The following is a 70,920-nucleotide window of genomic DNA, read 5'->3' as shown; positions in this document are numbered from 1 at the left end:
CCCATGTATGCTATTGACTTATGAGAGATGATGGACAAATGTCTGTATCCTTCAGATTCAGGCTCTTTCTATGGAAGATGGGATAGAGGAGAACCCAGGCTAATATGGTGTTTTGGATTCAAGTTGAGAATGACTTTTTTTGTTGTGGTAACTGAGACTAGGATTGGTGTATAGCCAAGTTGTTGGGTGGAAACTCTGTCAGGGCTCAGCATGGAGCATGAAGAGGTGCTGGATAGAATTCCCAGAATTTCCTGCGGGTAGGTGGGGCTATGGCATGTGTTCATTTCAATCTTCCGCCCCATCTTTACTAAACTCTGCTCCAGTTCGACCCTGTTTGCCCACCTCTGAAACTCTTGTGCTCCTTCCGGCTGCTCATGTACCCTAAGAGCAGGAAGCCTGGGCCATGACAATTATGCCCCTGCCTCAGTCACACGTGGATGTCACCCAGTTTCCCTCTGGTCTTGTAGCTTGTCTGGAGCACAACTCTGTGATGTCTTCTGTGTAGCCACATCTGCTATAAGGTCCCATTTACTTGTACATGTGAGTCCTGTCTATATCTGGTATATGTTGTGCTGGGGACCCTATGATGGTCATGCCTTGGCTGAGCTGGTGACCTTGATATTTGAGGCATGTCAGGTGCTGCTTGAGGAGGCATTTGGATTGTTTATTTTCTCTTGTTTGTTACATCTGGCTTCTGCTTGGGATTTGCCTAAATTGTGGGACCCAGTGTCCCACTGAGAAGTGACAGGTCTTTTCTGAGTATTGTTTAGGGAAGGAATTTAAATAAGTCCAGGTGACACCAGTGGCCCAGTCTGGTCATATTTGGGCCACGTATGGCATGTTGATGGACTTTTTCGGAGACAGGATCCTGCTACCTTAGCCCAGACTGTTCTTAAACTCCTGATTCTCCTGCTGCAGCTTCTCTTTTACAGATTACAGCTGTTCACCTCTACAACAAACCAGTGAGATACCTTTCAAATCCTGTCAGAGGCCTGTCTCTGGGGTACACTGAGACCTGTCAGACTGTAGTGAAAGATTCAACAGATCCACCGAGTCTGGCATGAATTCTGGAGTGATGGCACCCATGCTGTGAAGTAGCCTTTTGTAAATAGTCAGTGATTGCTACTTGAGTTGCTCTTCCTGAAGGATTCCCAGCCTTTGCATGACTTAGCCTGAGACAAAACTGGCAAACCAGGAAGCCTTGTGTGGCTGAGAATTGCTTAGGTAATGGTTCCTTCAAACAACTCCTAGATCAGATAAGAGGTTTTGGTATGCAGAAATTGACTTGCTAAAGGTCCGTTTTGTGTAACAATAAAAAGGCTTTTGTGAAGTGAAAAGGCACTTGTCCCTCAGAGGCTGATTCCCCTGCTGCTGCTAACTCTCTTTCTTCAACTGATCCACTAACACAGAACACCAACAGTTAGACCATCTCTGGTCCATGTCATAGCATGTGGTGTCATGGCAGGGCAGAAATGTGTATTAAGGCTGGATCAGATCATGTTAGCTCTTGTGTGTTCCTGACAAGTTGTCCATGCCCATTTTAGGAGACGTAAGAGATTATTAGGGTGGTCAGAGGGGCAGTAGGTCTTTGTAAAAGTCTATAGAGTGTTGCTATTGACTCACGTATAGCAGACATGTTGGTCTGTGTAGAAGCCATGTGAAGGCATGCTGGGGCATGATGTACCATGTCAGGCTGTGTCTTCGCCCACTTGTTGTCTTGTCTGCTCCCCCCGCCCAGTTTGCTCCCTTTTACTGCTTACTCTGTTCTTAACTCCTTTCCAGCCATTCTGAGTTTGGAGGGGAACAGCAGACCCGTGGCTAGTAGACCCTATTCACTCCCACAATCTGCCCTCACCCACTCTATGTCCCCTGACTGTCCGTGTTCATGTCAGCTGCAGTTGCTCTCAAGGACGTGATATTCTACAGCTTTCTGAAACCCTGGCTGGGTGAGTATCTGCAGGTGAGGGGCAAGGGGCGCTGATGGAGGTCAGGACACTGTCCTCTCTCACTTCTTTGGTTGGTTGCCTTACCAGGAGATGGGCTCTTGGTGAGTGCTGGTGAAAAATGGAGCCACCACCGGCGCATGCTGACACCCGCCTTCCATTTCAACATCCTGAAGCCCTATGTGAAGATTTTCAATGACAGCACCAACATCATGCACGTGAGTCCCTGGAACCCAGGGCTACAATGTCTGCTCTCATCTAAAGTAACCATTTGTGTAGTTGCAACCAAGGATGGATAAGGAGGCTGGTTCTGTGGGGGTAGAGGTGGTTTGGGGTGGGAGAGCCAAGGACTAAAACCAAACATTGACCATGTCCCTCTCTCTGGCTAGGCAAAATGGCAGCGCTTGATCTCTGAGGGTAACACCCGCCTGAATATGTTTGAGCATGTCAGCCTGATGACCTTGGACAGTCTGCAGAAATGCGTCTTCAGCTTTGATAGCAACTGTCAGGAGTAAGTCCCTAACCTGGGCCATGGAAGCAAAGGAGAAAGAGCAAGGCAGAGTGGCTAGAGAGCCTTCTTGCAGGAAGTGGATCAGAACTGTCAGTGAAGCACCTGGGGGGAGCAGAGGGAGAGAGTGCTTGTTCCCTGAAGTAGGATTGTTTGCATAAGAATGTAGATCAGCAGAGCATATGGGGAGGCATTCTGGAAGTGAGGGAGTGAAGGCAGGGAGATTGACAGTGGCTTGTGTTTGGGTGGGAGCTCCACCTCAACCCCTGGCACCCTGGCATCCCTATACCCAAAGAGTCTGGAATGTTCTGGTAGGAGATCTACCTCAACTCCCCTCCTCCATCTCTTTCCCCAAACTCGCCCCTTCAAAACCCGCCAAACACAGTTCCTCCCCCAGAGAGGCTGAAGTCCACTCCCTGTGGGAGCCCGTTCTCGGGTTCCTCGTGGCTTTACCCAGCAGGTCCGCATAGAGGATGATTAGACCACGGGCCTAAGTGCAGGTGTCTGGGATGGTCTGCACTTGGCTGTGCTGGGGGAGGAGGTCTTTTGCTCCACCCCTTGGCGTCTCTATAAAAACCCTGGGGCAGAGACAGGTTCCAGGCCCTCTCGAGGCTATCCTTTATTTTCTATCTGTTTATCTCTGCGATATTCTCCGCAATAAATCCTTCTAATATTTCCTGCTGCTCGCACTCAAGAAAACTCTGGGGAACTGTGGGGGTGGTTGGGTAAACGCCCCACAACTCCCACAGGGTATTTAAGCTGCATCCCAGAAAACAGACACGTGGTTTTCCGGTCTCTCCTCCCTGTCTCCTCTCTGGGGGGCTGAAGAACCGCCTGGGAATGCTTTACCCATTAAACCGGGCCTTTTCTAATTCAGTCTGATTTGGTTTGATTTGGATTGCTGCGTTGGCGGAAAGGCTTATCGGGGTGCAAAAAAACGTATCAGTTTGACCATAAGGACAGTGAAAGGCAAAGCGATGACTCCTGAGGTTCCCAGGACAACTATGACGGTGCCTGAGGTCTTATTAGCCATATTTCTAGCAATGTGCCAAAGTACTTGAGACGAGAAAAGGCTTATTTTGGCTACTGGTGTACTGTCGTGCTGTGACAAACACTTTGACCAAAAACACCTTGGGGAGAAAATGGTTATCACATCTTACACTTCCGGGTCATGCTCCATCATTGAGGGAAGTCAGAGAAGGAACTCAAGCAGAAACCATGGAGGCATGCTGCTTCCCGGAAACTCGCAGATCTGTGCTTATCTAGCTTCCTTATACAGGCCAGGACTATCTTTCTAGAGATGGTGCTGCCCAGTGGGGTAGGCTCTCCTGCATCAATTAAAAATCAAGACAATCCCCCACAGACATGGCCTAGTGTTGTATATCACGTGTGGGTTCAAGTGGGTCTGAGAAAAGACAGAGGCACTCTGAGGATGAAGTTATAGCCTTTTCCGGTTGCAGAGGGATCAGCCTCGGGCAGATGGACTCACTTTGCTGAGCAAATGGCTTTTTTATTGTTATCCAATTTACACCTTTAACAAGTTAATTTCTGTATACCAAAACCTCTTATCTAAGTTCTCCAGGAGAACGATGCCAAATGCAAATTCTCAATTAAAAGACCCCTGGGTTTGCCAAGTTCTCCCCCAACCAAGTTTTGCACAGGCTTTGAACCTTTAGGAAACTGTGAGACAAGATTCACATGTTTCAAATGGAAGGTACCAGAGACAAAAGGCAGATTAAAGCTGAGTGCTAGCATTCTGGAATCAAACCAGCTGCAGAAATCTGCAGGAGCTCTGCCTACAGTCCAGGCAATTCTTCAGTCAAGGTCGTCCTGTCAGATGACTATGGGCTGTGTTGACAGTTAAGGCAAATAGGGCCACTGGGTCTAACGCTTTTGGGCCTGTGGAAAGGCAGTATGTCTCAGCTAGGAGCATATGAGAGAGGAAGCTGAAAACCTCATGGTATACAAAAAGTAAAGGGAGAAAATGGGGTGGGGGGGCAGACAGACAGAGAGGAGACCAGGGTGCCAATATCTCATTCATGACCATCCCCAACAGATTATCCCCCTGCCGAGACATCACGTTTTAAAGACTCTTAGCTCCAAATGCTCTCACAGTCAGGGTACCAGGATTATTTAATCCGTGGCCTTTGGGAGACAGTTCCAAATTGTAGTAGAGCTGATGTTGGAAATGATCAGAACTAGGCTGTCACTACCGGTTGTCCTACAGACTCTACGGATCAGTTGACACTCGATTCAGGGACATCACAGAGGGAGCTGAGTGTGAACCTGCTGAAAGAGAATGAAGTCTTTGGGAGTTGAACTGGGTCTTTGGGAGTTGAGCTGGGTGGGAGTTTCAAGAAAGAAGTGAGACAGTCTGGATCATGGGTGGTAGAGGAAGGAGAGGAGTCTGCTGTCTACACTACTTACTGTAGCATCTACAGAGGTGGAGTCAGCTCAGAGATGCAATGGAGTGGAGACTATGGAGAGAAGTCTCGGCCCCCACCATACTGCATCTATGTGGCCTTCTAGTTCATCTGTTCCAGATGGATTTAACCTCCTGGATGCTAGCTAGAGCTGGTCCTTGGGACTCACATATGTTAAATCCTTTCCTCCTCTATACCCAAATCCTGCAGGAAGCCTAGTGAATATATTGCCACCATCTTGGAGCTCAGTGCACTGGTATCTAGAAGGAACCAACAGCCCCTGCTACACATGGACATGCTGTACCATCTCACCCCAGATGGGATGCACTTCCGAAAGGCTTGCAGCATTGTGCATGAATTCACTGACGCTGTCATCCAGGAGCGGCGCCACACTCTCCCCAGTCAGGGTTTGGATGACTTCCTCAAAGACAAGGCCAAGTCCAAGACTTTGGACTTCATTGATGTGCTACTGCTGACCAAGGTGGGCTTCTCAAGAGATGGAATGGGTATTGATGCCACACGTCAGGTCTGATAACGTGGTGCTGTGGAGCCAGGGTATGTCCTTGTGGTTGGGGAGGACACATTAGGCATAGAGGGATTTAAGTGCAGAAGACAACTGTAGCTGGAGTTTTCTCCAGTCCTCCCTGGCCCAAGGTCAGGACAAATCTCTCTTATCCACCAGTCCTGAAGCTGCTTAGACCCAACCAAGTAAACACATAGAGACTTATATTGCTTACAAACTGTATGGCCACAGCAGGCTTCTTGTTATCTAGTTCTTATATCTTAAATTAACCCATATCTTTTAGTCTATAAGTTGCCATGCGGCTCGTGGCTTACCGGTACCTTACATGTTGGTACTCATGCCAGTGGCTGGCAGCGTCTTTCTCACTCAGCCTTCCACTTCCCAGAATTCTCCTCTCTGCTAGTCACACCTATACTTCCTGCCTGGCTACTGGCCAATCAGTGTTTTATTTATTAACCAATCAGAGCAACACATTTAACATACAGAACATCCCACAGCAGACAACCAAGTTTGAAACTTTGAAGAACCTGAAGCTTTTTCAAATTAATATATTATTGAGTGGCAGTTATATCTGTCCATATCTATGCTGACCAAATCCATGATCAGAACAGTCTCCTTAGTCATGGCAGTAGGCACAGGCAAAATGGGACTGTAGCAGTGATTTCCTGTTGTCTGCATCCCATTTTCCAGGCGATGTGTTTACCTGTACATGCAGCAGGGCTTATATAATCACAGGAAGAAGGACAGCAGGTTATAGCATCTTGTGGTTCACATAGAATAACAGGTACACCCGAGTCAAGTTGCCCTCAAGGAGGTAGAGAGGCCAAAGAGGCAGGAAAGGAGCAAGAGATACAGGGATGAGAGGAAGAGACTGATGGAGGGAGGGTAGGAGAGAGAGGAGACTATGTTCTGAGGTTAAACATGTTCTCTCCATGGCAAAGGAGAAGTCTGTACAGTGGCAAACCAATGACTCCACAGGACGTAAGAGTTCCTGGACCCAGCACATTAGACTGGGAGCAGAAGTCTTTGCAATAAGCCTTCACCTCTAACTTCTGAGGCAAATTGTCATGAATTCATCTTGTATGTCAGATCACTAGCCACTTTATAAAAAAAAAAAAAGTTTCCTCATCACACAGAAACATGGAAATATTTATTCAGGAGCAAATCAAGAGGTAGAGAGGCCACCATGAAGCCTGTGGGATGGGGACTTTATTGACGACGACTAAAAAATGTGGTGTAAGAATACTGTGAGATTTGGTGCATCCCTCTGAGCTGATGCAGTCTGAGCTCTTGCCTTGTCTCCAGGATGAAGATGGAAAGGAGCTGTCAGATGAGGACATCAGAGCAGAGGCTGACACCTTCATGTTTGAGGGTGAGGATCCCACCGTGGGACTAGAGCAGACACTCCATCCGGGGAGCATGTTGAGGGGGAGGGGTTCTACTCCTTCCTTCCACCACCCTTGTGGTTTATAACCATGTGTGTGCTATCCACCTGGCGATGCCGAAACAATACATAGACCCAGTCCTTCCTGTCTGTCCCTCAGGCCATGACACCACGGCCAGTGGGCTCTCCTGGACCCTGTACAACCTGGCGAGGCACCCGGAATACCAGGAGCGCTGCCGGCAGGAGGTGCGGGAGCTGCTGAGGGACCGAGAGCTTGAGGAGATTGACTGGTGAGCTCTGGTTTGTGGTCTCTTCTGTAGACCTTCTTCTCAGCTCTGCTTCCCATATGAGGAAGAGATGCTCTTTTTGTCAGTTATTCTAATTCTTCCATTATTGTTCAGTACACACAGGAGCTGAGTTCAGAGGGGGATACTCAGCCTGGCCAGCAAGGGAAGGGTTTTCGGCTTATGAGACAGAGAGATTTGTGTTGCTGAGGCAACAGTAACCACACATGCACGTGTCAGAGGAAGCACTCCTCCTACCCTTCTTCCCAGCAGCCTCTTTTGCTTCCCTGAGTGCTTGCTCTTTTCATGCACCTCAGCTCCTACTGCACCGCCAGGTCCAGGGATTCACAGGGGCACCTTGGTGGTGATCTATGTGCTGTCCAGTTCCCCTGGGTCATCCATTCGTCATTGTCCATTCGTTCAGTGAACCTTGTCAACTGTCTGCCCACCTCAGTTTTGCGTCCACCCCCATCTGGGCTCCAGAGGCCTGAGATGGGCTTAGGCCAGGAAGCTGACTGCCCGGAGCTCTCAAACGGGTGGGAGAGTGCTCATTCAGGACACTTTCCCAACTCTTCACTTTGTTAGATTTATATGTTTTATTTTATACATAATAGTGTATTTTCCTGCATGTATTTTATCGTGTTCACGTCTACATGTGTCTACAGAGGTAAGACGACAAGGTCAGATCCCTTGGAACTGCAGTTATGGATGGTTGTGAGCCACCATGTAGGTGCTGGGAACCAAACCTAGGTCCTCCAGAAGAGCAGCAGGTGCTCTTAACTGTTGAGCCATCCCTACAGCCTCCTCCCTCATGCCTCTGCTTTTCTAATTCTTACATATTTGATACTTTTGGGCACTGTATAAAATGGTTAAAAAGGACCAGAGTCAGCAGAGGATACACCAAGACCAAGTTCTTAGCGCAAAGGAGATTTATTTGCCCCAGAGGGACAAAGTCAGGGGATAGGAGACAAGGGAGAGAGGAGAAAAGGGGAACGGGAGAGGGGGAAGTGATATTTACCCTGGAGGGACAAAAGGCTGCCTCTGGATAGAGAGGAGACAGATGTGGTCTATAGGTGAATGGCAGTTTATAAAGGGAAAAGAGGAAGTCTGTGCTGGGATGAAGTGGTCTGTTTTGACTGGGTATGCTAATTAGGTGAGCCAAAGTTGGCTTTTGATTGCTGGACTTCAATACTTTGATAGCTGGACCTTGGTGGTCAGCCTCGGGCCAAATAAGGGAATAGACATTGGTGGCTATCTTTAGGGATGTAATCTATGGTTTAAGAAGAGGTGAGGGAAGGGAGCTGGGGGAGGGGGGAAAAGGCAAACCTATCAGCACCTTGTTTGCCTTGCTCTGGCCTGCTAGAGCCCTTCAGTGGTTGAGAAACCAGGTTTGCTGATCCACAGGGGCTGGCAGCTTCTGTTTTGCTGTTGGATAATTGTGTGGTGGTTCCTTAGGGATGACCTGGCCCAGCTGCCCTTCCTGACCATGTGCATCAAGGAGAGTCTGCGGCTGCATCCCCCAGTTACTGCCATCTCCCGCTGCTGCACCCAGGACATTTCCCTCCCAGATGGCAGGGTCATCCCTAAAGGTGCACATAGGACAGGGAAGGAGGGTCCTGGGTAGGCAGGCGGATCACCATGCAATAGAGTCTTGTCGGTACAATCCCTTCTTCTCCTTCAGGTGTTACCTGCATCATCAGCATCTTTGGGATTCATCACAACCCGTCTGTGTGGCCAGACCCCGAGGTGCTGCCTGTCTTAGTACTTATTCTCCTATATTATGGGTTGGTGGTCCTAGGGGAGGGAGCAGGGCTTTGACCCGGGAAATCAGATGTCACCTTCCCCCAGCACGTGCAGGACTCTCTTGGCTGTCCTGGGAGAATTCACTTATGCACCATGGTTTCGTGTCTTCTGTCAGGTCTATGATCCCTTCCGCTTTGACCTAGAGAACATCAAAGACAGATCTCCTCTGGCTTTTATTCCGTTCTCCGCGGGGCCCAGGTGAGGCCAGAGGGCGGAGTCTGGAGCTGAGGGTGAGAATGGGGGGCGAGGAGAGTTGGGATGGTCTGTTTTAAGTCTCTTTCCCATCCTCTGCTCAGGAGTAAAAAGGTCTGTAGAACCTGGGGTTGGAAGGTGAAGGGCGGGTAGCCCTGTGCTCAGAGCACTGTCCTAGCCCAAGTTGGGAGGGGAGGCTGAGCCAGGCAGGTTCCGTGGATGTGGATGCCCAAGAGGGGTCCTAGGTCCTACACCATCCCTCCTGTCTCTCATGCTGACCTGGCACAGAGGGAACCCGGTCAGGTTGTGTCGGACACTGTCTGTCTGGGTCCTGGCACAGTCAAGAATCTCTATCCTGTCCTCCCGCAGGAACTGCATAGGACAGACTTTCGCCATGAGCGAGATGAAGGTGGTGCTGGCGCTCACCCTGCTGCGCTTCCGCATCCTGCCCGACGACAAGGAGCCACGTCGGAAGCCGGAGCTGATCCTGCGCGCAGAGGGTGGGCTGTGGCTGCGGGTGGAGCCGCTGAGTGTGGGCACAAAGTGACCCCCTACACCTGACCTGGGACCACCCTACCCACCCACCCACTTCTGCGGATCCTAGAATAAACAGAGCTGTCGCCTGTTCGACTCACTGAAAGCCTACAGGAAACTCTAGGGATTCCAGACTTGGGAGAAGGAGGTCAACTGATGCCCAAGACCTCTGACTTCTTTGGCCAGGCCACAGACCCCTATGATGATGATGAATTCTCCTCCATCCAAGCTGTATTGTTCTCTGGGCAATAGGGAACCATGGGTTGGTGTGAGAGCAGGAGAGGGACCAGGATGAAGGGCAAGATTAAGGCTCTGATTCTCGGAGGCAAACCCTTAGCCACACTATATTTCCACCTTTGAACATCCATTTTAATCTCATATGCCTGTCTTCTCTTACCTTGGGATTCATCACTGTTTCAATGGTTTACTAATTTCTTGCTTATTAAGGCTAACAAGCCAGGCCTTTTTTGTTGCTACCTTTGAGAGGGTTCTCACTTTGTTTCACTGGGCAGTCTCAGACTACGGTGTTAAAGAAACCTTGCCTCTGCCTTCCCAACAGTTGTGGGACTACAACCCATTGGGCACTATACTGGGTAATCCTGGCTCTTCTGTAGTATGTCTGATACTGCAGCATCCTACAGGTTTCATTTAGTGGGAGGAGAGTGAGGAATTCTGGGATGATGGTATGATTTGGAAAGTACTACAAACAGTGGCCGTATCTGGACTTCTGCTCTGCAGGGGTCTCCTTCAGGACAGAGCCCAGTGACTGACTTCTTCCAGGGAACTTGGGACTAATAACATCTATAAAACAGGAAGGAACATGGTGGGGTAGAAATGTAGCCTACTGATGGAGCTCTGAGCATGTGGGAAATACTTTGTATTTTCCTCCCAACACACCAACAAACAACATAGGATGAGAAAAACAAAGACCTGGGGCTGGAGAGATGGCTCAGAGGTGAAGAGCACTGGCTGCTCTTCCAGAGGTCCTGAGTTCAATTCCCAGCAACCACATGGTGGCCCACATATCTGCTGCCCTCTTCTGGCGTGCAGAGCAGAAGTCCACACATAGCCACTGTTGAAGGCTAAGGAGTACCTACAGCTCAGAAGGGAAAGGAATCTGATAGGTTTTCTGTACCTGAATAATAGGTTTTTCCTCTAACCTAGTAAGCCAGATCAAGCTGGATTAAAAAGTAAAAAACTAGGTTTATTTGGTCAAAGCACTCCTGGGTGACCCTCCAGCCCCCAGAGATCGAGGTGGGGAAAGGGGGCAGGAGAAAAATCACACGGTCAATTTAAAGCAGGTGTTTATGTACCCTGTATTTGAGAGATGATGTTTGTGTCGGTGTGTGGTACACTTTTGGGTGGGGTCTTGAGCAGCTAGCAGCTTGGGGAGGGGGAGCTTGGTGGTTTTTCTGAGAGGACAGGGTTTGGAGAGGCAGGAATGGATCCCAGCTGGAGATCTCAGCTGGAATTCCAGATTCCTGGCAGTCAGAAGCCAAGTAATACCTATAGCTCTGAAGGGAAAGGTATCTGGGCACACCTGTGTGGCTTTTGTAGTCAAAGCAAACAAAGCCTTGAGCTCCATGGTGACACTTACCCAGCCAGAGGGGAAAGACAAGTGGTTAGAGCAGGTCAAGGAGAACACAGCTGGAGGAGTGCAAGTGTCTTAGTGGGTAGAACTGCACAGGTGGTGGGATCTTGAAGAGCGTTGCAGGGCGTACGTCCATGCATGGGCAGCCCAAAGGGAGCAGAAGAGTCTTTCTTAGAAGATCAGAGATAAGAGGCTTAAGTCCCCTGAGGCTATGGAGAGAGAGTGGGTATTGAGCCTGGATGATATATTTAGTGGGATCTGACAAGGAGGGAAAGCTGTTACCCTACCTTGACAATAGGGGAACAAGAGGATGTGGGTCCCTAGGGCTTACAGCTCGGATGGAAAGGTATCCTGGCAACTGGGAGCCAAGAAATACCACCACACAACAAACCTCACACAAGAGATTTATTGGGAGGGAAAAACCTAGGATGGTGGCTGCTTCCGCTCAGGTGAGAAACAGCCGAGAATCGAATGGGATACAGGGCTTATAGAGAGTTTCTTAGGAAGGAGGTGGAGCTTTTCAAGGTGGAACTTGCCAGGGTGGAGATTGGTGAGATTTCATGTCCAGAGATTGGGCTTTTTATTGTGTAGGGTGGGGGCAGGGTCCAGCAGTTAGGGCAGTTAGAGTATTCTGTGGGTGGGATCTGGCAGCTAGAGGTCCTGGGGGAGGGGTCTGGCAACTAGTGTGGCTCAAGGGACTTACAGTTTACCCTGGATACAGTGGTTCTACTAATTTCTCCTCTACATGTATCCATAAAGGATATATGGGCTGCAGAATAAGAAATAAGGAGCTAGAGAGGTGGCTTAGCTGTTAAGAGCATTGTAGTGCTGTTGTTGTAGGGGACTGGGGTTCAGGTCCCAGCACCAGCTCACAATTGCCCAGACCTCCAGCTCCTTCTGGAGGATTCGGCTCCTTCTGGCTCCACTGGCACCTGCAAGCATACACAGAAGCACCCCTCTCCATATAATTTAAAAAATACAAATAACATCTTTTAAAAGAAAGTCAATATCATCTATAACTCCAACATGCTAGAAAATAACTGTTAGCGCGGTCACCCATGCATTCATGGCTTATTTCTGGTGATAGTTTTACATATGAGTATTTGTATTTCCCTCTAATAGAATCATATCACAAACACTGTCCCATTTAAAGATACTGTTTCGTTGGCTATGAAGGACCGAAAAGAATGCTCACTAGAGAACTGTAAACGACAACCATGGTAACATGCACTTGACACCCACTAGGACAGATTAGAATCTGAAAAGTAACAAGCGTTGATGAGGACGGATGTAGAGTTATTGGGGCCTTCCTACATTCCCAGTGGGAATACAGAATGGTGCAGCCGCACGGAAAGAGGCTCAGAACTGCATATGGGAAGCGAAGGCACATTTTTACACGATCTTGCAGGCTCATTAGGCATGCGTTCAACACAGTGAAAGTAGGTGCTTGGACATAAATGTGCACAGGAGTGTTCACTGGAGCCCTGTGTTGATTAGGCTTCACACTGTTGCTACCAAACACCTGGCAGAAGCAACCCAAGGGAAGATTTACGTGATTTCAGTCCATCACTGCGGGCAGGGCATGGGAATGGGAGCGTGTTAGCATAGTCTGCATGGAAGCTGAGACCTGGTCTGGAACCAAAATCAGGCCTAATCTCCGAAGGCTGGTAATTCATGATTTACTGTTGCCAGCCAGGTTCCATGTGTAACACAAATCATAATTGGTCTTAATATTAAAAACCCAGAGCCAGATATCAGGGTAAGTGCTGAAAGATCAGGGAGAAAAAGGAGCAAGCCACAGCCACCTCTTACCTCGCCAACTCCTCAGTCTGAAAAGGGGCCGGAGCTCCTGTAAGGGTATATACGGTGGCTCTGGTGGCTGGCCGCGGCTACCGCGTGGAAAGGTCACAGTCACGACAGAACCCAGTGATACCTTTTAGAGCTTTATTAGGAAAAGGAGAGAGAGACAGAGACAGAGACAGAGACAGAGAGACAGAGCACGCAGAGAGAGAGACGCAGAGAGAGAGAGCGTGGGAGTGCACGTCCGGCCTTTTAGGCTGGGACGCAGTTGCCTGATGATGATGTAATGTGGTGCCGAGCTGCCCATATACAGAATCCTTACACCTGTCTCTACCCATCTTATATTCCTCTCTCCGCCCAGCCATATCACTTTCTACTTCCTCCTCCCTAGTGCTGGGATTAAAGGCATGAGATCCCAAGTGCTGAGATCAAAGGCGTGAGATCCCAAGTGCTGGGATTAAAGATGTGTGCCATCACTGCCTGGCCTCTGTGGTTAACTAGTGGCTAGCTCTGCACTCTGATCTCCAGGTAATCTTTATTTGTTAGAGCACAGACAAAATATCACCACATCCATGTCCTAAAAGATCCCTTGTCTTCAAGGTAGTACCACAAGTTGAAGACCAAGTGTTCAAACCATGAGCCTCCTGGGGCATTTCAGATTCATACGTTAGCAAAGGCACTCTTGGCCCCTGTGCGGCAGCAAGCTCTTCTTGCACTACAGGGGACCTTGGACCAGCTCTGAGTAGATCAAAGATGTATGCCACTCTGTCTAACCAAACGCTGCTGTCACACCTCGAGACTTTGCGATGTGCATGCTCGTGTATCACATGAATCAGCACAGGTTGTCTCTGGAACTGAACTGGATGTAGCGTCTGAATCAGGCCAGTCTAATGTGAAGGAAACAGCAAACGCTGGGTCAAGTGCTCCCTCTATGCATAAGCGCCAGAAATTTAGCTCAAAAGGTGAGCATGCTTGATAACTATAGGCCCCAAGGCTAAGAAAAAGAAAAAACAAAACAAAACAAAACAGGAAACAGTCTTGCAGGCTGGTCAGTGTCCATGTTTGTGTATGTGCTAGTTGGTTAGCACCTCAGTGAGGACACGGTGCCTGACCAGATCTCTCCTGCGTCTCCCATCTTCCTCTCTACCTTCTCATTCTAGTCATGATTGCCTGGTAGTTTGATGCAGCCAGTCAGAATGCATGTAGCCATATATGGGAGACAAAAAGCCAAAAGTACACAAAAGTCTCAACTTTGCTACATTTGAGGCTCTAGCTGTTTGGGTAATAGCCCATGAGAAACCTGCTGACCTAATAAACTGCTCCCTGGTAAAAGAAACCTAGGGGTACTGTCTCTTGGGTTGGAAATCCTGCTTTGTAACGACTTCCAGGGTATGATCCAGAGCCACAGCATAAACTGTAGCAGGAGCCAGATACAGAATGAGAGTCAGATCCAGATGCATACTTGGAGCAAGAGTCGGCCCCAGACACTGGTCCAGAATATCCCTCAGGAGCAAAGAGGACAGGGAAGAGACTCCTCTCTGGAGAGCAGCTCTAAGCCTTATAGAAGCTGGGAAGAGCATGAGCCGTGCCAAGGGGAATCTGGCTGTCAGGGGCCTGCTGTTTCAGTGAGTAGTACACATGTGGGTGGACTGGGAATAGAGATTTGTGCCCTTATCCCCAGTCTCAAAGGACCACAGCGGTCAGCAAGGCAGTGGTGGGGCACAACTTTAATCCTAGCAATGGGAAGCAGAGCCAGGAGGATCTCTATGAGTTCCAGGCCAGCCTGGTCTACAGAGTGAGTTCCAGAACAGCCAGGGCTACAGAGAAACCCTGTCTTGAAAAGTGGAGGGAAAAAAAAGGACCACAGCTATCAACCTAGACTAATATACCCAGTAAAAATACCTGCTGTGACTGAGGGAGAAAGAAAAATCCTATGAGATAAAGTCAGGGTGAGGGATTTATTTATTGATTTTTTTTTTTTTAAACTGGGAGTGGTGGCACACTTTTAAAGCCCTGAACTTGAGAGGCAGGTGAATCTCTGAGTTCAACACCAGCCTAGTTTATATAGCAATTTCCAGGCCAACTAGGGTTAAATTTTAAAAACAACATATTTATTTATAATTGTGTGTGTGTGTGTGTGTGTGTGTATGTGTGTGTGTATACATGAACAGAAAAGAAAAGAAATAAGAGATGAAATTGGGAAGGGGATGTGCTGGTGGAGTAAAGGCAGGTACTTGGAGGGATTTGGAGGAGGTAGATATGATCGCATCTCATTATACATGTGTGAATGTCTCAAGAATAAAGAAAAACTTTTTTTTTTTTTTTTTTTTGGTTTTTTGAGACAGAGTTTCTCTGTGTAGCTTTGCGCCTTTCCTGGATCTTACTCTGTAGACCAGGCTGGCCTCGAACTCACAAAGATCCTCCTGCTTCTGCCTCCCGAGTGCTAGGATTAAAGGCATGCGCCACCACCACCTGGCTAAGAAAAACTTTTAAAAAAGAAATTACATATAAAAGGTTGGTTTGTGTCTTAGGTTTTCTATTGCTGTAAAGAGACACCATGACCATGGCAACTCTTATAAAGGAAAACATTTAATTGGGTGGCTTACAGTTCAGAGGTTTAGTCCATTATCATCATGGTAGGACACAACAGCGTGTGGGCAGGAGCTGAGAGTTCTGAATCTTGTTCTTCAGGCAGCAGGAAGTGGACTGTGACACTGAGCATAGCTTGAGCGTAGGAGACCTCAAAGCCCACCCTCACAGTGACGCACTTCCTTCAACAAGGCCACACCTCCAAATAGTGCCACTCTCTTTGGGGGCCATTTTTTTTCAAAACTCCACAGTTTGTTTGTTTTTGAAGATGAGGAGTTGGAGAGAGAACATTGTGGTGGGAAGAATCTGGAAGGAGTTAGGTGAGGGTGGACATAATCAAAATACATTGTATACACACATGAAATTCTTAAAGAATAAATAAAATATATTTAAAAATTAGAGGCTGGGGCCAGAGAGATGATTCAGTGGTTAAGAAAGCTTGCTGCTCTCCCAGGGGACCTAAGTTTGGTTCTGAGCACCCACATAGTACGGTTCACAAGTGCCTGTAACTCCAGCTCCAGGGAATATGATGCCCTCTTCCGGCCTCTGCAGGTACATCCACACATAAGGGGTGTGTGTGTGTGTGTGTGTGTGTGTGTGTGTGTGTGTGTGCACCAACCCCCCCCCCAACATACATGGGGTGGGGGAGATAAAAATAAATTAGATACTGTGAGTTGTAAGCATGAAGGTGATGGGGGAATAGCTGAGCCTGTGAACTCTCCTCTTTCCTGGAGTTCATACTGTTGTTCAGTTTGTGTTGGATAAGTGTCCAATGTCATTTTTGGTGACTGTTTTCCCCATTTCTGTACCTGACGCCTCTGGTGTCTAGACTTCACTTTGCATTCTGGGGCTGAGCAGATTCTCTGGCCTCCTTACTCCCCAGACCCCCCTCAGGTGGCTGTTGTAGCTGCAGGGTGTCTCCCAGCTGTGTTGGGAGTGTGAAAAGCAACTGCGGTGTCTGAGAAGATGCAGGCAGAGATTCTTTCTGCCTTTCTGTTTTCAAGGCTTCCTGTGTATTAATCACGGGGCTGGATGAACGCTGACGTAGGCATCATGTGCATCTCTGGAACCTCAGTGTTTCTACAGCAGAGTTAGCTGGAACTCTAACGACAGAATTAGATAGGCCCTCTGGTCTCTGGCTGGAAGCTATGAAACTCCAGGGCGATTCTCATTTGACAAGATTTGTTCGGCTATCAATCTAAGGGTGAGCCTCTCCTTAAGCTTTTTATCAGCCTGAGTCAACTTCCTGATACCTGCTCCTTTCTGGGCAGGAGCAAGGAGAGAGCGAGGCATTATAGTTAACTATGAAAGAAGCCAATTGATAAAAAACAAAACAAAGCAAAACAAAAACAAACAAGCAAGACCTTGAAACTCCCCAAACTGAGACAAGGACATGATTTCCGAGAAGGAATGCTTATATAAATGATCTGTAACCACCTCCTGGCCGAAGGCCACTAGCATTTCTAACCTTTCAGCTCTCTGGCCCACTTCCACATTCAGTAATGCTCTCTTTCTTAATAAATTGTCTGTATTTCTACCACGCGTCCAAATGCCCCAGGTCCAACTCTTTGTTCTGGGACATCAGAATCTGGAGATCTGACCAGGTGCTTTCTGGACTCTGATCTGCATCTGTAATCCTCCAGTTCCTCCGGGTGTGTTATTGGGTGAGGTCCCTGGCACAGCTTCTAATACACAATTTCTAGAGCTGATTTCTATATGCTTATCAGGAAATAGTTCCCTTTGGAACAGAATGTCTACCAGTCACACACAGAATAGAACCTTCCCTTGGTCTCACTTTAAAAAAAAATAAAGACAATTTCTTTTTATTGTTTGAGAATTTCATATATACATTTATATTTTCAAAGAGTCACCCTCGTTTCCTTCCCTCCAATTCCTCCCCAATACCCTCCCAGCCTTCCCTCCCACTTTTATGTTATCTTTTTAAACCCAATGAGTCTACTTAATGCTGGTAGTACCTACATAGTACCTACATAGGTGTAGTGCCATCTACTACTGGAGATGGGTAGACTTTTAGGACCATGTTCCTGAAGAAAATTGACTCTCTTTTCCAGTAGTCTTCACCTATCAATAGCGTCTCAGCTGGAAGTGGGACTTTAGAGCCCTTCCCCATCCATGCCAGGATTTCCTTTGACTTGATTTTGTGCAGAGCTTGTGCATGAGGTCATAGCTGTGGTGAAGTCATGTGGGCAATGTTATGCCCCGATGGCAGGGACCCCCAAAAGACTACCATGGAGGCTGAATTCCATATGTAAAAGCAAAGAACCTTTATTCTAAGCTCAGATCTTGGACTCTCTGACGCAGCGATGAGAACAGAGAGCCCTGAGCCCAGGCAGGGTGGGGATTTTATTATAGCAGAGGCTGGGGTGAGGGGATTTCCAGGGTTCAGGACTCTGATTGGCTGACATTTGTCTAGGGGTATAGGGAATGTTTAGAATGTCAGGTTTTCCCCTTAGGTGCAGGCCCTCCCTGAGTGTGGTCAACTCATGGCTTCTCCTGGATCCAGGTGTTGCCTGCCTGAAGCTGTGTCTGGGCCTCTAAGCCTGTCAATGACAGCTGTGTGGTCAAGCTGTTTTGTCCACACTCCCCCCACCTCACCCCGCCTCCAGGCAACAGCATTATCACATCTGGAAAGCGCTATTTCACTACAGTCATCCATGATTTCTGGCACTTATGATCCTTCTTCCTTGATGATTCCTGAGCCTTATAAGGACATGGTGTGACAATGTGTAAGGCCGAAAGTTATGTTTTAAGTTTAAATTATTGTGCAGAGGAGACCTGTAAAACAAAAAAGCCTCTAACCTGATGTAAGCCCTACTTGCCTAAGGACAGATAACTTCCTAGAAGGCTGGACACTGTTGTTCATGGACGATAACAAGTCACATGTTTTCACTTCTGTAAACAACTTCACAGGATGTGCTTGATTATACATAGGCAGGAAGTACGTCGGGATGTATGCTTGGCCCTGGTTGGACGAAGGCAGGAAGTATGTAGCCTTGTGGGTTTTTTCTTTATAAACACCCAACTAACATAATTTGCAACCATTCTCTGGGATCTGGGGTATAGATCTGACCAGTGTCCATAGTCCTGGTCAGTATTTAATAAAGTTTGCTTTGCTTGGTGGTGGCGGCACACACCTTTAACTGTGAAGGCAATACAGACCCCATCTTAGAGGAGGGCCACCATCTTAGACTACCTGCTGTCCTCAGTTCCAGGAAGGACCTCAGGAATGTGCCATGACAACTCCAACAGATACCGGGCAGTATGCTTCTATAGACATCTTGTCTATGGTTTATGGCCCTTGAAGATATCTAGATAATCCTGCTGAGCAGCCCAGATAATACTGCTCAGCAAGTTGTGGTTCCCTGCCAAAAAGTCTAACCCAATAGTTTCAAATACGGTTTCACACCAAAAGTCTAGACTAATAGTTTCAAAATATCACCTTGCCCATATCCCTTCTACCCAATCCCAAGTTGCCAAAGCATGTAGCTCCCGGCTTGCGGTTTTTCCCTATACAAACTCTCTACCCCTGGGTCCACTGTTGCCACATTTCCCTCCATCTGCTATGCGGTGGCTCAGGTTCGAACCTGACAATAAGAGGACCTGTATGTGCTTGCATCGGAAACTGGCTCATTGGTGGTCTCTGGGGTTTTTCAAAATGGGTACAACATAATCTCAGTACTCAGAAGGCAGAGGCAGGAGGATCTCTGTGAGTTCAAGGCCCGCCTGGTCTATAGAGCGAGTGCCAGAACAGCAGGGCCACGCAGAGAAACCCTGTCTCAAAAAACCAATATATATTAATGCTTGCTTTAAATTTGGCTGAAAATTTGTGGTGCTGGTCTTATTCTCCGGTGGGATTAACAGTGGATGTCTCATTTAGGCTGACCACAGCTTGGTCTTATTTTTTTCAGTCTTTGCAAGCTGCTTCATAGAGTGATGGATATTTGGGGTACTAAATGTCCGTTTTCCTGCTCTGAACAGGCTTTGAGAGTCTGCTTAGGATTGGGCTGGTGAATGAATACAGAGTGGAGAAATGTGGGTCTGTGCTACAGCTGCCTGTGTAATTTTCAAAACAAGCCCAGGCTTGCTTGCCCCTGACTGCTGAGGGACATGATGGTCTTCTGAGGGTGGAGAAACTTCACTTTTTGCTGGACAGGATTGGGAATAACAATAACACTGCTATAAGGAAGAATGCAATTCCATAATTGTATTAATATAATGAAACAATATTTCCTTAAGAAGCCTTATTAGTAGTTCAAAGTGATGGACTACATGTATGTGTTTGTATGTATGAGTATGTGTTAAGTGTGTACATTTGTGCAGGTGTATGTGTTGGTTTTAATGTGGCGGTGCAATGTTATTCGTTAAGCGGCGCTGTTACCATGCGAGAAAAGCCATGAGGTACAACAAAAACCTACTATAAGGGTTTTACTAGGAAAAGGGAGGGACAGAAAAGAACGTGACCAGGCCGGTGGAAGACATGTGCGGAGAGAGAAGTTGGGGGAGGAGTCTGTGATCTGCTTCTTATGGATTCCCCTGCACATGTGCATATGGGCTTACGGGCCTGTGCCATGCATGCACATAAATTGCATGATCATGCTGCACACAAATTATGCAATCACATAGTACATGGATTACGTAGGATGTAAGCCCCTTACTTGGCTACTGAACTGCGCATGTGCGGTCATGTAGCTGGGGGAGTGGCCAGGAATTCCAACAGTATGTATATATGTTTCACATGTGCATGGAGGGAGGTAATTGTGTATAGCCTGGAGATTTCATATGTGCCTGTTTGTGTATGTGTGTTTATACAGTGCATTAGTATCTGAGGATGTGTGTGTATATGTATGCACTGGAGTCACTGAGGGACTAAACTGTCCACACAGGGCTGAGCATACTGCTGGAGCAGCTGTTGGAGTCCTCTGGCCTTGCTCCCAGGCCAGGCCTTTGTAGTGAAGCTCCACACTCCATACCAACACTATCCTTGGAGGCAGCCCTGAGGCCTCAGGGGAGGGTATGGCTGGATAAATGCCCATATTCCTTTGGACTGAGTGGGGTGATTAAGAAGCATGCTCAGTTCTATATCTCCCAGAGCCCCACCTCCCACCGAGCTGAGCCCCAATGACCGTAGTGCTCACCGCACTCCGCAAGCGGCTTTTAACCCGTGCTTCCTCTTCCCATCCCACTTTTCCACGCTGCTGGTGCTCTTTCCTGGGTTCACCTCAAAGAGATGCTGAAGAGGCCTAACTTGACATTAGTGCAGCCATGACAGGCTTCAGACTAACATCACTGGCACTAGGCCTCACCATTCCAATAACCAGGAAAAGCCACAAACTGTACCTTGTGGGAGCGAAATGAATGATCAGCGGCGCTGGTGGCGGCACTGGTGGTGGCACTGATTACTGCATGGAAAGTTCACGAGCCACGGCCATGACTACTAGTTACAAAGAGCTTTATTAGGAGGAAGCGGGGGTGGGATAAAAGGACCAGGCCTGGGGAGGAAAGAGAGAGAAAGATGGTGGGGTGGGGGGAGAGGGAGCAGAGCAGAGCAGAGAGAGAGCAGAGAGAACAGAGAGAGGGTGGGGTCTGCGTCTGGCATTTTTAAGGGGCAGATTATGTCACCACGCTGCACTCCTGTAAGATGCAAGACCCTGAACTGCGCATGTGTAGCTGGAGTGAGGGCAGGATCCTAACATTTTAGACTTTATGTTTATTATAAAAAAGTGAGTGAATAGGAATAGGGGTGTCATTTCTCCCAGAAAACTGCTTCCAGTTGACCTGGTGGGTGTTGGCTGGCTCTTGGGTGGGGGTGAGGGATAGAGAAGGGAGCTTCTGACGTCCTGGGATGCTGGGCCATCTGTCGTCTGCTGCCCTGGAGCTGTCCGTTCTTTCTGGCTCAGAACTCTTTGGCTGACAGGATACTGGTGAGACAGAAAGGCTTAGGAAAAAAGAACCATTATTATTTTTATTTTCTTTGTAGTGTTCCCAGACCAGGGGAGTTGGCACTTACTAAGCTGGTTTCTGGAGCTTGGGAAAATTTTTGAACATGTTAAGAAGCAGCCATGAGAAAAATAGTGACTATTGTGGTGTTTAGTACTCTGCTTAATTTTTACCTGAGATAAGCTTTATTAGGTAGCTTATTTAAGGCATCTGTTTCCTTTATTAGTTTAGCATCCAGGAGACACAGGTGACCAATTGTTGAGAGCATTTAACAGTAATAGACGGTTATATTAAAGTCTGTTTTTGTACAGCCCAGACATTTTTGGGTCTGGGGGTGTAAATATCTTTTAGCTGTTACAGTTTCTTACTTGATGATCCCTGGACTCCAGTTCTGTGGTGGTCCTGTACCATTAGCTGAGCAGTGAGTTAGGAGAGGGAACTGGGAAGAGAAAAGCTTGTGGTGCATGAGAACTTATTTCTTTGGAATTAGGGACAAGGCAGAGAGCAGGGCCCTGTCTGTGTGCATGAAGAGAAGCACTGCTGACAGGTCTGGAGTGAGGCACATGGAGGGAGCAATGAAATGAAAGCTCCTGCCTTAGCTAGAAAATCTTTTCCCATTCGTAGCCCTGAAAGTACAATTAAGTCTGGTGAGGTGGGTAAGGCTGTCCTCCCTACCCCGACAATAGGGAAACAAGGAGAGGTGACATCCCCAAACTCCCAGGACTGGGTTAGTGGCTCTGGTGTCCAGAAGGAAGGAAATGGATCACTTCCATGCTGCATTCTGGGTTTCCTGCAAGGCTGTGGCTAAGCCTAGGTCTGTTGGAGGTCTTAGCTTGATGTTCCCATGCCATCTTGGTACCTGGGGGCAGTCAGCTGACCAGTTGTCTCTCTAGGTGACACTTTGAACAAGGATCAACTGATGGCCTGGCAGGGCACTCACTAGCCCCCGTGGCCTTTTTCCCACCCTCACTTTAAACAACGACCCAGCAGCTTTTGGGAGCCAGTTGGACAGCGTGTGCCAGCATCTGGCAATTCTGTTCTCAGGCTTTTTCACCTCTCCCATGGTCCACCTTAAATGCCACAGCTGAAACTTCCACCTGTGGGGTCAGGAGCCTTGCTCTCCAGATGCTTAAGTTTTAGCCCTTATGTTGGAAAGGTCTGGGAGACAAGAGACAGACCTTATTCCGTGTCTTGAATTTCTTTTTCCTTGATGTCTGCTGGCTTGAGGACAGCTTTAGGAAGACCTGCCAGGAGGCAGGGTGTGAACTGATCTCTGGCTGAAGAGCCATCCTGACTGTTGTGATCCACATGTGGCTCCTGATCGTAAACTTATTTGCATGCATCCTAGCCTGCTACAGACCCGTCTGTGCTTCTCAGGGCAGTGTGAGAGTGAGTGGGAGGAGTTAAGGTGAGAGCCCAATACTAGAGAGCGGTCTGGAGAAGGATCTATGAATCAGCACAGGTTACTCCCTGCTTAGTCAAGAGAGGAGTAAAGGCTGGGAGCATACGCAGCATGAGGACCTCCCAGGGGTCTGACAGCATTGATCTCTTCATCAAGAGAGAGAATGAGTCCATGCCTGCACAGCCTGAGGACCCCCTGGTGGTCTGGCACGAGGGATATATCTCAGGCTACAGTCGCAGGAAATAGCAGGGGTTGGAAAGGGGAAAACTCACCAATCTGGTTGGCGAGTGTAAGGGTCCGGCAGCTGGGTAAATGAAAAAGTGGAGCAGGCAGTTGAAGGTCCTTGGTGTAGGGTTCTGACAATGCTCAGCCCTGGGCACAGAGCAGGCGGAATGTCCTATCTGAGTCACGGCACCAATGAAATGAATGATAAACAGCACTGGTAGCAGCACTGGTTACTGTGTGGAAATGTCACAAGCCATGGCCACGACTACCTAGTTACAGAGAGCTTTATTAGGAGGAAGAGAGGGGTGGGATAAAAGGACCAGACCTGGGGAGGAAAGAGAGAGAAAGATGGTGGGGTTAGGGGAGAGGGAGCAGAGCAGAGCAGAGAGAGAGCAGAGAGAGCAGAAAGAGGGTGGGGGGTCTGTGTTTGGCTTTTTAAAGGGGCAGATTATGTCACCACGCTGCACTCCTGTAAGATGCAAGACCCTGAACTGTGCATGTGTAGCTGAAGTAAGGGCAGAATTTTAACAGGGAGGCCAATCAGAATTGAGACAAACAAGTACTGGATGCTTCAGAACATTAAAGATAGCCTACATCACTTGTATATAAGTTTCCAATTTCCTTGCAGCAACGCCAGTACCAATCCCTGTTTGACAAGGCTTCTGTGCCTCACTTCTGCCCAGTCAGAGGTTTAACCACCAGCTGAATCCAGAATCTGCCCCTGTGGCTGCATTCCTGCTGAGCTACACCTGACCTGGCTCCAGAGAGTAGCACCTAGCCCTAATCCATCCTTTGTTTAACTGATACCTTTTGTTTCTCTAGCCACCCTATGTGAATCTTGTCTGAGAGTCTCCTAAGGATACAAAGGCCTATGCAAACCTTGGTTCAGGAAACCCAGAAAACCATGGTATCTGAGAAATCCAGGAATTTGAACTTGGCATTGTATCTTTGGGAGCTCCTTTCAGGTTGTTTTGAGCATATGGAAATTAACTGGCTGAACTGTAAACAGAGAGAAAATAATGCCAAAGTCAAAGGGAAAGTGCTCCAGTCCTTCGAGGCTGGATGCCCCCTGCAGCCATGAATGGCTAAATTCATTCTTAAGATGTCTCTGAGTCTTCTTTCTATGGATCCGCATGAACCCACACACCCATGCTGGGACATATATCCACAACTGGTGCCCAACACCACATTGGCCTGAAGAAAGACAAAGGATCTGCTGGAGAAGGACAGAGGAGCTGGCTGTCTTAAGAACAGGAGAGAAGTGCTCTCAGGGTAAGAGGACTCCAGGATTGGCAGGGTCATGGGACATTTAAACTCCCCATCTCAAGAGCAACAAAATGTACAGTTGTTAAAATGCTTGTCAAAAGAAAAAGTGGAAACTGCGCAATTTTAAAAGATAGAAATAGAATGGCTCCTGAGACAGGAAATAAATCAAGGAAGAAGACCTTTCTCAATAGAGAAAAGGGAAAGAAAGAAAATAAAAAAAGGGAATCTTCCCAATAGAGAGGAAGGAAGGAAAGGAACTAAAAATAAATTTCCCAATAGAAAAGGAAGAAATTTTTAATCAAGAAAAAGTGATTTTCCCATTAAAAAGTGGGAAAATATTGAAACTATGCCTAAAGATTATAAAGCCTTGTAAAAGAAAAATAAAGGAAAGAAAAAAGCCTCTTCCCAGTAGAAATAGAGGAAGAATAAATAGGCTCTTTCTGATATAAAAATTTCAGGACAGCTAATATTCTGAACTCTTTCTGCCTGCCAGCACAGAGCTGTGGCATCTGAATTACACAGAATCAACAGGTGGGCTTCACTGCTGCAGCCTGAACAGCAAGCCCAGAGATTAGAATTTTGTCGTCTGTTTGCTTAACTTTGGTTTAAATGTTTTTTATTTTTCCCTCAGAGCGGGAATAACTCAATATTAAAGATTCCTTCATGGGAAATGTTTTCTGTTTTCCCCTAATGGTGGGAATAACTCATAATTAGTAGTCCCTTCATGGGAGAAAGAGGAAGTTTAAACTGACCCAACTTCCGGTAAAGAACGGTTGAAGTCAGGACATGGAATGCTAAGTCAATGCTGTTTGAATTTCCAGGGATATTATTCATTCAATATATAGAGGATGTTCTCTTCTTTTGATTGTCTAATAAACGTTTGGATGAATGCTTGATTTCCATGGTAGATTAACTAAAGGAACAAGACTCATAATTTTCAACTATATATTAGGTATGCTCTTGTCTGTTGATCATTACTGAGAATTTGGCTCTGCTCTTTAAGTTGCTTTATAGAAATTCTTGGTTAAATCTATAGAAATGTAACACCTGAAACAGATTGGGTTGTTAGCTTATTAAATAATGTGATTGCTAGGATAAAAGCCCATAGAAAATAATCTGTTGCTGATAAAGAGGGTACAAAAATTTTTTTCCAGTAAATAAAATACAGGTAAATTGTTTCGTCCACATTGTTAATAATTGGTGATTTGCATTAATGTGTTACTTGGGATCTATAAAATAGGATCCTCTTTTTAAGATTTTATAAAAATACTCCAGAGTATTAGCTAAAGTTACCTCTTAAAATCCTATAGATATTATATTTAATGTTTTTATAGATGGCATATGTAAAAAGGACCATGGAAATAGAAGCTGGTGATAGAATTGCTCGATTATTATTGCTTCCATATCTTAAAGGCAAAGTGGTGCCTGTCAGGGACAAGGACAGAATCTCTAGTTAGTGGAAAAATACAGAACCCCATAAGACAGGAAACTAAATCATCTTACAGTCAGGCTGCCTAGCAACAGGACATTGAGTCAGAGCTCTTGACCCTTTCACCCTGTAAACATCCTATACAAACATCCAGTTAGCTTGCCCCACCTTATGCAGATGACAGCTTCTTGCTCCCCCACCCTGCAAGAACTATATAAACACTCTTGGAGAAAAATAAAGTTGCACCTTGATCAGAATCTAGACTTGGTGTATTTCCTTTGTATCTCCTGTCCCTATCATTCCGTCCTTAGGGTGGTCGAGAACCCGTTGCAGCCCTGCAGGCGGGGCAGGTGCCTATATGTAGAACTCCAGATAGGAAGTTTTTTTTGTAAGTACAGAAAAATAGATGTTTTGGCAAACAGTTATCAATGATGAACAACCTAAATTAAAAATAAAATTTAATGGGATTGAGATTGAAGGATTATTGGACTCTGGTGCTGGATGTATCTATAATTTCTCAAGAATCCGAGGATCCCATATGGCCTCCACAAGAAGTCTCCACTCAATTTGTTGGCATTGGAACCTTATCTCAAGTAAAACAGAGTATAGAGTGTATTAAATGCATAGGGCCTGAAGGACAGGTAGGAATGTTAAAGCCTTATGTGGCTGATATAGCCATGAATTTATAAGGAAGAGATTTGTTACAACAGTGGGGAGCTCAAATTAATATTCCTACAATGTCAGAAACAGCTTGTAAATTGATGCTTAAATTGGGATATGTTCCTGGAAGAGGCCTCGGGAAAAAATTATAAGGGAAGGTCACAGGCTTAGCAGGTTGTACAAAGGCAAGGTAGAACAGGAATTGGCTATCCAAATTTAGAGTAGGGACCTCTGTGGATAGCTCAACTGCTCTGCCTTTAAAATGGCTAACTAAGAAGCCTGTATGGGTAGAGCAGTGACCCTTAACTGAAGAAAAATTACAGGCACTTGAAGAACTTGTAAAAGAACAGTTAGAGCCGGGCGGTGGTGGCGCACGCCTTTAATCCCAGCACTCGGGAGGCAGAGCCAGGCGGATCTCTGTGAGTTCGAGGCCAGCCTGGACTACCAAGTGAGTTCCAGGAAAAGGCGCAAAGCTACACAGAGAAACCCTGTCTCGAAAAACCAAAAAAAAAAAAAAAAAAAAAAAAAAAAAAAAAAAAAAAGAACAGTTAGATGCTAAGCACGTGGAGGAAACTACTAGTCCTTGGAATTCTCCTGTGTTTGTAATAAAAAAAGAGGTCTGTAAAGTGGAGATTGTTAACTGACCTAAGAGCTCTTAATAAGATAATTCAACCTATGGGATCCTTACAGTCTGGGATTCCGTTACCTTCTTTATTACCTAAAAATTGGCCTTTTATAGTTATTGATTTACAAGATTGCTTCTTCACCATTCCTTTACAAGAACAAGATAGAGAAAATTTTGCTTTTTACAATTCCTACTTATAATAATGCTCATCCAGTAAGGAGATATCATTGGAATGTCCTCCCACAAGGAATGCTAAATAGTCCAGTCTTGTGTCAATATTTTGTAAATCAGCCACTGGAAGTGGTATGTAAATAATTTCCTCAATCTATTATTTATCATTATATGGATGTTATTTTTTGGCTGCTTCTGATACAGATATCTTAGAAAAAATGTTTAATGTAGTACATTAAAAATTTACCCTGTTGGGGATTACAAATTTCTCCTGAAAAAAAATACAAAGAGGAGATTCTCTTAGCTATTTAGGCTATAAATTAAGTAAACTGAGAATTCAGCTGCAGAAGATACAGACTAAGAGAGCTCGACTGCATACTCTTAATGATTTTCAAAAATTATTGGGTGATATTAACTGGTTGCAGCCTACAGTTGGATCGTCTACTCAAGAATTAACACAATTCGTTTCAAATTCTGCAAGATGACTCAGATTGAAACAGTTCAAGACAGTTAACAGCTGAGGCTGAAAAGGAATTAGCCCTGGTAGAGGGAATGGAAGGAAGGGAGAAGGAGAGATAGATAGGAAGAAAGAGAGAGAGGGAGAGAGAAAAAGAGGGAGGTAAGCGCTACCTCTGGCGAGAGGGGAGAGAAAGAGGAGGAGGGATTTTTCCCTCTTAAGGGGGTTTTAACGTAAAATGACATCAGGATGCTGGGTGGGTCTCCAAGGGGCGGGTCACTAACAATGTGAGCACTGGGAATCGAACTCACGGAGCCATTGCTCCAGCCCTAGTATATATTATTTTAAATGCTATCTATGCTTCACACAAGAACAAGAAGGGCCCTGGACTCTTCCATCTGGAAGATAGCCCCTCTTAGCCTCACTCTCACACGCCTCCCCTCCTCCTTCCACACCCCAGCTCCAGCCCAGCCCAGCCTTAGCTGGGTTCTTCTAGCTGGGCTGTTGATCCCTGGAATCTGATCTGGGAAACCAATGGTTGACAGCTTCTAAAAGAGCTGTGGGTGCCAAGACCCTGCCTTGCTTGGGGGCAGGACTTGACTGCTGCCTGCTGTGCTGCTGGTGGACAGAGGTGTTCTGGAGCCTCCCAGTTCTGCACCAAGAAATCCTGCAGGCCTTCCTCCCACACCAACATGCATAGGAGCTCTGGAGAAGTTCAGGGACACGCCTGGCCCTGGTCTCCTGGCACCTGAAATCCCAAGTTAATGATTTTTAAAAAACACAATATACCTTGTCCTTGGAAGGGCAGGGGGGGCTGAAAAGGTGGGGCTCTATGTCACCTTTGCTCACACAAGTCTTTTCTCCCACCACATGTGGGATGGGTCAAGTCCTGAGGATCTGGTCCCCGTGCTCAGTGTGACCCTGACTCAATTCCACTGTGCGGTTGGGTGACCCAGCCCACTTTTCTTGGCCTCCTGCCCAGGCTAGGAGGAAACAGTCAGGTCTGGGAAGGATTGGCTGGCACAGATGAGCCCAGCCTCCCATCATTTCCTTTAGGCAATGAGCCAAAGACAAAGAGGTTCTAAAGAGAGAGAGGAGCTGTGGGAGAGACACGGCTCCTGAGAGAAGGTGCCAGGCTAGGGGAGGTGGACCTGAAGGGTGCTGTCCTGGGTTAGAAAGAGATCTGACCATGTCTAGGGTGGTGTTGGGGAGCCAGATGGCTAAAGCGGGGTGGTTCCAGTGATCCAGCTGACCCAGAAAATACGGTGGCTTCTGGGTAACAGCTCCTACAAATCTTAGTGTCATTCCTGCAGTGTGGGACACTATTCAGACTCCCCTCTCCGTCTTCCCTTGTCATCTTCCTCTTGTTCTACTCATCATGTCCTGTTTCACTGCCTCTTTCCTGCAGTGGGTCTCCACCACCACCTGATCTGACACCAGGTTCACACTCTCTATCCTGTCCACCGTTACAGGATGCTCCTGTTGATTCCCTGAGACTCAGGAACTCACATTCTATCATCTATCTTGTAGGATGCGACATCTGGACCTATCCTGGCTGGGACTGGGGCCCATGTCAGCCTCACCATGGCTTTTCTTTGTCTTGGTTGGGGCTTCCTGGCTCTTGGCCCACTGCCTCATCCAGATCTTCACTTTGTATGGAAAGTGTCGTCGTCTCCGTGGTTTCTCTCAGCCACCCAAGAGGAATTGGTTTTGGGGTCACTTGGGCATGGTGAGTGTGGCAACAGGATGGGTTAGGGGTGTATGAGGGTGCAGGGACCTCCCAGTGGTCAAGGAGTTAGTAGTAGGGTGGCATGGGATCTGAGTATGAGGGTGCATGGACAGAGCCAGGGATTGGCGTGGGCTAGGAGCTGGGGTTTGAGGGTGCAGAGATTCCCCGTGGATCAGGGAATTGGGGGTAAAATGGGTTAGGGTCTTTGTGTGTTCCGTCTCAAGCCTTTCTCACATCTGTGTTAGCCAGAGACCTGCTTGGCACTCAGGTCTCAAAGAGAATGTGTGGAGTCAGTGGGGTGTGGGGAGACATGATCCGAGGTTGAATCAGGATGGTTGCCAACAGTGTTTAATTGAGAGAAGAATACGCCTTCTATAATCTATAGTTGCACATAGGATTAAATGGGCGAGAAGAGGGCATGCGAACTGGGGTGTGGCTTGAGATCAGTGGTTGAGAAATCTACCTTGACAATAGACACCAGTCATGTTAACGAAAGGGCCACAAGCTCCACTTGCCAGAGATAAGGAGAATGAGTGCTTTAGCAAGCAGGAGACTTTCTCAAGCCCCCGAGGGAATGGAGACCCTTATCCAAATGCCTGACCTTGGGAAAAGGACTTTTGGGGACCAGTCACTATACTACAATTTCTTAGTCTTTCTGTATGGGGCTGCTGCCCTCATATGCTCCCAAAGGGAAGGTCCTGATGTCCTACTCTTTCCCCATTATACTATATCATTCTGATTACTCTTTATTTATTAACTGAACTCTTGCCCTTATGGCCTCAGGCTTGGATCTGGATTGTAGGTATTTCATCCTTGGGATCAGGTGTGTCTAGTAAATCTCTAACTTTGCTGTTCTTGATGTAATTAGAAGGGCACAATGGAATTCCTGGTTCTGTGGTGGTGGGGATTTTTTTTTCCAAAGAAATATTTTGTTTAGAGAGTCTACCATTGTACACATTTTTATCATTTACGAAAGCCTGCACAAAATTTCCCAAAGGGAAAGGCATTAATATTGAGAATCATTAAAAATGAAGGTAAAAAGGTGCTGGAGAAGTGTGGTCCGCAATGATGAAATGCTGGAACTTTGTCAAGCAGCAATGGTTGCCACACAGTCCGTGCCAACTGTTCTCCATCCCTAGTCTACTCTGGATTTATTTCTAGCCTGTTTTCCTGTCTAGTACACACTGAAGGGCTCCCAGCATGGGCTGCAACAGAGCCAGGACCCTTCACATTCATACACTGTCTGCTGCTCAGGCCTCCTGAAGGGCCCTGATTCAGAGTCAGCTTCCTGTCTGGTCAATTTCCTTCTGTTAGTCCATCTTTGGGTTTCTACTTCATTCCAGAAGGGACTTTTATGCCTCCCCCAATATACTCAGGGCACAGCTGGGTCATAGGAGAGTTCTGTTCTGATCCCTCACCTCCAGGATCGTACCTTCCTTACACTGCTCTTTTCAGCTAAGATGGATCACTGAGGCCTGTTGCAAAACCTGGATTAGAGTATCCACTCATCCTTCCATGAGCCTTCCCTGACTCTAACCTTTATTCAACATTTGAACTTTGACATAGGTCCATTCTTTCCACTGGTTGACTTGGTCTCAGTTGCTTCATTTACAACTAGCAGAGCTCACAGCATGCACACAAGTCCTTGCAACCATGCATTAGCATCCTCTACCCTTTGGGAGTGGTTTCTGATTGGGTGAGCTGCCACTCTCATGGAGACGTAGAGGTCCTCTCTGCTGTCCTGAGATCTGCTGGGGCTGTGCCACCGCTGGAGGCGCCAGTGTTTGAACCCTTCTGCATAGTTGGAACTGAAGACTTAGGCAGGCAGAAGAGCATGTGAGAGAAACCTTGGGGACAAACCCTGAGGCCACAGTGTAGCCCACACACGTCCCTTTCAGGAGCTTAAGGCTTCTGCTGGGGCTGGAATTGATTCCACCTGCGAAGTTAATCTTCTCAAGACAAAGGGGGCTTCTCTGAGGCAGACAGTGTGACAATATAACTTCTTTATTGAACGTAAGATGCAGGCTTGATATTGAGACATGACTGATAGGTACAGAGCAAGAAGAAGCAGGGATTCCCTCCTCCATCCTGTAACATCCAGCTGCACGTTCATTGCAGAGGCTGTGTTACCTCCAAAGGCTTCAGGAGGAACCTGCTGAAGGTGCTGAGGAAGTGCATCAGTGCCCCCAGAGAAGCAGAAGCAAGGCGTGCACACACACACAGTAACACCCACAAACACACCCCCACACAAGTGCACACACACTCATACACAGATATACGTGTGCACACACAAACATCACCCTGTACCAGTTAGCAACAAGGACAAACTTTAAAAATTCATCACTGGGTGATTTTGTCATTTTACTAACACTATAGAGTACACTTAGTCAAACCATCATGGAGGAGCCTGCTGCAAATCTAGGTTATGAGAGACCACTTATTGTTCACGGAATACAAACCTGTATATCACGGTACTGTTGAGAACACTGCAGACAAGCTTCAGATCATGGTATTTACTCAGCTAAATGTATCTAAACATAAGGATAGTAGCAAAAGTTGTAAGCCACAGATAATCTTCAGGTCTGTTATAATTTTATATGACCAAGGCAGTATTTACAGTACGTTGTTGGTTAAAAAAAAAAAAAATCATTATGTGGGCTGGGGAGACGGCTCAGTGGTTAAAAGCAGTGGCTACTCTTCCACAGGATCTGGGTTCAGTTCCAAAGCACCCACATGACAGCTTACAACTGTCTGTGACTCCAGTTCTAGGGGATCCGACACCCTCACACAGACCTCCATGCAGGCAAAACACCAATGCACATAAAATAAATAAATAAGTCATTAAAAATCATTATGTAGCACAATTCCGTACATAGTTATGTAAATAAACAAATCACACAATACACTTATAGCAAATGAGGAGGTAAGGAGAGATAGATAAATAGATAGATGACAGATTGATAGGTGATGGATAGATAGACAGACAGACAGATAGACAGTTACATAGAGTTTGGACTTATGTAATAATGGAGATTGAGAAATCCCACAACGCCACATGCAAATTGGAGGACCAGGAAGCTGGTGGTGTAACAATGCAGTCTTAGAAAAAAGGCCAAGTGTAGAATGGAGTGTCAGATACAAATGTTGGAGTCCAAAGGTCAAGGACCTCAATTTTGATATCTAAGGGCAAGAGAAGCTGGATGGTCTCAATTTTGGAAGCAAGAGTGAATTTTCCCTTCCTCTGTCTCTTGTTTCATTTGCATCCTCAGTGGGTTGGATGATGCTCCTAATACTGTGGATGGTGGGTCATTCTGACCCAGTCTACTAAAGTGAATACTAATATGTTCTGAAAATACCATCACAGATACAGCCAGAAGTCAGTCTACTAGCGTGAATGCTAATGTGTTCTGAAAATACCATCATGGATACAGCCAGAAGTTAGGTTTCATCCTCTTTTGTGGGCATCCCTTAGCCCAGCCATTCTGATTCCTAAAAAGAGCAATCTCAGAAGGGATTGCCCATGTCTTTTTTTTTTCCAGTCCTCTCCCACGGAACAAGGCATGAAGGAGATGACTGAGCTGGTGGCCACCTACCCCCAGGGCTTCATGACCTGGTTAGGTCCAGTGGTTCCCCTCATCCATTTGTGCCACCCTGACATCATCCGGTCTGTCCTCAGCGCCTCAGGTACCCACAGGAGTTGGTGGTGGTGTGGCTGTGGGAATCTGAGAACTTCTAGCCCTGACTTCCATGCTTCTGTGTGGCCCCTGCAGTAACCTCATCTTTCCTCCCGCGGTCTCTCTCCGCCTTTCTGCTCTTTCATGTGCTCACCATCCCATGTCAGTCTCTTCTTACCCCACTGCCGTCATTTCCCCCTCCCCGTCCTAGCATTCCTGGTACCCTTGGGATGCCAGGAGACCACGAGCAAGGCTCTGTCCTAGAGGAACCCAATTTGGAGGAGATAACAAGGACACACCAACCACCTGTGATCAGGAATGACCCTGAGGAAGATGGGTGATGGCAGAATGGAGAAGTGAGGTCTGCTAGGGCAACTAGGGAGGCTTCCTGGAGGAGGAGACATGACCAGAGGCCAGAGTAGTGATGGTCCAGGAGAGAGAGCTAGGCATCTGGAATGAAGACAAATCTACCCTGATGCTAGGAATGTTTAAGTAGGGGCAGGCTGTGCAGGGCCTATGTATGACTGCAGCCCATCCCATCCCCAGGCACAGCAGTGAGACTGCTTATGCTAACGTGGGAATCCAGTTGCTATTTCTCCATTCTTCCTCTTCCTGTGCTTTGCCCATCGCATGTTCCTTGCTCACCAACTAGGCCCAGACTCCCTCTTAAGAAATTCCCTCCAGCCTGGCCCACTTACCCTGCCCTTTGACATTACCGTACTGGCACAGGAAAAGTTCCGTAGTGCCCATGGCTCAAACATCTGCCAGGCAGGCCCCTGGCTCTCTCTGCAAGCCTAGGTCTCTGTCAGGTGTGAGTGTAAAAACTCACCTGGTTTGATGGAAGGAAATAAAGGGAATCTCTAGACTATAAAGACCTGGGAGGATTGTCTTCCAGCGTGGCTGGATCCAGCTTTCAAGCAATGACATAAGAATCTGTGTCCTTAGGTCTGTTTTACCTTCCTGTAGTCCATTTTCTGTTTTATGAAAGCTTTTCATCAAGGTCCAAGTGATGAGCCTCAGACATTCATTTCCATGGGGCAGCTTGCCTGTCTCCTGGATTTCCCAGGAGCTCTGGGCTTGTAATTAATTGTAATTTCCTGGTCTGAGCCACAGGACAAACTCCTGTTTAAGTCTCTCTGCTTCTCTTTGGTCTTGGAAAGTCTGGGGATCCTGGCGCTAGTGTCTGGGGATGCACGGGTAAGGATTCAGGCTATTGGTGCACCGTCCCAGGCTCAGGTCTCAGATACTCCACTTACTGTGTGGGAGACTGTGGGCAGGGGACTTGAGGGCCTCGAGAATGGGTGAAAGAGAACCCGGGTTAATGCTGTGTTGGGGATCCTGAATGTGTCTTTCTGTCCCTCTAACTGAGGGTTGAGGATTACTGTGTATAAAAGATGTCTGGAGGAAGCGGGGCAGAGCTCAGCACAGAGAATGAGAAAGGGTTGGATAGAGTTCTCAGGGCTCCATCTGCCTCATGCACAGAGAATCCACCTCTCTGGCAGCCTCTTTCCTCTAATGCAGAGACAGGAAGACGGTGTCCTGTACAACCGCCCTAGTGTGCACTGTTGGGGAGGCGTGCTGGAGGGGCCCTGGCTGGTGGCCATTTGTGTAGTCCTGACGTGGGGGTCGGGGTTCGAGACAGGGTTTCTCTGTGGAGCCCTGGCTGTCCTGGAACTCTCTCTGTAGACCAGGCTGTCCTGGAACTTATAGATATCCACCTGCCTCTGCCTCCCGAGTGCTGAGATTAAAGACGTGCGCTGCCACACCAGCATCTTCCTACCTTTGTGAAGCCCCTCCTCTCTGCTCCAGGTGGGCACTGCACTGGCCCCAGCTTGCCCACTGTTGAGGTATCTGCGCTGTCTCCACTTGGTCAGGTGACCTGAGGCAGGCTGGTGGGGCTGTGGCGGCCTTGCCAGGTAACTGTGACATAAACCATTTAAGTGAGGAATCGCTTTTTTGCTAGTGGTTTCAGAGTTGTTTGTGGTGATGTATAACAGTTCATAACATGTTGTCCAGATTGGGAAAGGGAAAGAAGAAAGGGAGAGAGAGAGGGAAGAAGAGGGAGGGAAAAAGAGAAGATACAATCCCCAGGTAATTGTTCGAGTTCCTCCAGTTAGGTTCCCCATCCTACAGTCTCCAGAATCTTCCAAAACAGAGCCACTGTCTGGGAACCAACCTTACAACACAGGGGGAAATTTCACATTCAAACCATAACACCTGGTATATGTTGTCCCTAAACATGGTTCATACCTGGGATCATGTGAAGATGGCCCTATATGGGACTCCTAAGGGGCCACTGACATGTGGACATGTTGGGTTCTGTGTGGTTGTCCGAGAAGTTATTTGGGATTGTATTTTTTCTCCTTCTCGATAACATTTTGACTGTGTTTAGGGTTGTCTGATATCTGTCATCCAGAGTTCCACTGAGACATGGCTGAGATGTTATTTGAGATTTGTGTGAGGCAGGTCTTAGTGTAGATCCATGTCTGGCACCCAGCTGGATCACACCTGGTTCACATCTGAGAGGTTAATGTGACTATTAGTGTTTAAATCTATGTACAGATATATGTGTGTGTTTGAGAGTGTACTTGCATTTGTGTGTCCGTGTGTGTCCGTGTCCGTGTCCGTGTGTGTGTGTGTGTGTGTGTGTGTGTGTGTGTGAGTGTAGATAAGAGGCCAACATTGGGCATCATTCTTCATGAACCACACACCTTGTTTTGGGGAACAGAGTCTCACTAGGCCTTGGGGCTCACTGATTAGGCTAGGCTGAATAGCCAGAGATCCATTTGGATTTTTCCTCCCTAAAACTGGGATTGAGGGGTTGCGGATTTAGCTCAGTGGTAGAGTGCTTGCCTAGCAAGCACAAGGCCCTGGGTTCGGTCCTCAGCTCTGGAAAAAAAAACAACAACAAAAAACTGGGATTTAAAGTGCATGCTGCCACACTCCACTTTTTATGTGGATAGTACTCAGGTCATCATACTTGCATGGCAAACACTTTGCCAAGTCTGCGGTCTCTCTACACCCTAATGTGACCATTTTAAGATAATTTCTGGGACACACTGAGATTCATCATACTTTATGTTACATTAGGTATGGTCATGTCAGAGAAGATTATGTGTGTTTTAGCCATGTTAGCACATGTTAGGTCATGTGTATCTGTATCACATGTATATTTCAGGAGATGACAGAAAGTGCCAGATGGATGGATGTGCTAGGTCTGTGTAAATGCCTCCAGGGTGTTGTGCTGTGTTGGCATGTTAGACTGTGTAGGAGCCATATAAATGCATACTTGGGTGTATTGTGCAATGTCAGGCCATACTTCTGTTCTACCTCCTTCTAAAGCTTGGTCTGGTTCCCCCTTACCTCTCCCCTACTCTCTGCTACCCCTGTCCTTCCCCTGAATCTTGTTGTGCTGGTTTGAGGAAGACATGCACATCCCTGATGAGGGCACCACATTTTCCCCAAGTTCATTACTGCATTCTCCTGGTCCCTGATAATCCTTGTTCGTGTCAGCTGCTGTTGCCCCAAAGGATGCCATCTTCTACAGCTTCCTGAAACCCTGGCTGGGTGAGTCCCTGCAGGTGAGGTGATTGGGGGCAGCCCTGGGGCTCAGAGAAAGGTGCCACCCTTGCCCACTGCCAATGGTTACCCTCTCAGGGGATGGGCTCTTGGTGAGTGCTGGTGACAAGTGGAGCCGCCACCGTCGCATGCTGACACCTGCCTTCCATTTCAACATCCTGAAGCCGTATGTGAAGATTTTCAATGACAGCACCAACATCATGCATGTGAGTCCCTGGAACTGAGGTTCCCAGCTGGAGTGTGGGGGTGGGGGTGGTATGGGACTGCAGACAGATCCAGTCCACAGTACTGGCTCTGAAGGGCCATGCTGGCCTGTTGCAGTTTCCCCCTAAGGTTTGATTTCTCATATGTGATTTAGGATTAAAATCTTTGCTTTTTGTCTGTGATGATACCATAGAGTCGTGGCCCTGCATGTGGTAGGTGCTCAGGTGTTAATTTTCGGTGCCCTGAAAACTGAACATAGACTCAGTCTGGCACTTCCAAACACACTGGCTATTTCTTCTGGACAGGATCTAGGTCCCTGGTGTTTTATGGTCAGCTGTGGATCAGCTGGGCAGCTCAGCTAACCTGGCTCAGCTCTGCCATGTTCAGAACATACAGGCTTTAAGATAGCTTAGGATGGACTCCGCAGGGGGAACAGGTGTTCCCCATGATTCTCTTCCCCTACTAGGCACCCGAGAGAAGCTGGATAGGGTCAGAAGTTTAGATTTACCTGAAACTGTGGCCTTAGCATCTTACCACTTTCTGTTGGTCAAGTCATAAGTCAAACACAAAATCAAAAAAGAGTCAAATAGGCTCCACCGTCTACTGGACATTGCTGGAAAATCACACTGTGCTGAATGTGGTACCTGACCAAGATAAGAACTGGGGTAATGGTCACAGAGTGATTCCTGCCTTGCAAACTGTTAGCTTGTTTACTTGTTATGGATTTTTGCTAGAACATGCTAGATTCTGAGGTTAGATAGAAAAGCCAGACTTTAACTCACCGCACTGCAAATAGCATGTATATCATTCCAGCTTTTATCCTTTCTTCAATGGGGCCACATTCCATGAGAGCAAATCTAGTGGGCTGTAATCGGAGTGCCTTACATCCTAATACAATATAATGATATTAGAATAATATGACTGAGTCTTATGGAATTTTAATAATAAGCTATAATAAATATTACTATATATAATAAATGTTACTGACTCTCAGGGAATCTGTTTTATAACAAGCAGAATTTAGTCTTATTTTTATCCATGGGGAATCATTGCTGTATCTATAGGTTTTCTGCAATGACATCTGAAAATAGCCCAAGTTAAGAATATCATGACGGTTCACTCTTGGCATGTCTAACAAAATTTCTCAAGGAACAATGGAAGTCTAGCATTCTCAACAAAGGGATAGTTTTGAAATCTGTTTATGGCAGTGACGGTGAGAGGGGTACCATGTATTGAGTGTTTATCATAGGCTAGAACTGATGCTAAGATCCAACCAATCCAATAATCTATGCTGGCCAACTTAATTCCACAAGCCTGTGAGGTGCGTGGGTTACCTTTTCCTCCTTAACGATAAACCTGAGGGACATATGTATCAGAGACCTTGTTCAAGGCATTCTGCAGGAATTGAGCACATGGTGGCGTATGATTTCCTCTCAGTTTAGCAGACACCAAATCAGATCAACTAAAGATGTGACCGACAAGAACCAGGAGAGGGAAATGAACTGACTGAGGGAGCACAGAGCACAGGAATCAGAGCTTGGACTTGAACTCAGGACTTCTGAGCCAGTCTTGGGTCTTCATCTGCTGTAGTCACAACTTCCACAATTATTCAGATGGAATTGGCTGGTTTGAGGGTGTCCGTTACAGTAGTGGCGGTTGAGCAGAGTCTCAGGGAGCCAAGATCCAACAGCGTCATTGTCTCTCTCTTTTTTTTTTTTTTTTTTTTAATAAGGCCAAGTGGCTGCACCTGGCCTCAGGGGGCAGCGCCCGTCTGGACATGTTTGAGAACATCAGCCTGATGACCTTGGACACTTTGCAGAAATGTGTCTTCAGCTTCGACAGCAACTGTCAGGAGTGAGTTCCAACTCTGGGCCTTGGAACCCAGTCTGTAGAATCAAGGCAAGAGGTGGAGGAGGCAACACTGTCCAGAGAGGTGGAAGAGACTCCATGGAGGAAGTGGGTCAGAGCTGACAGTGAGCCCCTGGGTGGAGGTGGGGGTGGAGTAGTCCCATCCATGAGGTGAAATTGTTCAGAAAAGGGAACAGAGATTCAGATGACACAGGTTGTGGGCATCCGGCATGAGGCATTTTGGGATGAGGCTGAAAGAGTAGACAGTAACTAAACATACAGACATTAAAGCCAAGGAAAGTGTGGAACTTCATGCTGTGGTTCCTAGGAAACCATGAAAGCTCTTCATTGCTCTGTCTCTGTAACAAAATATCTAAGATTACCAAATTGAGGAGGTTTTTTTTTTTCTCCTCATGGTTTCATTATGATTTGATTTCATTGCTTTTGGATATGTACCCAAAACTATACATGGAGGAAGCATGTCTTGGAGGAAACACAGGCAGCTAAGAAGTAAAGAGAGAGAGAAAAATGCCAGGGTTTTAACATCTCTTTAAAGGCACCCCCATAATTGAAATGACTAAGGTAATACCATCCAATGTTCTGACTCCATTTTATGTTTGCTTAGATATTTCTCAGCCCTCTAACCCTCTCCCCTCAATGGTCACATCTACCTAGGCAACACATTTGAGGGTTCCATGACCTTGACTAGGGTATAGATGTATCAACCAAAAGACCTGTCAAGCTGTGTCTAGAACAACCGCTCTGCCAGGAATGGACATAGTAGACCAACGATGAGTGTGACTAGACCAGAGCTCTGCAGATGGTGACTGCCCTTTAAAAGAAAATGGAGTTGATGTACACAGGCCAACTGCAAGAATTGGTTTGTTCTGATCTGGGTGGACGATGTTAGGGAACAGGCAGAGCAGGACTGAACCCTGTGTCGGAGAGGAAAGAGAGGAGTCTGGTGTCCACCTTATGTGGTGGATGCCTAGAGAAATGCCTAGGCTCATGGAATGGAATAAAGGGAGAGAAGAGATTGAGAGTTTAGAGCCCATGCTTATCATGTGTTGTCATCTTTTCCAGATCAGCTGGGCTACTCAGTATCCTGTGGGGAATTAGTTCCCACCCTCTGCAGAGAAATGCACCTCAGGCTTTAGGTCTGCTGCATTCTTGCTTCCCTTCATGTTCTTCTTGTACAGGAAGCCCAGCAAGTATATCGCTGCCATCTTGGAGCTCAGTGCCCTAGTTGTAAAAAGAAATGAGCAGCTACTTCTGCACATGGACCTGCTCTACCGCCTCACACCTGATGGCATGCGCTTCTATAAGGCCTGCCGCCTGGTGCATGACTTCACTGATGCCGTCATCCAGGAGAGACGTCGCACTCTGCCCAGTCATAGTGGTGATGATGTCATCAAGGCCAAGGCCAAGTCCAAGACTTTGGATTTCATTGATGTGCTGCTGCTAAGCAAGGTGGGTCCTTTAAACATTAATTAGTTGAGGTTTTTGTTTTGTTTTGTTTTGTTTTTGGATAGAGTCTCATTACATAGGCAAGACTGCCCTCTCATGTGCCTCTTGCCTCAGCTTCCTTAGTGCTGGGATTACAGATTCATGTCAGCCCTTTTGGCTTTAGTAGCTTTTTTGAGATGCATCTTACTATGTTGCCAGGCTTGTCTTCAGGGCTGGATGAATGGATCTGGCTGACCCAGCTTCTGATACTATGTGCTTGCACTACCCCTCATGCCTTAAAAAAAAAGATCATTTTTGTTTTATGTGTATGAATGTCTGCTTGCATGTATGTATGTGTACCACATGTGTGCTTGGTACCTGCAGAGGCCAGAAGAGGGCATTGAATCCCCTAGAACTGAAGTTATGAATGATTATAAGCCACCATGTGGGTAAAGATGCTTTTAATCATTGAATCCCCTAGAACTGACGTTGTGGATGATTAAAGCCACTGTGTGGGTGAGGATTTTTTTTTTGTTGTTTTGGTTTTTCGAGACAGGGTTTCTCTGTGTAGCTTTGCGCCTCTCCTGGAACTCACTTGGTAGCCCAGGCTGGCCTCGAACTCACAGAGATTCGCCTGGCTTTGCTTCCAGAGTGCTGGGATTAAAGGCGTGTGCCACCACCGCCCAGCGAGGATGTTTTTAATCATTGAGCCATCTCCCCTGCTCCCAAAAGTTTATGATTTTAAAAGAACAACGGACGCTGGTATTGAATGTGAGATGATTCAACGTTTTATATTTTCAGTAATGACTTGGGCTCGATGGAGAGGACATCTAGAAGCCATAGAAGGCATCCGAGGAAAGGAGAGGGACAAGTCAGGGAGAAACACACTGTAGAGAGAACACTGGGGACAGCCTTTCTAGGTCTGGAACTGAAGGGCCTTCCTTGGTGTCTTAGGGTTTCTGTTGCTGAGACCAAATACCATGACCAAAAAGTAAGTTGGGGAGGAAAGGGTTTATTCAGCTTATACTTCCAGATCATAGTCCATCATTGTAGGAAGTCAGGGCAGGAACTCAAGCAGGGTTAGAACCTGGAGGCAGGAACTGATGCAGAGGCCATGGAAGGGTGCTGCTTACTGGCTTGCTTCCCCTGGTTTGCTCAGCCTGCTTTTTTATAGAACCCAGGACTGCCAGCCTAGGGATGGCATCTTCTATGATGGACTGGGCCCTGTCTCATTGATATTAACTGAGAAAATGCCTTAGAGCTGAATCTTACCGAGGCATTTCCTCAACTGAGGCTCCTTTCTCTCTGGTGGCTCTAGCTTGTGTCAAGTTGACACACGAAACCAGCCAGTACACTTGTTAAGTTAGTATCTGCATTTGGGTCTATATCTTTGTTGAGAGCTGCACATAACTTCATGATCAGTGCAGCTCACATATTATAGCAGTCATGCTATGAAGGTAGTAATCACTCCCTATTCCCAGATCTTCCTTTCCTAGGTGATCTGATTATTTTACCTGAATGTGAAGCATTATCTTAGTTACTGTTCTATTGCTATGAAGAGACACCATAACCAAAGCAACTCTTGTAAAAGAAAGCATTTAACTGGGGGCTTGCTTACAGTTTCTGAGTGTTGGTCCATGATTATCATAGTGGGAAGAAGACAGGTTGGAGCAGTAGCTGAGAGCTTTACATCCTGATCCACAGGCAGCAGGCAGAGAGAAACTCCAAAGCCCACCTGTGACACACTTCTTTCAACAGACCACACCTCCTCTAACAAGGCCACACCGCCTAATCCTTCCCAAACAGCTGCTCATTAACTGGGGACTAAGTATGCAAATATGAGCCTGTAGTGCCATTTAAACCACAACAGGAGAAAGACCCACATATTATGAATCATGGAGGGTTATAGGGCAGCTAGCACATCTGTGTTTTCTTTGTTTAAGAGAGGGCAATAGGATGAACAATGAGAGAGAGAGGAAAGAGGGGAATAGGAGAGGGAAAGTAAACGAAAGGTAAAGAGATGATAGGAAAGGGGCAGGAGAGCAAGCAAGGAGTATTAAGATTAATTCTTAGCTATAAAATAACCCATTTCATTGTGACTTTTTTTTTTTTTTTTTTTTTTTTGAGACAGGGTTTCTCTGTGTAGTTCTGGCTGTCTTGGAACTTGCTTTGTAGACCAGGCTGGCATCGAACTCACAGAGATCTGCCTACCTCTGCCTCCCAAGTGCTGGGATTAAAGGTGTGCGCCACCACCGCCCAGCTGTGACATTTTAATTCACATAAATCACCCCACATTTCTCTCGATCTTTCTCAAATAAAGAGGGGACTTTATTGTTGAATATGAACAACTTTAATCAAGTACTATGGTAAATTTTATAGGTTTGTAAACCTGATAGCTTCCAACATTTGAAAAAGACTAATTGAGAAGGGGAAGCTTACTTATTGACTGCACACAGTGTGGCATCGTCATCTTGCCCTGTTTCTCCGTCAGTCTAAACCTTTCAGTCCCGAAGATACAACCTTTGGCGACAAAGCAGATGGCAGTAGAGAACTGGTAAAAAGGAAATCCACTCTCCCCACCTAGTGAGCAAAGTGAATGACTTAGAGCAGCGGTTCTCAACCTTCCTAACGCTGTGGCCGTCCGATGCAGCTCCTCATGTTGTGGTGACCCCCCAACCATGAAATTATTTTTGTTGCTGCTTCATAACTGTAATTTTGCTACTGTTATGAATCATAATGTAAACATTTTTGGAGACAGTGGTTTGCCATGGGTTGAGAACCACTGACTTAGAGCAATGCTTAGTCTCTAACTGCCTAGACAAGTTGCCATGCAAGGTGGCTAGTCACTCTTTCCCACAGAAATCACTCATCATACAGAAGTGGAAAATATCCATGGCTCTTTGATTCCTTCAACTAGGAAAAAACAGGAGGCAGGGGAACCAAGAACAATGCCTGTGTGTTGGGGACTCTGGTGATGGTGACTGAAAGGAAAAGTATTGGCCTAGGACCACCAAGACCAAGTTCTCAGCACAAAGGAGATTTATTTTCCCCAGAGGGATAGAGGTCATGGAGTAAGAGACAAACACAGGAGGTAGGGGATGAAGGAACAGGAGAAGGGAACAAGGGGCAGGGGGCAGGGGTATAGTCCCAGAGTAGGGAAGAACACTGCCTCCAGATAGAGTGTAGACAGACACGGCACATTGGAAAATGGCAGTTTATAAAGGTAAAAGGGGGAAACTCCGTGTTAGAATAAGGTGTTTAATTTTAATTGGGCATGTTAATTAGGTGAGCCAAAGGGGGCTTTTGATTGCTGGACTTCAATACTTTGATTGCTGAAACTTGGTTGTCGGCTTCAGGAGGACAAAGTGGCCAAATAAGGAAATAGACATTGGTGGCTAGCTTTAGGAATATTATCTAATGGTTTTTAGCAAGACAGAGGGAATGGGGGAGAAGGGCAAGGCCTGCCCGAGCCATGCTTGCCAAGCTCAAGCTAGCCAGAGTCCCTCCAGTGATCAAGAGGAATGCAGGAGTTCAGAGGTCTTGTGCGCCTGGTTGGAAAAGGATCTCCAGGTATTATTTTATGTTAAACACGAGGGCCTTCAGAAGTGGTGTGATGTAAGACCTTGCCTTGTTTCCAGGATGAAGATGGAAAGGAGCTGTCAGATGAGGACATCCGAGCTGAGGCTGACACCTTCATGTTTGAGGGTGAGAATCTCACTGTGAGACCAGAGAAGGGGTAGGAGTCTCTACATCTCAGGAATCTGGGCCCCTCCGTTCCCTATATTCTGTCTTTTCCTCATCCCTCCTGAGGACTTCACCACTTGAGTGCTGTCTGCATAGTGGTGCTGAAACAGCCCAGAGACCCAAGTCTAACTGTCCACTCTTCAGGCCACGACACCACGGCCAGTGGGCTCTCCTGGATCCTGTACAACCTAGCAAAGCACCCGGAATACCAGGAGCGCTGCCGGCAGGAGGTGCGGGAGCTGCTGAGGGACCGAGCATCTACAGAGATTGAATGGTGAGCACAGGTCCTGGTGGCCTGTTCCTGAGTGCCCCCTCCTGGTTTTCTTTCCCAGGTGGGGCAGGGAACTCTTTCAATGATTGTCCTGTTATTGGCTGGTGGGTGAGGCATCTACTTCATCACGGGAACAGAAAGATGTGGACTTCAAAGAGAATTATTGACAAAAATAACATGATGTGAGGGCAGATAGTGCTACTTTGCACGTGTTGAGTAAATGAACTTCCCTTCCACTCCCCCCCCCCCCACTCTGTCTTAATAACATTTTCCCATGTCTTCCCTTCCCGATAGGTTGTTCATCTGCTCCCTAATTACTTCCTAACCTTCTTCCCAGGGATTAGCAGGGGACATCTGGGGATAAAATCATGTCTATATTGTCTTGAACCTGTGACTCATCCATGCATCCAATCTTCCTTCATCAAACCCCCCACACTGCCTTTGCTTTCTGATTTGTGCCCAGCTTAAGTCTGTGTTAAGGACTCAGCCCAGAGACCAGTCTTTCAGGAGCTCTCAGCTTGGTGGGAGAACAGTCTTTGGGCAAGACAGCCCTCGGACACACAGCAGGCATGGGATAGAGAGTAAGAGAAGCAAGTGTAGGAGGAGAGGATATGTTTCCTCAGGAAAGTCACTGAATATCTGTGTGAGACTGGGCAATAGGGCGGTAGGCCCAAGGATGAGATGGGCTGGTGGAGGAGGAAGACAGTAATGGGGGTGGGTGACTGGGAACAGGAGGGGTATGGGAAAGAGAAAAAATATAAAGAGGAATGGAGAAGGGGAGATGGAAGAAGGGGTATGGTGATAGGGAGGTGGCAGGACAGGAGAAAGAACTCTTGAGGGAAAACAAGGAGAGAGGAGAGAAATCTACAGGAAGGGAAGGTAGACAAGATGAGTGAGGGAACCTGGGCGGTGGTGGTGCACGCCTTTAATCCCAGCGCTTGGGAGGCAGAGGCAGGCTGATCTCAGTGCGTTTGAGGCCAGCCTGGTCTACAATGGAGTTCCAGATAGCCAGGACTGTTGCAGAGAAATCCTGCCTCGAAAAACAACAACAACAACAACAACAACAACAAGATGTGTGAGGGGAAGAGAGGTTTTATGTAAATGGGGAGAAAGTCAGAAGAGCAAACACAGTAGATCAGTTTATTCTTTTTCTTTCTTCTTTGCTTTTTGATTTTGGTGTTTGTTTTTTTTTTTACCATAAGAAATAGTCATTTTAATATAAATGTGTTGAGTTTTTAAAATAGCAGGTGTGAACATTGTTTTCCTCAGGGGGGAAAAAAAACTTCTCTAAAGATGCCTGACTAAATTTCCTCCAGCACTTCCCTAATCCTTTGATCTTCTTGGGATTATTTTACCACTGTGAGAAAAGGTTAAGAGGGCAACACAGGGGCTAGCAGCCTCTGTTTTACTCCTGGTTAATCATATGATGGGTTCCTCAGGGACGACCTGGCCCAGCTGCCCTTCCTGACCATGTGCATCAAGGAGAGTCTGCGGCTACATCCCCCGGTCACAATGGTTTCCCGCTGCTGCACCCAGGACATTTCCCTCCCAGATGGCAGAGTCATCCCTAAAGGTGCCCACAGGACAGGGAAGAAGCATCCTGGGCACACAGCAAGATTTATCAGGCCACAAACTTACTCTGCCTGTCCCTTTTCCCACAGGCGTCATCTGCATCATCAATATCTTTGGAACCCATCACAACCCAACCGTGTGGCAGGACCCTGAGGTGCGCTGTGCCCCTAGTCTTGTTCATCTCCCAGTGGCCTCAGGATATCAGACCTCACTTGTCCCAGCACACTCAAGACTCTGTCTCTGGCTGTGCTGGTAGATGCCACTCATTCACCATGGCTGGTCTCTTCTTCAGGTCTATGACCCCTTCCGCTTTGATCCAGAGAACATCCAGGACAGGTCACCTCTGGCATTTATTCCCTTCTCGGCGGGACCCAGGTGAGGCCAAAGAGCTCAGGATTACGGAGCGGGATCTGGGTCTGGTGGTGAAGAAGGGCGGAGTTCAGATGGTCGAGGTTTCTGGTCCCCTCCCCCCATCTCCTGATCAGAGTAAAAACCAAGGTTTGGAGAGCCCGTTTGGGACGTTCCAAGTGCGGCCAAGAAAGCTGAGAGTGCCGCCCTCTCGCTGATTTGTTTTACAGTCTGAGCTCTGGGCAAGTTAAGCTTTAAGTGGAGTCCCGGGTATACTAGCATCCCTCGCTCTCCTCAGGCTGCCCTGTTGCTGCGGCAGACCTGGTCAGGTTGGTTCTGACAGTGCCTGGCTGGGTCCCCGCGCAGTCAGAGTTCCCACCTCGCCCTCCCGCAGGAACTGCATAGGACAGACTTTCGCCATGAGCGAGATGAAGGTGGCGCTGGCGCTCACCCTGCTGCGCTTCCGCGTCCTGCCCGACGACAAGGAGCCGCGCCGGAAGCCGGAGCTGATCCTGCGCGCAGAGGGCGGGCTGTGGCTGCGGGTGGAGCCGCTGAGCACCGGTGCACAGTGACCCATCCACTTTGCCCCGGACTTCCTAGTAGGTAGATAGGCGTGAGTCTGCCTTTGTGGATTGCAAAGCACAAACTGTGCTGTCACCCTGCAAGCAGGGGCTTTAAGTAATCCACCCAGTGGCCACGGTGGTTGATTTGAGCCAAAGATCCCTGACTTCCTCGGCATGATCACAGACTCCTATGGTGAAGGTTCATTCTCTAGCCAAGCTGCGCTACTCTGGGTAATAGGGAGCCAAGGGGAGGTGACCGAGCAGGTGAGGGAACAGGATGAAAGGCCAAACAGACTCAGATTCTCAGAGGGCAAACCTTTCATTAACACCACCTTGATCCCTATTCTAATCTCATATGCCCATCTTCTCTCACCTCGGAATTCTGATTCTGTGGGTTCTAAGTTTCTATGCATATTAAATCTAACAAGCTATCATTTTGCTTGGTTTTTGAGGTGATGCTGCACTGTGTTGCCCTGGGTCGTTTTCAAACTGCCTGTCTTAAAGGAAACTCGGCCTCAGCCTTCCAGCCATCTGAAACTGCAGTCTTTGGGACACCATATCGGGCTAGTTTTGGTTCTTCCGTAGTGTGTCTGATCATTGTGCTGTTGTGCCCGTTTTCACTCGTGAGAGGAACCCAAGGAGGTGAAGGTGATGATGTTAGGTGTCTTTCAGCACTGTGGACAGCAACGGCTCGGGCCTTCCTACTCTGGCATGAAGCAAGGCCTGAGTGCCTTTCAGGCATACCCCACGCTAGTTCAGTGGCTTAGTGGAGCAGCCCTTGCTCAGCACATACGAAGCCTTGCTGTCCCACATAAAAAAAACAAAACAAAACAAAAACAGCCCTCCCCCAAAACGGGGGAAAACAGTAAAACAGGACTCCAAAAAGATTTTTTAAATGTTTGGTGTCCTCCTTTGGAAGCCACATTTGTTTTCTTGGCCTTTGGTCTTACTCCAAATGTTTTTTCTTATCCCAGTCCACAGAATTCCATTCACGGAAGTAAACAAAATAGGAAAAGAATATCCTTTATTAGTAGCACCGTCTCACAGGAACTGGTAACAATGAGATCAGCTCTCCCCACCTAGAGAACAAAGCCAGTGCCTTGGAGCAGCGCTTAACCTCTGTTTGCCTAACTAAGTTGTGATGAAACAATCCTATTTGCAGGGTGACTGGTCAACTCCAAAAGAGGCAACGCAGTCCTGGAGCTGGGCTTTCCATTTGTTATCCTTGGATGTCTATAGAGGCATGGCTGCCCCTTCACAGGACAACTCCATTTTAACACCTGTTATATACGTGTATGCATGTATTTTAGGAAGCTTCGACAGTAGTAGGTTTCTGTATGATTTTTTTGAAAAGTCTTTAATGTTAATTATCCCTCCCCATATTCCTCATCTACCCCATGAAACTCTTCTATCATTATTCCCCGTCAGTGCTTTATCCCACTTTGCTCTGTCCTCTCCCCTGGGAATTCTGCCTCCATGGCTTCTTACTCATTTCCTGACCTCTGCGGCCATTCCACTTGTCTCTCAGCCCCTTTTTTTTTTTTTGTCTTTTGAGAACTCTGTGTTCAGTTCCATGCCTTATTTTTCAACTGGGTTGTTAGTTTTCTTGATGTTTCACAGGAACTTTTGAAAGTTGGATTAAATGCATTTTGTATTATGAAATGGCCATGAGCCAGTAAGGACAAGAATCAGTTTTAAAGAGGTGTGTTTTATTGTCAAATTGACAAGGAATGGAATTGTGGCGGTTATATTGATAGTCAACCGGGCAGAGTCTAAATTTATGTCAGAGACAAATTTCTATTTATGTCTCTGAGGGATTATGCAGATTATGTTAATTGATGTGGGAAGACCACCCTATCTGCCAGGAGAAAATAAAGGATAAGGTGAGTGGAGCTGAGCACTGACAGTCTTCTGCCTGCTGCCTGGCTGTGGATATGTGACTGGCCGCCCCAATCTGCTGCCACCGCCTGTCACGATGGATGGTGTCCTCAAACTGTGATCTAAAAACAAATCTTCCTCCCTTATTGCCTTTGTCAGTTATTTTTCCACAGCAGGGGAGACGAGTAATGAACATATTCTCCATCTCCTCCTCTTCTTGTGCCTTAACTATAACTTTTAGTAATCTTTAAACTCTGACAGTTCCGACTTCTCCTTTCCAGACATTTTCCCCCACCTTCATTTTTTTCAGATTTAGTAGTGATCCACATACGAAGCTGACATCCTTTCCACGCCTAGCCTTAGAAATTAGTGTCTTCATACACTAAGTACCACCACTGTTATCACCACCACTACTTATCTCCAAATAGTTATTGAAGTTGAGTGAATTGCTATTTTTTTTTATTTTATTTTTTTTGTGAATTGCTATTTTTAACTCATCATTATATTTACATGGTGGAAATATCTTGGAATTGTGGTTGCTTCTATGGTAGATATGCTGTTCTTGGAATGATATAGACAATCATATTTGAGAATGTGAACTGATGGGTTTAGCTATTAACTGTGAACCTCATCCTTCTCTAGCCTAGCCTTATTTTATCATTGCTCATTCAGCAGCTGAAAGAATATAGCTAATTAAAGGAAATCCACTCAATGAAATAACACTTTCAGTTTTGGCATAAAGATAAAAAATCAAGGCAGTAGGACCATTCTAAAACATGGAAATCTAAAACAACAGATTCCGTGTAAGTAAATTAGAAAAAATCCCAGCAAAATATTCAAAAAGATGATTGTAAGAATTATTAATGAAATCAAAGAGAATACTAACACTTGAATGGTATCTGAGTATGTGCATTATGTGTGGCATGTGTGTGTATGTGTGTGTGTGTGTGTGTGTGTGTGTGTTTGTGTGGTGTGTGTGTGTGTGTATGGGTGTCAGGGAGGGATGTATGTATGGGCTGTGTGTGTGTGTGTGTGTGTGTGTGTGTGTGTGTTATGTGTGTGGGTGTGGGGGAGAGATGTATGTGTGGGATGTATGTGTGTGTGGGTGTGTGAGTATGGGGTAGGGATGTATGTGTGGGATGTGTGTGCGTTTGTGTTGGAACCAATGAGTGACTAAAACTGTGCACACAGGCCTGTGCTCATGACTGAAGCTGCTGTCAGAGTCTCCTGCCCCTGTCCCTAGGCCTGACTCTTGTAATAAAGACCATACACTTGAAAGAAACTCTGACCTTTGAAGCTCTCAGGGATGGTAAGAGTGGGTAAATGCCACAGCTCCCTCACTCTGAGTAGGATGGTTCTGAGGTGCTTGTGTATGCTCTCTGTCTTCCAGAGCTCCCCACCATGTCTGAGTCTTGACTGTCTCTGTACCGACCTCCCTCCTCAGCTGCCTTTCTTTCCTGCCTCCTCGGCCCATCTGACCTCCCCACTGCCTTACTGGTTTCCAAGAGTTCTCTTCCAAAGAGACACCTGGCAATTGAAACTTGTCTTTGAATAACACCCAAATAAATTTGAACTTGACCTCTCACATCAGGGTCTGCTTCTGTAGGACACATAATCAGTGGCCACCCAGCAACCCTCACAGGCATACCCTCTCTATGAGGTTCAGAGAGGCCAGCTTGTGTATCCAAGATCACACAGCTGGAGAATGGAAAACCCCAGGTTTTTGCAGCTTCTAACCCAGAGCCACAGGCTCACACCTTTTGTAAAAGATTATCAAGGACCAGGAAATGTACAACAGATGTTTACAAACAAGTAGTTCCCTGATGAATGTGGCAAAGGGACCCAGACTGTGTCTTTATTCTGTCACAAACAATGACAAACAAGAGCTGCATGCTGGCCATGTAACAGGGAGTGTTGGTTTAGCCCGTGCTTGGTTTAACTTAATAGTCACGAAACCTTGATATGCCCTTCAATCTGTATGTGAGAAAACATCAAGATGAATGGAAGTGTCCAAGGCCATAAGTCATGCCAATAAGAACATGCGTGTTTGTCTGTTCAGAAGTCACATGTGTGAGTCCTACCATATGCTAGGCATGACTTGAAACAGTGCTCTCCTCAAAATTTAAATGAAAATAATAAAGAAGAGTGAATATTATATAAGTGACCTCCATCCTTCATATAAAAGAAAGATTTTACTAGGAACAACGAACTGAGGGGAATATGGTTATTTGACACACTTACTTTGAGTATAGTAAGAATTCTCCAAAGTATGGGAATGATTAAAACATAATAATATGGTGAAATGAGATGATAATAATGATAATAAAATAAAACCAAGAGTTCTGTAAAGAAATGGATTGTTATGTCCCATTTCAATGTGAGGTGTGCTGAGAGGTGTGTGTTAGGTCTCCTTCCCCCAGTTGGCATCTGGTGCCCCCTTGCCTCAGAACTCTAGTTAGAAAAATTCTGTGTGATGGAGCCTAGGATGGGGAAAGAGGTTCATTGGAGGAGGTTTTGTGTCTTAGGGCTATGAGATGGGAAGTTTGAGAGGGGTACAAGTTCCAGACTATAGAAAAAAAAGAACAGGAATTTCTTATGATCAGAAGGTTTTAAAAACCTGCAGGCTTGGCTGAAGAGATGGCTCAGAGGTTGAGAGCATTTGCTGCTCTTGCAGAGATTCTATTCCAAGCATCCACATGGTGGCTCACAGCCATCTGTAACTCCAATTCTGGGAGATAGGAAGCCCTCTTCTGGCTTTCCTGGGCACTGCAGGCATGTGGCGCACAGACATACAGTCAGGAAAGACACCCATACACACAAAAAGAAACAAACAAAAACACTGACTTGCGCCAAATAAGTGCGCAAGTCATCTTTTTTTGTCTTTTCTATAGGGTTATGTATTAAACAAAATACTTCATTTTCACTCATTCCTTTAACTTGCTACCTTATTTCCAACAGCTCCAGTCTCCCCTTCTTGACCTCATCTGTGCAGGTCACCTCTCAGATTCATCCCCACGTGCCTTCTCTCCTCCTCCCCATCTCCAGTCTACTGTTAGACCAGCCTCAGCTGTGTCCTTCTACCTGGGCTGTTGATCTCAGGAATCTGACCCAGGAAATCAATAGTTGAACAGATTCAGAGAAAAAGCTGCCCACGAAGACCCTGGGCGGCTTGTAGGTGGGATTTGACTTCTGCCAGGTGTACAATTGGTGGACAGGCATTCTGGAACCTTCAAGTTCTGCACCAAGAAACCCTGCAAGCCTTCCTTCACGCCAATGATCATACGAAGAAGTTCATGGTCTCCTGGCACCTGAAGTCCCAAGTTAATGATTATACTAGATATATTCTGTCCTTGAAAGGGCAGGGGCAACTGTAAATGTGGGGCTTAGAATCACCTTTGCCCTTCCCTAGTCTTTCCACAAACATGGGAGGGGCCGAATGCTCAGGGTCTGGTTCCTATGCTGTGTGACCCTGACTTAGTTCCTCTTTGACCCAAACCCTCTCTCCTTGGCCTCCTGCCAAGGGTGGGGGAAGCAGCTAGGCCTGGGAGGGATTGGTTGGCACAGCTGAAGTGATGGTCCCATCACTTCCTTCAGATCAGGGTCCAGGAACAACAACAGAGGAAAGAGAGGAGCTGTGGGAGAGACTCCGTTCCTGAAAAAGGGTGCCAGGCTAGGGGGAGGTGGCACTATCCTGGATGGAAGGTACTGTCCTGGCTTAGAAAGAGCTCAGCAAATGTCTGGGGTGCTGTTAGGGTCCCAGGTGGTTAAAGCAGAGCAGCCACAGTGCTCCAGCTGACTCTGGTGATTTCTGGGCAACAGCCCCTGAGAGCCCCAGCGTCACTCAGACAATTTGGGACAGTAGCCAGACTTTCTCTTTTGTCTTCTACTTCCTTTCACCCTCTTTGTAGGGAAAAGAGGCTGGCTAAAGAAACCCACCCTGGAATGCAAGCTTGTACAACCACTTTGGAAATCAATATGGCGATTTCTTAGAAAATTGGGAATCCATCTCCCCCAAGATCCAGCTATACCACTCTTGGGCATATACCCAAGGAATGCTCAACCACACCACAAGAGCACTTGTTCAGCTATGTTCATATCAGCGTTGTTTGTAATAGCCAGAACATGGAAACAACCTAGATGCCCTTCAACTGAAGAATGGATAAACAAACAGACTGCTGGCAATGGTCGAGAGACAGTCCGAATTGACCTACTCTGGTGATGGGATGGCCAAACACCCTAATTGTCGTGCTAGAAACCTCATCCAACTACTGAGGGATCTGGATGCAGAGATCCATGACTAGGCCCCAGGTGGATCTCTGGGAGTCCAATTAGCGAGAATGAGGAGGGTTTATATGAGAGAGAATTGTTGAGACCAAGGTCGGATAAAGCACAGAGACAAATAGCCAAACGAACGGAAACACATGAAATATGAACCAATGGCTGAGGGGTCACCAACTGGATCAGGCCCTCTGAGTGGGTGAGACAGTTGATTGGCCTGATCTGTTTGGGAGGCATCCAGGCAGTGGCACCGGGTCCTGTGCTCATTGCATGAGTCGGCTGTTTGAAACCTGGGGCCTATGCAGGGTCCCTTGGCTTGGCCTGGGAGGAGGGGACTGGACCTACCTGGACTGAGTCCACCAGGTTGATCTCAGTCTGTGGGGAAGGCTTTGCCCTGTAGGAGATGGGAATGGGGGGCGGGCTGGGGGGAAGGTGAGGGGGGCGGGAGGGGGGAGAACAAGGGAATCTGTGCCTGTATGTAGAACTTAATTGTATTGCAAAATAAAAATTAAAAAAAAAAAGAAACCCACCCTGACCCTGGAGCCTAGAACCAGGGAAAGAAACACACCCTGGACCTGGGACTTGAGCCAGAGAAAGAAACGCTTTATCCCTGAACCCAGAACCAAAAAACATACCCTGACTCTGAAACCAGTGCCAAAGAAACACACTTTGTCCCTAGAATCAGAGCCAGTGAAAGAAATATGCCCTGGCCTTAGAATTAGAGCCAAAAAGCTAAGAAAGGCCAGTGAAAGAAACAGTTTGGGTCTGAGATCAGGACCATCTCTGCCCCTAACCCACAAAACTAACCAATCCCTGAGCAGAAAAAACTAACCAATTCCTGGACAGAAAATCTTCTCCCTGGAGAAACTCTGCCCCCAAGAGATCCTATATAAACCACCCTGCCTGTTCAGTTATGGGCTGTTCTTTCCCACCCTGGTAGAGGCAGCCACTCTCCTGGACTCCATCCCAATTAAATCTCTTTCTCAAAAGAGTTTTGGGTGTGAAGATCTTCATTCACTGGCACAGAGAAGAAGAACCTTGCTAAGACGTCCCTTAGTGGACTAAGCGGAAAAAACCTTGCAGAGATGTCCCTTAAGGGGCTGAGCAAGGCAGGGCTGGACAGAAGAACCTTGCTGAGACGTCTCTTAGGGGGCTGAGCAAGGCAGGGCTGGACAGAAGAACCTTGCTGAGACATCTCTTAGGGGGCTGAGCAAGGTGGAGCAGAAAAAGTAACAACTTTTTGAAGCCCGAGGAGATTGCTACATTTCTGCAGGGGTTTCCCCTTTAGCAGATTGAAGCAAAAGAAGCAACATCTCTGGCCAGAGAAGAAGCAGAGCTCTGCAGGGAAGCCCCCTTAAGTGGGGACTGAGCAAAGCTCAGCTGTAGAGGGTCTCCAGGAGAGGAGCAGGACTGCTATATCCTGCAGGGAGACCCTCCCCGACTGCACCAGGTATAGCCTGACTCCTGAACAGTCAGAGTACCTTTCCCTCCAGAGCTGAGCTGTCCCATTGCAGCTTCAGCTGTCAGAGCTGTCCTGGGAGCTTGAGGTATCTGGGATACCTTTCCTTCTAGGGCTGAGCTGTTCCATCCAGCTCCAGTTGCCAGAGCTGTCCTAGAACCTCAAGGTGTTGCCTGACTCCCAAACAGTGAGGATACCTTTCCCCCAGAGTTGCAACACACTTGTTTACACTCTTCTTCCCTGTTTCCTCACCTCATCCCTGCATTGCCTTGGATCCTCACAGCTGCCTGCTCTGAGGCCAGCATCCCAAGAATTGCTATGTGGCCTGTCTCTGGATACCCCTTTCCATTTGAGCCTCAGAAATCACACTTTCTCATCTCCCCTGTAGAATTCCTCAGCTAGGACTGTCTTGGCTAGGACTTGGCTAGGGCAGTTAGCCTCACCATGACTGCTCTTACTCTTGGTTGGGGCTTTCTGGCTTTTGGCCCATAGCCTTACCCAGAGCTATACTTTATGTGAAAAGTATTATCATCTTCATGGTTTCCCTTGGCCATCCAAGGGGATTTGTTTTTTTTTCTTGGGGGGGGGGATTGTCACCTGAGCATGATGAATGTGACAGCAGGATGTGTCTGGGTATGAGAGTCTAGGGACCTCCCAAGGGTCATGGAGTTGGGGGTGAGATGAGCTTGTGTGGGGTATAAGGGTACATGGACCTCACTGGGTTGAGAGAGTTGAAAGTAAGATGGACTGGTGTCTGGGTATGAGGGTGTAGGTATCTCCCAGGGGTCAGAGAGTTGGGGATAGAATGGACTGAGTCCTGGATATGAGTGTTCAGGGACCTCACAGGGGTCATGGAGTTGGTAAATTGGCCTGGGGGTCTTGGTATGAGGATGCATGGGCCTCTCTGGGGTCATAGAATCGGAGAGCAGATGGCCTGGGGTATTGTTATGAGGTACAGCTACTTCCTAAGGGTCAGGGAGTTGGGGATAAGATGGACTGGGGTCTTTGGGTGTTCTACCTCAAGCTGTCACATCCCTGTCCTCCTCCCCCAGTCTACTCTGGATTCATTTCTAGCCTGTTTTCTTGACTAAGGGGCTCCAGGCATGAGCTTCGCAGAGTCAGGACCCAGGGCATTCCTGCATATCTGCTGTTTAGGCCTTCTAAGGAGCTCTGTCCGAGGCCAGCTGCCTAGCTGCTCCATTCCTTTCTGCCAGTTTATTCCAGGAAAGATTTTTGATGTCCCTTCCCCACTATATACACACCCCCAGGGTACAGCAAGGCTATAGGAGAGTCCCAAGCCTACTCTCCACCTTTCTTTCCCGGGCCATAACCTCTGTAGCAGCTACTTTTCTGTTGCTGTGATAAAAATACCATGACAGGGTTAACTTATAGACGAAAAAGTTTATTTTGGGCTCAGTGTTCCAGAGGGATAAGAGTCCATCATGGCAGGGAGGCATGGCAGCAGGAGCAGGAATCTGAGGGCTCACACTGTGAACCACAATCACCAAGCAGAGAGCAAAGTGGAAGTAGGTGGGGCTTTTCAATCTCAAGTCTCCCCCCAAGTGATGTATTTCCTCCAACAAGAGCTCATCACCTAAACCACCCCAAACAGTGCTATCCACTAAGGACCAAGTGTTCAAATACTGAAACTTAAGGGGGACACTTTCTTTCAAACTACTGCATTCTCCTTATATGGCACTTCTCTAAGATGGATCAGTGAGGCCTGTTGCACAAGCTGGATTAGAGTATCTACCCATTCTATCATGAGCCTTTCTTGACCCCATCCTTTATCCCACATGTGGATTTTGATTCAGGTCGGTTCTCTCCTTTGGTCAACTTGGTCTCATAGCTTCATTTGCAAACAGTATTGCTCACAGCATGCACACACGTCCTTTCACCATGCACAGGATCCTCTGTGTTGTGAGCAGCAGTTGCTTGTGGGTAGGAACTGCCAACCTCACTGGAGCTTAGAGGTGCCCTCTGCTGTCCCTCTGCTGTGCCCTCAGTATCTGCAGATGTTGAGGCCAGGTGGCCTCTAATGCTTGGACCATTTTGTATCATTGGAACTGTATGACAAACCTCAGGGATAAGCCTTAGTCCACACATTGCTCCCAGTTGGGACCTTGCTTTGTGGCTTTCCCTGGGGCTAGAATTTACTGATAAATTCATCTTTTCAAGCCAAGGTGGGCACCTCTGAGGCAGACAGCACAGCTTTTCCATTGGATTTTTGATACGCCCACGTGACTCCAACATGACTCTGAGAGGGACAGATAAGGAAGAGGCAGGGGTTGATTCCATCTTTGCAAATTCTAGGTGTGGCCTTACAGAGCCGTGTCACCTCCAGAGGCTGCAGGAAGGACCCGAAAGCATGCTGGGGAAGTGTATTAGTGTTCTCAGAAGAAAAGAACTCAAGGTATGGACACACACACAAACATGTGCACACACACACATACACACACACACACACACACACACACACAAACACACATCAGTTGTCATGTATCAACAGCAGTGAGAGGCTTTCATAAATTTACCTATTTATTCTTTGACGGTCTCAAATATGTGTAAACTGAATTCTAGTTGCTTTTAATGCCCCATTACTTTGTCTCATTTCTCTCCCTATCTTGATTAAACCCTTCTTCCCAGTGAGGCCCCTTCTACTCTTACGTACTGCGGGATGTTCTCTATGCTGTAAACGTATTGCTATGATTGGTTGATAAATAAAACGCTGATTGGCCAGTAGCCAGGCAGAAAGTATAGGTGGGACTAGCAGAGAGGAGAATTGGGGGAACAGGAAGGCAGAGTCGAGGAGACGCTGCCAGCCGCCACAATGAGGAGCAGGATGTAAAGTACCAGTAAGCCACGAGCCACGTGGCAAGGTATAGATGAATAGAAATGAGTTAATTTAAGATAGAAGAACTAGATAACAAGAAGCCTGCCACGGCCATACAGTTTATAAGCAATATAAGTCTCTGTGTGTTTACTCAGTTGGGTCTGAGCGGCTGCGGGACTGACAGGTGAGAGAGATTTGTCCTCACCATGGGCCAGGCAGGACTGAAGAAAACTCCAGCTACTCTTACGCCATTTGCTGTTTTTGCTTAACTTTAGTTGCGTACATGAGTATATGTGGGGGTTCACTTACTGGAGCATGGGCCAACGTATCAGTGGACACGGCACTGGTGGAAGTGACTCTGTCTCCCCCAGTAACCACTAACTGACTGTCCCTCTGTTCCTCAAGGAAGGGTGGTGCCTCATGTGCATCTCTTCATCCATGGTGAAATGTTGAGTAATTTAAACTTCTGTCAGTTTTGTGGAGACAACCACAGCTACAGTAAGTTCTTGAGTCTAATACCCATGTCATGTCCATAAGGCATCTTTTTGCAGTACACTACCTCATCTTTTGACATTTACATTCTTTCCACCCCCTCTTCTGCAATGTCCCCCAATTCTTGGAATGGGCCGTGTATATACATATATACCCCGTTTGGGGTCAAACACTCCACCATTACTTCTGCTTGGCACTTGGACCATTTGCTAGTCCCTATATTAACCGTTATATCTCCTGTAGTGAGAAGTTACTCTGATGAGCTCTGAGCATTTAGAGTGCAGTCTGGCAAATGACAATTAAGCAAAGTAATAGGAGCGAGTTTCCTCCTGGGACCAATGACTGCCCTTATCATGAGCTCTTGCCTAGGCCTACAGTCCAGACGTGGTGGGTTTTTTACTCTGAAGAATGCTTCACTCTAATCACAAAGCAGTTGGTTACACCCACTATTATGCTGATGTTGCGTAAGAGGTTCATCCTGCCTGCAAGGTCCTTATTGTTGCTTGCAGTGAGTGTTCTCAGTTGCATACGACTTTATATGTTTTCTTTTCCCAGCACTTTCTTGCACAATGAAAGCTAGCCAGTGGTGAGGAAGCTTCTAGTTCAGTTCCCGCTTGATATCGCTATGCCAGTGACCAAGGTGTGTGTTGTCTTCAGTAATAGAGTCTTACTATCAAGTTACTGTGGGTAACCAAGAGCAGTAGAACTATTCTTTTGGAGGTCATTTTAGGGGTCTCTAGCATCTCCATGACCAACAAAATGTTAGGAGGAAGCCTATACCTGACCATTTTCATTAAATAACCTCTGGTGTCTGAGAGAAAGATACTATGGTGCTTTGAAAGAAAATGGTCCCCAAAATGAGTGGCACTATTAGGAGGTGTGGCTTTTTTGGAGTATGTGTGACCTTGTTAGAGGAAGTGTGTCACTGTGGGGGTGGGCTTTGAAGTCCTCTATGCTCAAACTATTCCCATTGAGACAGACCACTTCCTGTTGCCTGCAAGTCAAGATGTAGGAATCCCAGCTCCCTCTCTAGCACCATGTCTGCCTGTACTCTACCATGTCACACCAAGATGATAATGGACTAAAACCTCTGAAAATGTAAGCCATCCCAATTAAATGTTTTTCCTTATAAAAGTTGCCAAGGTCATGGTGTTTCTTCACAGCAATAGAAACCCTAACTAAGACAGATACCCATGGAAGGTATCTCCCCATTCAAATTCTTTTTTCCAAATTATATTTTAATAGGCTTACAAAATGGTGTTTCCTGATGGTTTTCACATGTCCTTAGTTGTGGTTACATCTACCCAAAGCTGACAGTCCCTCATGCACTGTGACTTCCCAGATGACTTTAGGTTGTGTCAAATTTACAATTAGAGTTAACCATCATACATCCATGCACATATATGATTCTATACAGCACATACGGGTATATAAATGAGAAATAAGGAGGGGGAAGAGAAACACACACACACAAATGCAGGGGAAGGGGAGTCCTAAGCATTAGCTTTTACAATGGTGATGACTGAGAACCCCACAAGGACAAGCCAGAGGACTAGAATCAATTTAGTTAAGTCTCAGAACAAAGGCTTGAGACCCCCAGGGTAGGGTGAAGTATCAGTTATAAATGAAATGCTGGAGTACAAATGTCAGTGGCTCAAACTTTATTGTCTGAGGGCAGGAGAAGCTGAGGGTCCCAGTTCCGGAAGTAAGATCGAATTTTCCCTGCCTCTGCCTACTGCTCTACCTGGCTCCTCAGTGAACTGGCGAGTATTGCCCACACGGTCAAGGGCAGACTCTCCTGACTCAGTCTACTAATGCAAATACCAACGTCTTCTGAAAACACCATCATGTGACATCTGCTACATGGGCACCCCTTAGCACAGCCAACTCGATCCCCAAAAAGAGCCATCTCAGGAGGTGATTGTCCTGTCTTTTTCTTCCAGGTCCCTCTCCTGGAGCAGGGCATGGAGGAGGTGACTAAGCTGGTGGGCACCTATCCCAGGGCTTCACGACCTGTATGAGCTTGATAGTTCCCATCATCGCTCCATGTCACGCCAGCACCATCCAACTGGTCCTCAGTGCCTAGGGTGCACACGGGAGCTGGCAGTGGTGTGGCTGTGGGAATCTGAGGGCATCTAGTCCCCGCCCCCATGCTTCTGTGTGCCTCCCCCCCCCAATAGCCCAGTCCTTCCTCCCCTTGCCTGCTTCAGCAGTCCTGCTCTGTCTTTCACAGGGTCACCACCCTTGTTGTAGTTACCTTTCCATTCCTGTAATAAAACACACAGACCAAAAGCAATTTGGGGATGAGAAGGATTTATTTGGCTTACACTTCCAGGCCACAGTCTGTTATTGAGGGAATCCAGGCAGGCTTGCATGCTTTTTCACACAGCATTACCCCAAGCCAGGGAACTCACTCAGAGCCAAAGAAGTACGTAAGGAATTGTAGAGGAGGAGGCTACTTGCTGTCTGACTTGCAGCTGGGCTTATATTCATATAGTTTTCTTAAACAGTTCAGGAGCACCAGTCTAAGTGTGGTTCTGCTCACAGATGGGCTGGACCCTCCTGCATCCAATGACAATCAAGACAGCCCCCTCCACAGACAAGCCCACAGGCTAATCTGAGCTATGCAATTCCTCAGTTGAAACTCTCCTCACAGATGACTCTAGACTAGCGTTTCTCAACCTGTGGGTCGTGACCCCTTTGAGGGTCAGATGACCCTTTCACTGGGGTCGCCTGTTATCATCTGAAAACAAAGATATTTGCATTCTGATTCATAGCAGTAGCAAAATCACAGTTATGAAGTAGCAATGAAAATAACCTTATGGTTGGGGGTGACCACAACATGAGGAACTGTTTTAAAGGGTCACGGCATTAGGAAGGCTGAGAACCACTGCTCTAGACTATCTCAAGTTGAGAGTTAAAGCTAACCAGGACAGTGTCATGTCATTTCCCTCTTCACCCACTTCTGTCAGTCTCCCATCCATCTCAGTGTTATTGGAGCCCCTGGCATGACAGGAGGCCATAGTACAAGTCCGTGGGGAAATAAACAGCTAAAGGTTGAGAAGGGAGATCTGTATAAATGGACCAGAGGACTTGGGCTGCGATGCTTGAATGGGGTGAGCTCTCTGCTAGGTTCGGCAGGGAGAGTTCCTGGAGGAGGAGACATGACCAGACCAGACATAACCAGAGGCCAGAACAGTGAGAAGGAGGTCCAGGAGAGACAGAGCCAGGAGAGACAGAGCCAGGCCTCTGGAATGACGGCAGCTCTGTAGCCTTCGGTAGGAATGTTCACAGCAGGAGTGGACTACACGGCGGCAACAACGAGAGGGCTGTGGTAGGCGTGTGATAGGGCCTGCTATTTCCACATCACCCAACTCCGTATGACGCCCACTCTATGTGCTTCGCTCATCTGAGACTGTGGCTCTAAGACAAAAACCGCTGATGTCAGATGTATTTGCCAGGCAATTCTGTATCTCTGTCATTTGTGAGTGGTGGCAACTCGTGCCATTTGGTTGAAGAAAAGAAAGGGAGTTTGTTACTGACTGTAGAGACCAAAGAAGATGGTCTTCAGGCACAGTTGGATCCAGCTTTTGATAGACCCTAGACTCAGGGCACTATCCTCTCTGGTGGGCGCCCCAGAAACCGGACTCCAGACCAGTTGATGCAATCACAAGAGGCTTTATTTTAATCGTTTGCGCAAACGGACCCCCCTACACAATTCAGTGAGAGGAGCCCCGAACAATAATTGCAGGCATCTTTTAAAGGTGAAAACCATAATATTAGCATAGCATTCGGGGCAATACATAATTGGCCAGTTTAAAGATCAGTACCGGGGAGGGGTGTATAGCCATGGGGACTTTCCATGGGGGCTGTTTTTCTTCCTAGAATAGCCACAGGATATTCTGCTGGACCCAGACAATATCATAAGGTCATTCTGCTGATGCCATAAGAAATATCACAAGAATATTTCTGCTGAGGCTAACAGTTTTGGAGGGTCTGGGACTGGTGCTTGTTCCTCTTTTCTAATGCTCTGCTGAGGCTGTGGGGTTAGGGGTCTGAGACTGAGGCTCGTTCCTCTTTTCTAATGTTTAACTCTTTCACTTTCAGGCAATGACATCAGAATCTGTGTCCTCTCCACACCCACCTACCTTCCTCTGGGGACTCAGGAATAAACAGAGTTGTCACCTGTGCCCAAGCATCGCTGAACACCAGCAGGGGGAGCTGAGAATCAAGTGGTCTTGGTCAAGGAGGCCTGGGGGTGTCTGAACCAAAGATCCCTGACTTCTTTAGCTGGCCACAAGGCCTATGGTGAGGGAGATTCTTCTCTTGCCTAGCTGGACCATTTTCTGAGCAATAGGGAGTCAAGAGGAGGTGACTGAGCAGGATGAAGGTCAAGGCTGAGACTTAGGTTCTCAGAGGCAAATCATTAGCTGTGCTGCACATCACCACATTGACCTCCATTGTAATCTCCTCATATGTCTATCTTCTCTCACCTTTGGATTCTTCACCACTTTTGTGGAAACTAGATTACTATGCTTAGTAAACATAACAGGCATGGCATTTTGTTGTCGTATTTGAGTTGGGATCTCACTATAGTTCCCTGCATGGTGTCATGTGCCCAGCTTTAAAAGCTCCTCCAGCCTCAGTCTTCCATAGCTGGGACTAGAGCCTAGGCAACACAGTACTGGGCTGTTCTGTAATGTGTCTGGTCACGTGGTATCAGTTTTCTCTACTGAAAAGATGGTAAGGATGGAAAGCACTCCATTCAGCACTATGGTCAGTGGGTGTATCTGAATTTCCCACTCCGTGGCTGTAGGGGGGCATCTCAAGAGTCTCAAGACAGGATCCATGACTAAGAATGTCTTTCTGGCAATTATAGACCAGTGGAGAGCCGGGGTTATTAGTGGTGTTCAAATAAGAAAGGGACACTGGAGCCGGGCAGTGGTCGCACACGCCTTTAATCCCAGCACTCGGGAGGCAGAGCCAGGCAGATCTCTGTGAGTTCGAGGCCAGCCTGGGCTACAGAGTGAGTTCCAGGAAAGGTGCAAAGCTACACAGAGAAACCCTGTCTCGAAAAACCAAAAAAAAAAAAAGAAAAAAGAAAAAAAAAAAAAAGAAAAGAAAGGGACACTGGATGGCTGGGCACGTAATTTAATACTAGAGCCGTTGCTGAGCATTTGTTGGCAGCAGTAAGTTTGCTGCCTTAGTTTTAAATGCCCTTTTTTGTCCTGTCCCAGTTAAGTTGTTTGTGTGAAAAATGTGCAGTTGCGTTCCGGAGGGTGCTGGGGATCAGTTCCCCTGTGGTTTTTCCTGTTTGGAAAACAGTGTCCGGCTTGCCTACGGATACAGAGTAACCATTCCTTGACTCCTGCTGTTAGAGGGGTATATAAACCCATGTTGGTACGAATAAAGAGAGCTGTTTCCGTGAGCTGAAACTGGGTGTCTAGAGTGCTGTTTAACCTTGGCATCCCTTGCCAGATTTCATGCTCCAGCTGCGCGGTAAGCATTGGTGAAGAAGTCCTGTGTTCAGAACCCATGCACTGTATTAAAAACAGACCAACACATGTGAAGGGGTGTGTGTGTGTGTGTGTGTGTGTGTGTGTGTGTGTGTGTGTGTGAATGTTCAGTGAAACTCTGCATTCTTTAGCCTTTGTGTCTGTCACTGGGACCTGATACTTGATAGGAACAACTCATCAGAGAAAGAGTTTATTTTAGCTCAAGGCTTACGTCTACCACTGAGTGTAAGGCATGGTGGCAATAGTGTGAGGTGATGGCTGTTCACATGGCCTGGGCAGTTCCTGGACTAGAAGAGCGAGCAGGCACGATCTTCAAATACCAGCCCCATTCACTTACTTCTACCAGCTAGGCTGTATTAGTCAGGGTTCTCTAGAGAATGAGAACTGAGAGAATGGGTGTGTGTGTGTGTGTGTGTGTGTGTGTGTGTGTGTGTGTGTATGCATGTGTGCATGATTTATTGCTGTGGTCTGACTATTCCAACAATGGCTATCTCCAAAAATCCAATAGTTGTTCAGTCCACAAGGTTGAATGTCTCAGATGGCCTTCAGTATACACAGGAATCCTGAAGAAGTAGGCTGTAAGGGACGAGAGAGGGAGGACAAGCAGGCAAAGAGCAAGGGCTTCCTTCTTCCATGTCTTTTATATAGGCTACCACCAGGAGGTGTAGCCCAGGTATAAGGTGAGTCTTCAGACCTCAAATGGTACAGATTTAGGGTAGGTTTTCCCACCTCCAATGATCTAATCAAGAAAAGTCCCTCACTGGTGTATCCAGCAGCCTGGGTTTTAGTTAACTCTAGATGTAGTCAAGTTGACAACAAAGAATTGCCATCACACAGGCCCTACCTTCTCAATGATCTACAGCCTTTAAGACAGTGGGTTCCGGCCGGGCGGTGGTGGCGCACGCCTTTAATCCCAGCACTCGGGAGGCAGAGGCAGGCGGATCTCTGTGAGTTTGAGGCCAGCCTGGTCTCCAAAGCGAGTTCCAGGAAAGGCGCAAAGCTACACAGAGAAACCCTGCCTGTCTCGAAAAAACCAAAAAAAAAAAAAAAAAAAAAAAAAAAAAAAAAAGACAGTGGGTTCCACAAGCTGAGGATGCTAGATAATGGGGCCTGCCCTTTATTTGTTGGAGGTGGTCACTCTAAGAAGCCAGGACTCACATCCTGAAGAAACTAGGCCCTACCCTGTCTAGCCTTCAACTTCCTTTCTTTAGGACAGAGCTAAGAAAGCATGCCACACTGTGGACCGACAGCCCCTAATTCATAGCACCCGTTCCCTTCATGCTGTCCGTCACCAAAGCTATCCTAGGCCGACACATGTGATGTAGCACTTCCCACCTCTTCCTGAACATATGTAAAGGTCAGAAATTTTCCTTTGTTCAGGTTTTTCTTAAGGCCCATCCCTGTGCTCCCCTGTTCATGGCGGCCATCTTTCTTACTTTCACTTTACCCTACACCGCATAATGAAGTTCCTCTCCCTGTCTTACAGAGAAGCCTTTTTCCTTCAAGGTCCGCGTCATGTTGTCTCTAATATGCGGTACTGTTTTTAATGCTCTCCCACCTCAAGGCCTGATCATGCCTCCCATAGACACAGTGCCCCTTTCCCCTAATAAAGTTCATTTTTGAAGGGTAATTCTGCTTCAGCTCCTTTCCTGAACTGACTTTTCTATCAGGTACCAAATGTTCAACATATGAGCCTGTGTGGGTGATTCACACTCAAGCTGTATCACACCCTACTCACAGTTTCCAAATGGTGGAAGCAACACAAACACCACCTTCAGCTGAATGATCGGACACAGGCATTGTAGTCACACAATGGGACATTCCTCAGCCATAACAGGAACAATCCTGACAGGTGCTGTAACATGGCTGAGTCTTCACATTACGTGGTGTCACAAAAGCCAGACTCAAAGACACATATTATGACTCCTTTTATATTTAGAGTAGATAAATCCATAGCAACAGAAAGTATGTGGGTGGTTGATAGGGCTGTGGGGAAGAGGAAGGAGGAGTGACTGCTTATTGGAATAGGATTCCCTCATGGGCTGATGAAATGTCTTGGAAATAGATGGTGGAGAAGGTTGCATGTCATTGGGAAATACTAAATGCCATTGAATTGTACACTTTATGTTCTTGTTATATGGCCTCTACTTCAAAAAATCATATTATACATGGTTTTTGTTGATTTGAGTTATGCACACAAACTGTTGTGAATATCTTGTCATAACACCAAGTGGTTTTATGAGTCATCTTTAAGATCTTTTGGGGAAGCGTTGAGGCCATGTTATTATATTATTAGTTATTTTTAACTTACCTGATTTTTGTTTGGGGATGTTCTTGTTATTGGTGTATTTATTTTAAAGATTTCTTTTTTAAACGTGTGTGTGTGTGTGTGTGTGTGTGTGTGTGTGTGTTAGTTACTTTTCTTTTGCTGTTATAAGACATGATCAAGATAACTTATAAAAGAAAGCATCTAATTTGAGGCTTGTGGTTTTGGAGTATAGATATATTGTTCCATGATATCAGAGCAAAGGCATGATGGCAGAAACAGCTGAGAGCTTATGTCTTGATCCACAAGTTGGAGACAGAGAGACACACACACTGGGAATGCTGTGAGTCTTTTGAAACCTCAAAGCCATCCTCAGTAACACACCACTTCCAACAAGGCCATACCTCCTAATCCCTCTTAAAGTTACACCTACTTGGAGACCAAATATTCAAATATATGAGCCTATGGGGCATTTCGTTCAAACTACCACATTCCACTCTCTGGCATCCATAGGCATATGGCCATATAATAATGCAAAATGCATTTAGTCCAACTTTAAAGTCTCCACAGTCTTTAACAGTCTTAAATCCAAATCCAGAGTCCCTTCTGAGACTCAAGGCAATCTCTTAATTAGCAACCCCTTGGAAAATCAAAAGGCAAACCATATACTTCCAATACGGAAGGGCACAGAATATACACCATCATTCTAAAAGAGAAGAATAGTGGCAGAGTGAGGAACACTGGATCAAAGGAAGATGAAAACCCAGCAGAATAAACCCCAAGTCCTGTAGCTCTGTGTCCAGTCAAAGGACTTAGATAGCTGTTCAGGTCTTCCACTCCTTGCAGCTCTGTTGACTGCAGCACACTTCTCTCTCTTGGGCTGGTTCACTCAATGTCTGCAGCCTTCATTGGCAGGCAACGCATGGCTGTGGCATCTCCAACATCCTTGGGTTTCCAACACAATCCAGGTTTCATTTTCAGAGCTTCACACATTGGCCTCTCAGGGCTTCCATGAAGAGATTCCTTTGCCATATGCCTGGCCTCAGTGGTAACCATGGAGGAAGATTTCACAAGCCCTTTAGTCTTGCATTTTTCTGGACTCTGCCTGCTTGGGTTGGAAACTGCCCCCCACATTGAATTACATTTGCATAAACTTTGACTTCTAGTTATTTTTTAGGTGGAGGAAATCCCTTGGGCCTTTCTTTTTCACATAGTAGGATTAGCTGTGTGGAGTCTTGCCCCAGGACACTACTTCCTTTACTCCATTTAGCACCAGGCCTTTCTTTTAACTTCTCATCTCTTTGAGCATAAGACTTGGTTCCGACATTATATTTTCTGGAGCTCTTTCCCTCTTCCAATTGTACATTCTGTATTTCTTTTGCCCTGTTTGCTCTTTTTCATTATAGACTACATAAGAATGATCACTAATAACCAAGAGACTTAGCCAACATTAGGCTATCTTGAAACTTCCTCTGCCAATGAAATTAGTTCAAAACTTTTCAATTCAGCATCAGGCAGATTCTTAGACAAGGGCAAAAAGCAGCCACATTCTTTGCCAAGGTCTCATAAGAATGGTCTCTAAGCCAGTTGTTAATATTGCTCTCCTCTTAGGCTGGGCGGTGGTGGCACATGCCTTTAATCCCAGTACTCGGGAGGCAGAGGCAGGCGGATCTCTATGAGTTTGAGGTCAGCCTGGTCTACGAAGTGAGTTCCAGGAAAGGCGTAAAACTACACAGGGAAACCATGTCTCAGAAAAAAAATTGCTCTCCTCTTAAACCCTTTAAGGCAGGCTTTATAGTCCACATTGTTCTCAGAGATACTGTCTTCCATGCTTCTACTAGAATGACCTATTAAGCCCTGCTTAAAGCATTTAACCACTTTTCTATTCCAAAGTCCCAAAGTATTTCATATTTCTCAAAAAACAAACAAACAAACAAAAAACAAAAAAACAACAGGCCTGTCATAGCAATACACCATTCCTGGCACTAACTTTTGTCTTAGTTACTTTTCAGTTGTGAAGAGACACCATGACCAAGACAACCTATAGAAGAGAGCGTTTATTAGGGTTTATAGGTTCAAAGGTTAAGTCCATGACCATCATGGGGGAGAATATGGCAGTAGGCAGTCATGGCACCAGAGCAGTAGCTAAGAGCTTATGTCTGATCCACAAGCAAGAGGAGGCAGATAGAGGGAGAGCTAAGTGAGAATGGTACGGATTTTTGAAACTCAAAGCTCTCCCCTAGTAACACACCTATTTCAACAAGGCCACACCTCCAAATCCTTCCCAAACAGTTCCACCAATTGGAGACCAAGTATTTAAATACATGAGCCTATGGGGGCTGTTCTCATTCAAACCAACACAGTGGGGGAGGGACGATCATTTTCTCTGTTGGTCTCAACTTTGGATTCCCAACCCACACTTCTGCTACTCTCTCCAGCATCTTCTCTACTTTTGCCTACTCACCATGTGGGCCTCGTCCATTGTGTCCTAAAGTTTCTTCGGCCTGGACCTTCTGTCTCTGGATCTGAAACACTCAGAGCACTTTTGTGGGGCCTGCACTTGGTCCACACTGTTGGGAGCAGTGTGAAGCACCATGTGCCAGCAGCTTGCCTCCTCCTTTGCAGAGGAACTCCTGTATCAGCTTTGCAACATGTCCTTCAGCTCTTACTTGAGTAGGCCTATCGTGTTTTTAATCTGTTTTTTTTTTTTTCCATCTGCCTTCACAGCAACAGCTTCTAATCCCTTTGAATCAGTATACCCTTTCGAGTAGTCTTGTAGGACATGGTCATCTGAGCAAACAGCTCCTACAGTCATTAGATCCGCTGTGCATTCTAGCAAGTGGTCATCACAATGGAGCTATGACTGTAGACATTCTATCCTACGATGGATGGCGGGGTGGGAGAGTTACTGGACCCTCGCTGAGACTCCACCCACTCCTAGCATTTGTAAGCTATTCTGCCCTAACTGGAGGAGGTGCTGGAGTATACAGACTGGGGGAGGTTAACTGAAGGAGTTCACCTGTGCAGCTATGGAGTATTCATCAGGATTCTCTAAAGGAACAGAACTGATAGAAAATGTATATTAGTATATATTTGTATACATATGTTTAAAAGGGGATTTATTGGAGTAGCTTACAGGTCATCTGGATAGTCCAACATGGCTGTCTACAGTAGTTGCTCAGCAGTCCTAATCTGGTGCTGGCGTCCTGGAGGATTCCTAGGGAACTTCTGGTCTCCAGTCTGCACTGGACTCCTGAAGAAGAAGGTTCTCAAACCAGCGGAAAAATACCTCAGCAGCAGGATAGAGGAACCTGCCAGCGAGAGTGAGGGCAAGCAGGCAAACAGCAAAAGCTTCCTTCTTCCATGTCCTTTTCTGTGGGCTGCCACCACAAGGTGTGGCTCAGATTTAGGGTGGGTTCTGTCCTCAAATGATCCAGTCAAGAAAAATCCCCCACAGGCTGCCCAGCTGCTTGGATTTTAGTTGATTCCAGATGTCAAGTCCAGATGACAACTGGCATTAGCGATCACATGGAGAAGCAGCTGTGGAGTCACCCACACCTCTGTGGGCAGCCCAATAAACTCCCTGTTCCTGGGGGTGAACTTTGGTGGAATTGTGCTCTGGGTTCTTTATAAGGTGGGGGTAGATGTTTACACATCCTCGGACAACAAATAGAATATCCCCCAATTTAAAAAAAAAAAAAAATAGGGAAGGAAATCCTTCCCTTAATTTTGCTTTCTCACCATTGAATCTATTCTTTGCAAACTGCTTCATTCCATATTGATATTTGGGGTCTTAAATGTCTCATTTCCTGCTCGGAACAAACAAACAAGCTTTGAAATTTTGCCTAGGATGGGGATGAGAAATGAGGGTGAGTCTGTGAGTCTGAGCATGGAGGATGCTCCCCCTACTGGCCAGTCTGAGGACAGCAGGCTCCTAGGTCAGTTCAACCTGTCTGTGAGAGACTTCATGGGTGTGTTTGGTGGTTAGTCTGAGTGTGACTGTGTGCGCTTGTGCAAGTGTATTTTTTAATGTTTGCTGTGTGTGTACATGTGGAGGCAAACGTGTAAAGTATGGAGGACGTTTTTATGTGTGCCTGTTTGTGTGTGTGTGTTTACATATTGTGCTGGTTTTTAAGTGTGGTGTGTGTGTGTGTGTGTGTGTGTGTGTGTGTGTGTGTGTGTGTTGTAGTTGCTGGAATTTCTGTCACAGCCCCTTGGCCATATTCCTAGACCCCACCTTTCCAGTGCAGGCTACACACTCCAGACAAACATAGCCCTCGGGGCCAACCTGAGCTATGTTTCAGTCCTAAAGGATGGCCACGGGCCAGTATATATCCCAGCTGCAGGAATGACTAAGATGTGTACTTGATGCTGGCTGTCTCCCAGAGTCCCTCACTAGATCTGAGCCTGGATGAGCACTGTGCAGACTTCAACAACTTTAACTCCTGCCTCCCCTTCCCATCCCACTTCCCCACGGCATCGCTGTTTCCAGGGATTATCTTTTAACAGCTGGCAATTAAAGCCTTGTCTAAGGGTCCCCTCCAAAACCAGGATTTGAACTGCACTTTTTTTCACAATGGTCTGCCTATGTGGATGCTAAAGTAGGACATGGTAACTGGCTCAGGCATACTCCTGAGGCATGTGATCATACCCTTAGGAACGTGAGGCTCTGAGAAGGCAGCTTACTTGCTCAATGTCACACAGCTGGTGAGTGGCAGAAGCCAGCTTTTTATAGGTTTACCTGATCTCAAGCCAGGTGTTCACAGCCTTTTAAAAGGCTGCTAAGGTCAGAGGATGCTCAATGGGTGTTTATAGCTACCAAGTTCCCTGATGGGTATGCGAAAGGGATCCAGAAACCTAGCTGGTAGCTATGTCCTCATCCCATCACAAAGTAATGATGGCGAATCCAGACTTGGTGGTGCCTGTACACTGGGGGTGAGTGTTGCTTTAATTCTTTGCTCAATATTATGTATTTAATATTCACACCAACCCTCTATTTCCTCTGATGAATGTGAAAAAACTGCAGCACAGTGAGTTATAGAGAAGTGACCTAAGTCACAGCTGGTACTGACAGGTGCCATGAGGTCTGTTCTCATAGACAATGATGTCTGATTCTCATAGGTCACATATTGGAATCCTATTGTGTGTCAAGCACGGCATGCAACAGTTTCCTTTTTAAATATAAATGATAGTTGTACAGAATAGTAAATGTTGTTTAAAGTGCTATCTACCCTTCATATAAGAAACGGGGCTGAGGAATGGCTCAGTGGGTGAGTGAAATCTACTTCTAGGTGGAGACATGCCCTTGTCTCCTCTTTTAAGGGTTAATCCAGTTGGGCAGGGCAGGAATCTGGCTAGAGGCTCACCCACAGGAAAGTGGGCCCATCTTAAGATAATGCACTTTTCCTTCCCAGAATGTCCAGGTGCTAGTGCAATGCCCAGGAGCCTCCACG

General features: G+C 46.7%; 2 protein-coding genes across 3 annotated transcripts in view; both read left to right on the top strand.

Moving 5' to 3' along the window:
• Window positions 1-9,607, top strand: part of LOC131900519 (leukotriene-B4 omega-hydroxylase 3-like) — a 21,711-nt gene extending 12,104 nt beyond the window's left edge. Inside the window, exons 3-12 of the mRNA XM_059251767.1 lie at window positions 1,893-1,946; window positions 2,034-2,161; window positions 2,333-2,454; window positions 5,085-5,355; window positions 6,703-6,769; window positions 6,942-7,071; window positions 8,521-8,654; window positions 8,747-8,811; window positions 8,984-9,066; window positions 9,430-9,607. Coding sequence (XP_059107750.1) covers window positions 1,893-1,946; window positions 2,034-2,161; window positions 2,333-2,454; window positions 5,085-5,355; window positions 6,703-6,769; window positions 6,942-7,071; window positions 8,521-8,654; window positions 8,747-8,811; window positions 8,984-9,066; window positions 9,430-9,607 — 1,232 coding nt within the window. The remainder of the gene's footprint in view (window positions 1-1,892; window positions 1,947-2,033; window positions 2,162-2,332; window positions 2,455-5,084; window positions 5,356-6,702; window positions 6,770-6,941; window positions 7,072-8,520; window positions 8,655-8,746; window positions 8,812-8,983; window positions 9,067-9,429) is intronic.
• A 19,691-nt stretch (window positions 9,608-29,298) lies between these two features.
• Window positions 29,299-46,772, top strand: LOC131900515 (cytochrome P450 4F4-like). Of its 2 annotated transcripts, none has more exons than XM_059251763.1 (12): window positions 29,299-29,496; window positions 33,036-33,180; window positions 36,684-36,737; window positions 36,828-36,955; window positions 38,686-38,807; window positions 40,001-40,271; window positions 43,886-43,952; window positions 44,136-44,265; window positions 45,702-45,835; window positions 45,924-45,988; window positions 46,127-46,209; window positions 46,577-46,772. In XM_059251763.1, the coding sequence occupies exons 1-12, from the start codon at window positions 29,299-29,301 to the stop codon at window positions 46,752-46,754; spliced, it is 1,575 nt and encodes a 524-aa protein (XP_059107746.1). In that variant the 3' UTR covers window positions 46,755-46,772. The 2 variants fall into 2 exon arrangements, with proteins under 2 accessions (XP_059107746.1, XP_059107743.1); XM_059251760.1 differs by having other exon boundaries at window positions 29,299-29,502.
• The last annotated feature ends 24,148 nt before the right edge of the window (window positions 46,773-70,920 follow it).

This window comes from Peromyscus eremicus, unplaced genomic scaffold (genome assembly GCF_949786415.1).
Source record: "Peromyscus eremicus unplaced genomic scaffold, PerEre_H2_v1 PerEre#2#chr22_unloc_1, whole genome shotgun sequence".
Taxonomy (NCBI): Eukaryota; Metazoa; Chordata; class Mammalia; order Rodentia; family Cricetidae; genus Peromyscus; species Peromyscus eremicus.
Note: the sequence above shows the minus strand (reverse complement) of the source record. Positions and strands in the feature narration are given on the sequence as shown.

Coding starts and splice junctions, on each gene's coding strand:
- LOC131900515 (XM_059251760.1), top strand. CDS start 29,299: ATGCGACATCTGGACCTATCCTGGCTGGGACTGGGGCCCATGTCAGCC. Junction 36,956..38,685: donor ACAGCACCAACATCATGCAT/GTGAGTCCCTGG, acceptor TTTTTTAATAAG/GCCAAGTGGCTGCACCTGGC. Junction 40,272..43,885: donor ATGTGCTGCTGCTAAGCAAG/GTGGGTCCTTTA, acceptor CCTTGTTTCCAG/GATGAAGATGGAAAGGAGCT.